This window comes from Plecotus auritus (assembly GCF_963455305.1).
Source record: "Plecotus auritus genome assembly, chromosome: 8".
NCBI lineage: Eukaryota > Metazoa > Chordata > Mammalia > Chiroptera > Vespertilionidae > Plecotus > Plecotus auritus.
The window spans coordinates 151,169,414-151,239,816 of record NC_137782.1 but is presented as its reverse complement, the minus strand read 5'-3'; the positions used below and the strand labels follow the sequence as shown (position 1 = coordinate 151,239,816).

General features: G+C 50.5%; 1 protein-coding gene and 1 long non-coding RNA gene across 3 annotated transcripts; one reads left to right on the top strand and one right to left on the bottom strand.

The window, feature by feature from the left end:
• Positions 1-34,263: 34,263 nt before the first annotated feature.
• Positions 34,264-41,147, bottom strand: LOC308256329. Its single transcript, XR_013961445.1, has 3 exons — positions 40,725-41,147; positions 36,605-36,714; positions 34,264-35,789 (listed from the first exon to the last, which is right to left on the bottom strand). It is a non-coding gene; the product is annotated as an uncharacterized lncRNA (long non-coding RNA).
• Positions 39,806-51,268, top strand: SIX3 (SIX homeobox 3). 2 transcript variants are annotated; one of them, XM_080684566.1, is made up of 3 exons: positions 39,806-39,924; positions 47,327-48,143; positions 49,870-51,268. In XM_080684566.1, the coding sequence occupies exons 1-3, from the start codon at positions 39,870-39,872 to the stop codon at positions 50,060-50,062; spliced, it is 1,065 nt and encodes a 354-aa protein (XP_080540692.1). In that variant the 5' UTR covers positions 39,806-39,869; the 3' UTR covers positions 50,063-51,268. The 2 variants fall into 2 exon arrangements, with proteins under 2 accessions (XP_080540692.1, XP_080540693.1); XM_080684567.1 differs by having other exon boundaries at positions 39,813-39,924; positions 47,430-48,143; positions 49,870-51,266.
• Positions 51,269-70,403: the final 19,135 nt, after the last annotated feature.

The window sequence follows — 70,403 nt, the reverse complement described above, 5'->3', positions numbered from 1 at the left end:
AGAGGCTGTGAACTGAGTCGGACAGAGGGGAGCCAAGGAGAGGGTGGAACAGGCTCAAATTTAGAAGGGCTGGATTCCAGCCCCAGCTCTACTGCTGTGGGTCCTTGGGAGAATCTGGTAACCTCTCTGAGCCCCTGTTTTGCACTTTCTAAGGTGGGGGGTGGAGAGGGGGATAACGCCTGCTGTAACCTATTATGTAGGATCACAAGAAAGCTTTTGAAAAAAGTAGGACCCTCTCAAGTGCCCAAAGTTTGTTTATTACTTTTTCAGCTTTACGGAGGTATAACTGACAAAATTGTAAGCTAGAGTGTACAATGGGATGATTTGATATACATATATATTGTGAAAGGACACCCCTCACTGAGTTAATTAACACATCCATCACCTCATATATTTACCTTTTATTATTATTTGTTTTGGTGAGAACATTTAAGTTCTACACTCTTAGCAAGTTTCAATTATATGATACAGTGTTATCAACTATAGTCACCAGGCTCTTACTATGGTGATAACTATTTGTACTAAATGAAATGATAACATTTTAAGCCAGGGTACAAATTCTTTCTGGAGGACTTTAAAATATATAAGTAAGTAAGTAAGTAAGTAAGTAAGTAAATAAATAAGGCCTTGACCAGCATTAGTAAAACAATGAGAAAGACGCTCCGGTCAGTGGAGGGAACAAACTCTCTGGGGGAGATGTGCTCAGGGCACGGGGTGGCCGGATGGCCTGTAAATGGAGGGACTGGAGTGAACCCTTGCCCCTCTCTGAACTTCCTTCTTTAGGAACTGGACAGGAAGACGAGATCCTGAAATACCTTAAGAATCGTGTTTCTCATTCCTGTCCAGTCCAAACAAGGAAGCTGGGCAATGTTGCAAGGGCACGATTTAGTTCAAAGGTCTCAAGTCCAAAGAGCAGAGTAAGTTCAGCTGGAGTCAAGGACCGAGGCCTTGAATGCTCAAATGGGCGACGCTAGGCCTCCGCGTCTCTCCGTTCACCTTACTAGTAGCTTCTGAGAGGCTTGGATTCAATCTTGTCCGTTGAATCTGAACCACTAATGTATTGGTTGACTCAGGGATCAATCAAATCAAAAATTAGTGGTCAGCCGACAAATGACTTATTTCAATATAAAGTCATAGCTAATTGGGGGAGGGGGATTCATTCATTTGTTTGTTCTTCAACAACTATCTATCTATGAATGTCACCTATTATAGATTTCTGGAGGCTAATGACTGAATGGAAATGAATACAAATACTGGGTTTCTCTCAGAGTCTATGCTCACTTGACCACAGTGAAATCCGTTTTGAAATGTGAAATTACAAATTTGGAGGGAATGTTTGGCTATTTTAAATGTATTCCATTTCCAAATCACTTTTCAGAAAGGTAATATTTATAATTCAGTACCACAGAAGGTTCTGCACGTACCTTCTCAGCCAATACTACCCCACTATCACCAAAAGGTAACCTCTATCACAAAAGATTTATTTTGTCTGTTCTTGACCTTCATATAGATGGAATCATACATACTGTTTGTACTCTTGTGTATCTGGCTTCTTTCACTCAACAATATGTTGTTGGATTTATCAGTAGTTTCTTTTTCATTGCTATGTAATATTCCACTACGTGACTATACCACAATTTATTTACCCATTCTATCGTTGATAGACATCTGAGTGGTTTCATATTTGGGACTATTATGAATAACTTTGCTATGCGTATTCTCTTAAATGTCATTTTGGTAACAAAAGTACTCATTTTTTTTCAGGTATATGCTCACTTAATCTTACCATTTAAGTCTAAATGGATCTTTGTGGGTACTTGATTCAAGCAATGCCAATGTTCCTAATGAGAGCAAATATCTTTGGATCCCACTAGTAGTGGAGTAGCCATGCCACTCAGAGTCTTTTCATGTTGTCTTCTAGTCTGTTCTACATATCTGAAACCACAGCCAACTTTTCTCAGAGGTAATCGTGCCCCGCATCCACTCAGGAAAAGTGTACACTGCATCACACAGTTACATGCGGAATTCTGAGTCTGTGCTACCCAAGACTCAGGGCAATTTAAAAATCAGAGTAAAAGTCATTTTTAAGGTCAAGATTCAACCAGCCTGGTAAAACTAACTTTAGAATGTGACGGCCTAAGTTCTGAGCAGATAAAATGGTCGAATCTGAAAAAACTCTTACTAAGTTGCTGCAGGTAAAGAGCGGGTAAAAGCTATGGAGACTTCCTACTCCCTGAAGCCTTTGCTTCATTGCAGGCTCTCATTTCCACTTGCAATTTTGTCTTTATCTTTTTTTAAAAAAAAAAATCATTGTTGGTTGAGCTCACTATGGCCTCTATCCTAAACAGATTTCCCATGGCTCATGGACAGCTCAATGCGCCTGTATCATCTGGTCTGTGGTACCCAGCATGAGTTGATGTGAAAAATATTTGATTACTAATTATGGACATTCACTGTGCTCATCTCCATTTCTAGAGATATGAGGGGATTTGCACCATGATTTGAGACACAAGAAACAGCAGTAGTGGAAGCAACTATCACTTACTGAGCTCAGCACCTCACATTTCTTACCTCCATTCTATTAGCCCCATTTTACAGATATGGAAACCAAGGCTCAGAAAAGCTAACCGACTTGCCCAGGATTGAACTGCTAGTAATTTGCACTGCCGGGATTCAGAACCAGGAGTGCCTGGCTACGAAACCCAACCTCCCTCCTCTGCCCCATGCTTCAACCTTGCATTTGTGTCACTTCTCAATTTGCCAAGTGCTTCTTTGTACATATATGTCAGTTCGTGTTCGTTACAAGCAGAACTGCGTATCACCATTTCCTCTTACCAACACCATACAGCTGGAAAGTGGCAGAGCCAAGATTCAAACCCAGGTTGCCTGACACCACGTCCAGCTCTCTGCACCACAATTACCTTCCAATGGACGCCATCTCCCAAAGCCCCTAGAACAAGTCCTGCTTCAACACCCTGAATTTGGTGGCAGTTCAAGTTACCTAGAAAGTGAGGCGAGAAATTGCTTTATTTGAGAGCACAGTGCTTTTAGGAAACTCCAGGCTCTTGGCTGCGTTGAGGGTTGGCTGACGGTTGTCCCTACTTGGGCCAAGGAGTACAGAGTAGTGGCACAATGGACCAGGCCTGGGAGTACGTGAGGTGATCAACAGAATAAATTTCTCTTTCCCAAGAGAAACGAAAAATGGATAAGAAAAAAACCCAGGGTACACATACTGCTACCCATCTCTCTACTAAAAAAAAAAAAAAAAGTTCCTCTGGCGTACTGTTCTGTTTTCATCCTTTGAAAGATGTTGTTCATTGAAAGGTCCACGCTCTTTGAAAATTACAATGTTCCGTATAAAGCAGGGCGGTGGTGTGGTTACTGTTAGGGACATTATTTCTGCAGGGGAAGCAGAGGAGGGGCAAGGGGGCTGAGGTTCCTTTCCTAGCCCAGCCCTCCCGCCGTGCATCTGCTAACTGATCCGCAGGATACCTCTGCTAGGTGTCGATAGAAGAGTCAGACCAGAAGTATTGTCTGAGGACATCACGAATAACGCAGGCAGAATGATTCAAAAAGAAATCAATGGTCCTAAAAATAGCAAAGAGACATTCCCAGAATAACGTCTTAGTGGGGAAGAGGGGGTTGAAGTATGTGTTGTATTGTAAAAAGTCAAGTGTTTTTTTAATGTCTATGTAGAAAGATGAGTGATCAGCTCATAAAAGGGAGACCAAAGGCCTGGTGACATTCAGGCTGAGAGGACCTGGACAGCCCCTGGGAGAGGACTCACCTTTCTCCTCTTAGCAGCATCTTCCTAGGATCTTGGAGGAAAGAGCGGTTGAGGGAACAGTGCCAATCCTCTAATAAAAATCACCCCAGAAGCCCTGGCCGGATAGCTCAGTTGGTTAGAGTGTCATCCCGATATGGGAGCGGGTAAGTTCTCTGTGTCTGGATTTCAACATAAAATCATCATAATAACAGTGCCTATCTCATAAGGTTGTTACTAAGATTGAATAAATTATATATACAAAGGTCTAAGAACAGTGCCTAATACGTAGCAGGTTTTCAATATATGTTAGCTATTATTTTTCTTATCATCCTCATCATCATTTCCTTGGCCAGATCTGTGTCATGTACACATGCATGTCTTTCAAATCAGAGGCTATGAAGTTAGAGTCATCAACAAGGATTTGAGTTTTTAAGTCTTCTATTAACAACTAAATATCACCGACAAAGAATACCTTAGGCATTTGACTTCTAATTCCTTAGTCTAGGAGTTTGCTGCTAAATAATGCCCATAGGTAGCTGCTAGCTCACTGGGAACAAGGCTGGAGGGAGGAGGTAAGAGGGAGGCCCCCAGCAGGTGCAGGGATCTGAAAACAGGTGAGCTTAGAGCCCTGTGGTCAAACCTGGCCCACTTTACAGCTTTGTCCAGAGTGAAGGAAGCATTCAAAGGACACATCATTACTGACCTTGGCAGAGTTATAGGAAAGTACAATTCTAACCTTGACATTGATCCAGAAGATCATAGAAGGCCAAGGAGGCCCAAAGACAAGATTCCTTGCATCCTTATTGGCATATATCTTTTTTTTTTTTGGGGGGGGGGGGAAGGGAGTGCATTAAATATAAGTATTTTGAGTTTTCAGAAGACATGTTGTAAATAGAGTCTCATCATAATAAGTTTTTAACATAGATGAATCCATATACATTCATGCCTGTCTTGTGGTATGAAAATATAAAATGAGTCTTTCATGTGTACACATTATCATATTTTATATGTTCATCTATATATTTTATGCACATGCGATTCTACCGGATTGAATATAGTCAACCTTCTATATGTATTTTTTTTTGCATTTTAATTTCTTCATTGGTTAAGGTATTACATATTTGTCCTCATCCCCCCATTACCTTCCCAAATCTCCCCCAACTCATGCCCTCCCCCTCCCCCGATGTCTGTGTCCACTGGTTAGGTTTATGCATACATACAAGTCCTTTGGTTGATCTCTCTCCCTTACCCCCACCCTCCCCTACCTTCCCTCTGAGGTTTGACAGTCTGATCGACGCTTCCCTGTCTCTGGATCTGTTTTTGATCATTAGTTTATGTTGTTCATTATTTCCCATAGATGAGTGAGATCATGTGATATTTATCTTTCTCTGACTGGCTTATTTCACTTAGCATAATGCTCTCTAGTTCCATCCGTGTTGTTGCAAATGGTAGGAATTCCTTCTTTTTTAGTGCAGCGTAGTATTCCATTGTGTAGATGTACCACATATTTTTAATCCACTCATCTGCTGATGGGCACTTAGGCTGTTTCCAAATCTTAGCTATGGTGAATTGTGCTGCTATGAACATAGGGGTGCATATATCTTTTCTGATTGATGTTTCTAGCTTCTTGGGATATATTCCTAGAAGTGGTATTACTGGGTCAAATGGGAGTTCCATTTTTAGTTTTTTGAGGAAACTCCATACTGTTCTCCACAGTGGCTGCACCAGTCTGCATTCCCACCAGCAGTGCACGAGGGTTCCTTTTTCTCAGCATCCTCGCCAGCACTTGTCATTTGTTGATTTGTTGATAGCTATCTGACAGGTGTGAGATGGTACCTCATTGTCGTTTTGATTTGCATCTCTCGGATGATTAGTGACTTTGAGCATGTTTTCATATGTCTCTTGGCCTTCCTTCTGTCTTCTTTCGAAAAGTTTCTATTTAGGTCAGTTGCCCATTTCTTGATTGGATTGTTTATCTTCCTTTTGTTGAGTTGTATAAGTTCCCTGTAGATGTTGGAGATTAAACCCTTATCAGTGATAACATTTGCAAATATGTTCTCCCATACAGTGGGGTTTCTTGTTGTTTTGTTGATGGTTTCTTTTGCTGTGCAAAAGCTTTTTATTTTGATGTAGTCCCATTTGTTTATTTTCTCTTTAGTTTCCATTGCCCTAGGGGCGGTATCAGTGAAGAAATTCCTTCGGCATATGTCTGAGATTTTGCTGCCTGTGGATTCCTCTAGTATTTTTATGGTTTCCCATCTTATGTTTAAGTCCTTTATCCATTTTGAGTTTATTTTTGTGTATGGTGTAAGTTGGTGGTCTAGTTTCATTTTTTTGCATGTATATGTCCAATTTTCCCAACACCGTTTATTGAAAAGACTGTCTTGATTCCATTGTATGTTCATGCCTCCTTTGTCAAATATTAATTGGGCATAGTGGTTTGGGTCGATTTCTGGGTTCTCTATTCTATTCCATTGATCTATATGTCTGTTCTTGTGCCAGTACCAGGCAGTTTTGAGAACAGTGGCTTTGTAATATAGCTTGATATCTGGTATTGAGATCCCACCTACTTTGTTCTTCTTTCTCAGGATTGCTGCAGCTATTCGGGGTCTTTTTTTATTCCAGATGAATTTTTGGAGAGTTTGTTCTAGGTCTGTGAAATATGCTGTTGGTATTTTAATGGGGATTGCATTGAATCTATAGATTGCTTTGGGTAGTATGGACATTTTGATGATGTTGAGTCTACCAATTCATGAACATGGTATGTTCTTTCATCTGTTTATGTCTTCCTCTATCTCTTTTTTCAGTGTCCTGTAGTTTTCTGCGTATAGGTCTTTTACCTCTTTAGTTAAGTTTATTCCTAGGTATGTTAATTTTTTTGGTATGATGGTAAATGGGATTGCTTTTTTAGTCTCTCTTTTTAACTTCACTATTGGTGTATAGAAATGCCATAGATTTCTTGGCGTTAATTTTGTATCCTGCTACATTGCCGAATTCATTTATTAAGTCTAGTAATTTTTTGATGGAGTCTTTAGGGTTTTCTATGTACAGTATCATGTCATCTGCGAATAAGACAGTTTTACTTCTTCTTTTCCCATTTGGATGCCTTTTATTTCTTTTTCTTGTCTGATAGCAATGGCTAGTACTTCCAGTACTATGTCGAACAGGAGTGGTGAGAGAGGACATCCCTGTCTTGTTCCTGTTTTTAGGGGAAATGGCTTTAGTTTTTGTCCATTGAGTGTGATGCTGGCTGTGGGTTTGTCATATATGGTTTTTATGATGTTGAGGTATGATCCTTCTATTCCCACCTTGCTGAGAGTTTTTATCAAGAAAGGGTGTTGGATTTTGTCAAATGCTTTTTCTGCGTCGATTGATATGACTATGTGATTTTTCTCCCTCAATTTGTTTATGTGATGTATCACGTTTATTGGTTTGCAGATATTGTACCATCCTTGCATCCCTGGGATAAATCCTGCTTGGTTATGGTGTATGATCTTTCTGATGTACTGCTGGATCTGATATGCTAGAATTTTGTTGAGGATTTTGGCATCTATGTTCATGAGGGATGTTTGGTAAAACTCTCCTGTGAAGCCGTCTGGCCCGGGCTTTTGTTTGCTGAAGTTTTTTTGATGACTGCTTCAATTTCTTCCATAGATATTGGCTTATTGAGATGCTTAGAATCTTCCTGACTGCGTTTTAGAAGGTTGTATTTTTCTAGGAATATGTCCATTTCCTCCAGGTTGGCTAGTTTTTGGAATAGAGTTGTTCATAATATTTTTTAACAATCCTTTGTATTTCGGTGGGGTCTGTTGTTATTTCGCCTCTATCATTTCTGATTTTGTTTATTTGAGTCCTCTCTCTTTGCTTCTTGGTGAGCCTGGCTACAGGTTCATCAATCTTGTTTATCCTTTCAAAGAACCAGCTCTTGGTTTCATTGATCTTTTGTATTGTTTTTTGGTCTCTATGTCATTTATTTCTGCTCTAATCTTTATTATCTCCTTCCTTCTGCTCACTCTGGGCTTTTCTTGTTGCTCTCTTTCTAATTCTTTGAGTTGTAGCATTAGATGATTTACTACCATTTTTTTTTTTGTTTTTTGAGGTAGGCCTGTAGAGCTATAAACTTCCCTCTCAGGGCTGCTTTCATTGTGTCCCATAGGTTTTGGATTGTTGTGTTTTTATTGTCATTAGTTTCCAGAATGTTTTTAATTTCTTCTTTGATCTCATTGGTAACCCAATCATATTTAATAACATGCTATTCAGCTTCCAAGTGCTTGAGTGTTTTGGATTGTTTTTATTGTAGTTTATTTCTAATATTATGCCATTGTGGTCTGAAAAGATGCTTGGTATGATTTCAATCTTCTTGAATTTGGGGACACTTTGCTTGTGACCCAGTATGTGGTCTATTTTTGAAAATGTCCCATGTGCACTTGAGAAGAACGTATATCCCGCAGATTTGGGGTAAAATGTTCTGAAGATGTCAATTAAGTACATCTGATCTAGTGAGTCATTTAGGATTGTTGTTTCTTTGCTGATTTTTTGTCTAGAGGATTTATCCAGTAATGTCAGTGGTGTATTAAAGTCCCCTACTATGATTGTATTGTTGTCGATCTCTCTCTTGATATCTTCCAAGAGATTTTTTATGTATTTGGGTGCTCCTGCATTGGGTGCATATATGTTTATCAGGGTTATATCCTCTTGTTGTATCAATCCCTTTAGTATTATGAAGTGGCCTTCCTTATCTCTTGTTATGGCCTTCACTTTGAGGTCTATTTTGTCAGATATAAGTATTGCTACCCCAGCTTTTTTTTTTTTTTTTTTTTTCATTTCCATTTGCCTGAAAGACATTTTTTCATCCCTTCACTTTCAGTCTGTGTGAGTCCCTTGTTCTGAGGTGGGTCTCTTGTAGATAACATATATATGTGTCATGTTTTTTTATCCATTCAGCCAATGTCTTTTGATTGGAGCATTTAGTCCATTTACGTTTAAAGTTATTATTGAAATGTACTTGTTTGTAGCCATTTTTATTTTTTGAGGCTGTGTTCCTTCTTACCTTTTTGTTTATTCTTTTTACAGCATTCCCTTTAGCATTTCTTGCATTGCTGGCTTGGTAGTGATAAACTCCCTTAGTCTTTTTTTGTCTGCGAAGCTCCTGATTTCCCCTTCAATTTTGGTTGATAGTCTTGCTGGATAGAGTATTCTTGGATTTAGTCCCTTGCTTTGCATCACTTTGTATATATTCTTCCATTCCCTTCTAGCTTGATGTATTTCTGTTGAGAAATCATTTGATAATCTGATGGGGGATCCTTTGTAGGTAACTTTCTGTCTCTCTCTTTCAGCCTTTAAGATTCTCTCTTTGTCAATAACATTTGCCATTGTAATTATGGTGTGTCTTGGTGTGGGTCTTTTGGGATTCATCTTGCTTGGGACTCTCTGTACTTGAGTAACTTTTTTCTTCCCCATATCAGGGAAGTTTTCTGTCATTATTTCTTCAAATAAATTTTCTAATCCTTGCTGCTCTTCTTGTCCTTCTGGCAGCCCTATTATACGTATGTTATTTCATTTTGCATTGTCCCAAGGATCCCTTAGGCTCTCCTCCTGCTTTTTAATTTTTTTCTCTAGTTGCTGTTCAGATTGGGCTTGTTTCTGTACCTGATCTTCTAACTCACTAATTTGGTCCTCTGCTTCTTCTAGTCTACTGTTGAAGCCTTCCATGGTGTTTTTGATTGTAGCAATATCATTTTTCATTTCTTCCTGATTTTTGCATAGGTTGTTGATTTTTTCGTCCATCCAGTGTATGAACTGTATGACCATTACTCTGAATTCTTTTTCTGTCATGTTGCATGCTTCCATTTCACTTATTTCATTTCTTGGCGATACCTCCTTTTCTTTCCTCTGGGGATTGCTTCATTGTCTCCCCATTCTGACTATCACCAGAAGGTTCAAATGTCGAGTTGCAGGGGCCTGGGCCATGTGCAGTGGGAGTTTTGCACCCCCCAAGTGTCACTGAAGAGCTCTGACACCAAGATGTGCAGTTGCTGTGGGTTGGTGGGAGCCACGCTCGCCCTGGGTCAGAGTCACAGGCACTTAGTGTGGCCTCATCTGTGCACATAGAATCGGACCCTGCCTGTGCCACGTTGAAACAGAGGACCCACTGGCATATGCCAAAAATCAAAGTCCCCTATTGCGTGTCAGGAGTCAGAGGCTCCCTGTGTCCATGCTGAGAATCGAGTATCAGAGTCTCTGTTGCTTGGTGCTACCTCTCATTGAGAATCAGTGTCCTTGTGTGCACATGCGCCAAGAATTGGAGTCACTGGCTCTTAGTGTGAATGTACTGGGAATCAGGGATCCCAGGCGCACACAATGAGGAACAGAGTCTAGTCACTGGTGGTCATTGCTGCCTCTTGCGTGGAGATTCAGGGTCCCTGATCTACTTGGGAGACCAGGTTGCTCAGTCGCACTGTGTTGGCTGGAGGTCCACTTCTGCCCTGTGGTAAACAGCCTTCTGTGTGTGCTTGCCCTGAATCAAAGTCAGGTGGCACTGCGACTTAGTGTGGGTGTGGGGTCTGGTCACACAGGTGTGCACAGTGGAAAACAAACTCCCCGTGTCCATGCACCCAGGCTCACATTCAGCGCTGCCTCCCTGTGTGGGCACAGGGTCTGGTCATGGGAAACAAACTCCCCAAGTCCACACATCCAGGTTCAAATTCAGCACAGCCTCTCTGCTAAGGTGCAGGGTCTGGTCATGGGAAACAAACTCCCTGGGTTTGCACCCCAAGGCTCAAATTCAGTGCTGTCTCCCTGCGTGGGTGCTGGATCTGGTCGCAGAAAACAATCTCCCCAAGGCCGTGTGCCTATGCTTAAATTCAGGACTGCCTCCCTGCCTGGGCGCAGAGACTAGTCGCAGGAAACAAATTCCCAGAGTTCGCAAGTCCGGGCTCAAGTTCAGCGCTGTCTCCCTGCCCTGCGTGGGCACGGGATCTGGTCACAGAAAACTACCTCCCTAGGGATGAGCAGCTAGGCTCAAATTTAGCTCAGTCTCCCTGCCTGGGCGCAGAGACAAGTCACAGGAAACAAACTTCCCATGTCCGACACCAAGGCTCAAAGTCAGGCAGAGTCGCCACTGCTTTGTGTGTGCAGAAAGCCTTATTGTGCATCTGGGGTCAGGTAGTTTCTATGTTGCTGCCACAGGGGCAGCGGGGGAGGAGGATTGGCTTTGTGACTCACAGAAATCTGCGGTTGTGGTGCCTGGAGTCCTGGTGTCCCTGGGTCTGCAGTAGCGATCGCAGGTCTCCTACCAGTGTGGATGTAGGGTCCTGGTTTGTTTCTGAGACCAGACTGGGTGTTGGCGAGGCTAGGATTCTAGTCTCAAGCAGTTCTGTTCTTCAAGATGGTGTGGTCTATGTGCCTCCAATGTCCTCCCTGGAGTGTTTGCGGCGGCAGCGGGGCTCTGCCGTCTAAGACTGCCCAGATTGGCAGCCCCCTGGAAGAACTGCAGGGTCTAACTGTTCCTATTTCACTCACACACACACCCACACACATCCACACACACCTCTATTGCTCCCTCGCTCTCTCACACACTCTCCCTCCCTACCTTCCTGCCGGTCACCATCTTTCCTCTCCCCTGGCATATATCTTATTGTACCAACCAAGCTGAGTTCCTTAAAAAAAATAAATTGATTTTGCATTCTTCTGTCATGTCACAGCACCTTAAGAAGTACTAGGCACAAACATAGTTGGTTTTCAATATTGATCTGTTTCTCAATGTCTACATTCTTCCAAATACCAGCTGATGGCCTAGATTTCTAAGGGGTGGTGGTAGTGGCTGTATCTGGTGCATTCGAGGCCCAGACAATGGTATCAGCCAGGTTGATGCCAATCTTTATCCTTTGGGAGTAAAGGGGGAGAGATGGTTAAGACACAAAAATATGGGAGACATTGTTCCAGGTCATTTCTCACAATAATCCTCTGGGCTAGGTGTCATGCTCCCCATTTGTAGATAAGAAAATTGCAGCTCACGAAACTAGTTATTTGACCAAGGTTTTAGTCTTGCCCCTGATGCCCATACACACATCCACAGACTCAGTGTGTGGTTAGTTTGTAGTTGGCTCCCAGGCCTGAAAGATGAAAGCCAGCTATTGTCCCTTTAAGTGGACAGTGGGTTGCATTCCCAGCCCCATCACACCCTTTCCCCAGTGTATAGCAGACAATTTGACAGGGTAAAATTGATTCCATCCACAGCACAAGGAATTCAGAGAACAGCAGGTTTATATCAGGCCCCCGATGACTGGTTTGAAGGTGATTCAATCAGAGAGAAACTCACAACCTTTGAGTGGTGATTTTAGGAAGCTACCCTCCCTCTTTCCTGGAGTAAACAGAGAGTATATTGCCCTCATTATTTCTGCAGCCATCCTGTGGTCATGAGGGAAGCCAACCTATGGACATGAAAACACAGAGAGAAGGAAAAAGCCAAGATAAATGCAGAGAAATAGAGTCGATTCCCTAATCGAACTGCATCTAGAGCCCACCCTCTCTCAGGCTTCATATGAAACAAATCCAAGTCATTGAAGCTAGTTTGATTGGCTTGTTTTTCCCACTTGCAACCCCAAAGCATCCTAGCTGATATACCCCTGCTATCCATGCACTCACCTCTGGGTTTCTCATCTGCAGGACGAGTCACTTCTAGTTGCCAATACTGGGGATAATAGCTATCACGTGGGAAAGTGGGGGAGAGGGCTGGCCCTCGCTGAGGGACAGGGATTCCCTCTCTTTGTCACTGAGAACTAAAAAGAAGGCAGTATGTGTGAAGGGGAGCCTGTCACCAAGAACAGTCCAAGAGGCCAGGTGCAGGGAGCTGAGGCAAGGTGTCTGCAAGGAGGTGCTAATCTTTGGGGCTAGAATGAAGTTTCCTTAAGACACTGGGAGTAATGTGAACAAAAAAGCTGTGTGGGCTTTTTTTAAAATATATTTTTATTGATTTCAGAGAAGAAGGGAGAGAGAGATAGAAACATCAATGATGAGAGAGAATCATTGATTGGCTGCCTCCTGCACGCCCCCCACTGGGGATCGAGCCCGCAACTGAGGCATGTGCCCTTGACCAGAATCGAACCTGGGACCCTTCAGTCTGCAGGCCGACGCCCTATCCACTAAGCCAAATCAGCTAGAGGCCCTATCCACTAAGCCAAATCAGCTAGAGCTATGTTTGCTTTTTAAATTCCTTACACTTTCTGTGTTTATTCCCCCTTTTGTCCTCTTTTCAAATATACTAAAGTCTATGGTATGTTTCTGCCTGTCTCAGCTATGCTAAGTGTTAGAACATGGAGACAATGGTGACTGGCACTCGGCGTCCATTCCCATTTCTTTCGTCTCAAACTGGGGAGTCTGGGAAACCAAAAACTATTGATTTCTTCTTTGCAGCTGGGGTTCTGGGCATCAGTTACAACTTGCCAATTATATGTGCTCTCCCGGGATTTGGAAGGCAAAGTGGGAAGGTGGGCATCTTCCTTTCTGTGGCTGTTGCTCCTGGCAAGCACAGTCATAGAAATAGTGGGCTTTTCTGCATCAGTTCTCAGCGTCCAACCAAGACGCTGGGGCCAGAGAGGAGCCTGCAGCCTCGGATCTCAGAGGTGGGAGTGTTAGAGGGTGCGTGCTGCTTCCTGGCTCACTCCTCAATGAGGAGCTGTTGGACTGATCCTTGTCCTGGCCTCCTGATTCTCCACCTTCCTGATGGTGGCAGGAGCAGCAGCTCCCTGGGTGGTCAGTCCTGCAGCCCAGCTAGAACCGGCTCCCGCAGCCCTCCGAATGGTGTTACTAGCACCCTCTGTTAAATACATTTCTGCTTCAAGTCTGTAACGTGGCCTCTGTCTCCCGAAACTTAATTTTGTCTGATAAGGAGACAAAGGTGAATGTAGTGTTTCCTCTGAGGACAGAATATAGGAGGGCAGAAGCATTCCTTGCGGCCAATGTGGGATTCAGGGGGACAGAATTAGCCACCTGGCATATTCTCCTTCCTGGTCTAAACTGTTGAAGGTCTGGACTTTGTTCACTAAGTGAAACTACATTCTCTCCCAGAAAATAATGATATGATGAAATGCACTTTACGGTGTGTGTGGCAATTCCTGCATGTGCTCAATCAGTCATCACATCCTGTAGCTCTGACAAGAGCAAGAAGTAAGCCTGATGCTCTAATCCCTATTTTCCCAATGAAGACACCAGTGTCCACAGGGGATGATCCAAAGGACCCTGACAAATATCTCGCCAGGGTTCCAAAATGTCAGGTGGTTCAGTGCCTGTAGTCCAACCTTTAGAGACTCATTCCTCGTGGGTTAATCACCAATTTCTACAGGTTCTCCTTTTAGTTTATTTATTGATTTACTTACTTACTTATTTCTGGTTAATCCTCATCCAAGGATATTTTTCCATTGATTTTTGGGAGAGTGGAAGAGAGAGGGAAAGACAGAGAAACATCGATGTGAGAGAACCACATCGATTGGTTGCCTCCTGCATGAGCCCCAACCAGGGCCTGGGCTGGAGAGGAGCCTGCAACCAAGGTACATCCTTTGACCGGAATCAAACCCAGGACCGTTTGGGCCACAGGCCCACACTCTATCCACTGAGCCAAACTGGCCAGGGCTATAGGGTCTTCTTTTAAAATCAAATTTTCTCTAGGATCGAGAGCCATACCCTGAGTTCCTAATATGCCCCTATAAATAGGTTCAGTATCTTGTCCCTGATAAATGATATAGAGCTACTCATGGGGAGTGGGAGATGAGTTGGAGAAGGCACTCGCCAGGGGAAGAACCAGTCAATGCCAATGTTATGCTTGTCGGACATCGTAACTTTTCTAATGGCCCACCTGCTGGCACACGTCTCTTCTCTTGGGGATGGGAGAAGGTCACAGGCCTGCTGCAGGCACAGCCATTGCAGCTGGAGGAGGGTCTGAGAGTGTGGAACTGGCACAGGAGCCAGCCTCCTTCCTTTGCCAGGAAGCTTGGCAGCATCAGTCCCCTAGAAACCCTGTGTGGTCCGGGCCCTGCCAGGGACCCTGGAGCTAGAGTGGCAAAATGACCCGTCGGGTAAAGAGACGACAGCTAGGAAGGGTTTACATTGTCAGCAGTTTGCTGGATGACTTCCCCATGCGCAGACAAGGATATCAATGGGAGCAGCTTGCCCATCTCCAGCAGGCCTCACCCTTCCTGCAACCGCACAGGAGAGGTGCTTGCTGTTGGCACCGACACCCCGCCCCCTGCCAGCGTGGCTGACAAAGAGAAGGCAGAGCCAGCCAGGAGCTGCGAGCCCAGGAAGACTGCAAAGCATCGCAGGCGGAAGCCAGCCCAAACTTCATCCCCTGCCCCCTTAGTGCGAGTTTTCCAAAGGAGGAGCCAGACTTCGAGGAGGCTTGCGAAAGAGTTCGATAGGAAGATGTGACACCTCATCTTAAGTTCCTTCACTGCATTTCTGAAGTTGACGGAATGTCGGGAAGTGAGGCTGATAAAGTCCGCTGTCCCCTCCAAGCGGACTAATCGGATGTGAAGTCTTGGCAAGAGATAACCAGGTTGTGGGAGAGCCAAAATGACATCACATCAATTCCATTTCAGATCCTGTGCACAGCAGTGCCTATCGCCGCTCCAGGTGGCTGGCAGCCTCCACACACAGAGGTATTTTCAGACCAGGACGGCTGTCCCCTCTGTACCCTGTAGCTGTCACTCTGGGGGATGCTGGGAACACGTTTGTCACTACGTGTAAAGCCACACACTTCAGGGGGCGGCCACTGGAGGTGAAGCTGGCCTTGTCCTGCCCTCCTCCCCTGCCCCAGCATCTGTGAGACCTTGCCCTTGGCCTTGCAGACGGACACCAGGCCACGGGGTGTGCCTCCCTAAACCCAGCCCCAGAGAATCGGATGGGGCTTTCCATCAGAGCCCTTGTTCATCAATAATGAATTCCAAATAATGTATTCACTTCAGGAGTAAGAGGCTGGCATCTAATCCTTACCACTGGTTTGAGGAGATAATTGATTTCATGGAGTTGAAAGATGGGGAAAAGAAACAACTCAAGCCAGTTGGAGGTGCCAGTGACCGCCGTATCGGTTTAATTATAGCTCCATCTTTAGCTGCCATGGGTTCTTTCCTCTTGCAATTAAAATATCCAAGCACCTTGAAATGGAACCGTGATGAGTTTTTCCTGGTCTGCCCCCTGCCTTGCATCCTGGCTCAGGGCACTGTTACAAGCCCACTTCGAGCTTTTTCAATAGATGGTTAACGCAACGTGCGAGCCTCGCCTGTGTGACACAGATAACTCGCAGGAACGGCGCAAAGTAAATGAGATGCATTCGTGCCTGGATGGGGACTGGAGATAGAAGTTCTCAGAACTTCTCGTTTAATCATAGAAACGGATTTCCCTCCTGTGTTTAAGATGGCAACATGGTAATCGTATTCTGAAGAGGAGATGTTCCCACTCCAGGTACTAATATCAATATGGACAAGAAAACCATTAACTCGCCGTACCTCTCAGCTGCGCCTATTATATGTCAACAAGCTAACTGAGGTGATAAAACAAACTGTTGGTAGAAATTTAATTACTAGCCATTGAGATTTAGGCCAGGACTGGGGATTCTGGATTCATTCCTCTGGCACAGAGGCTGCTGGAAGCAAACATCCGCCCGGAAGGAACATTTTTAATAGGTGTTTTCCTTGCCTCCACCAGGTCAGAGCACCAAAGGCCAATCGGAAACTTTTCAGATTTGGTTCTTCGGGGGACTGAAGGGCGAAGAAGCCTGAGAGAAAAAAAGAAACCATCAGTTGCCATCCACTTGTCTGGCCAACCTTGGGGATGACGGGGGCCTGTGAGGTCATTTTGTAAGAAATTCCTGAACGTTTAGTTATGTTACACTCCTGGCCAATGGCCACTTCTCAAGCTGTCATGATTTGTCACTTATCATATGATATAAAACAGGGTCCCGCCCTCTGTGAAGCTGGCTAAGCTGGTTTCCCTTCTCCAGACACCCCATTGGTGCCCCAACCCAAAGAACCCCTTCACCGTACCTCCTCTGCAGTAACTTCAGGCTCCCTTTCTGCCCACACCCACCGCCTTCACTCACCCTGGTTATGAGCCCAGGCACAGTGTCTGGTAAAAAAAGGTGTCCAATCAAAGGTTTGGTGTATGATGGATGCCAATGTGACTCAGATGCCAGCAGGGAGCCACCTGGCGCCAAGGTCTAGGTAAAAAGGGCATCCAACCACACCAATTCTACCAAGTCCCAAGCCCTCTCACACAACCGGTACAGATTCTTGGAGGTGGGCTTTATCATCTCAAGGTCACTTCAGCCTGGGAGACTTGCCAGTATCCAGCACTATTTCAATCCTAGAGTGAAACTTGGCCATCTTCTTAGTTTTTCAAAGAAAAGGTTATCCATCTCGAGTATTTTTGAATCGGTGGATTTTCATGAAATTAGGGCATCGTGCAATTGTACATTGAACGCAGGCGCCGGCCCTCTTCCAACTTGCCTCTTCTCTTCCTTTGAGGCTTCTCCCATCAACCCCCAAATGCCATGGCAGGAGGCTCTAGGTTCCCCTTCTCCCATTATGCAAATGAACGGAGCCAGCCTGGGTTGGGGTAGGAGGTAGTCGTGTGACCAGCCTTCTGATTTGGCTGGGGTTGAGTGATTTCCTGGGGGGCAGGGCTTTCAGTGTCAAATCTGGGACAACCAGCTAGATGGCTGGTCACCTTGGAAGAACTGGCTGTCTCAGCACAGATAGTACAAGCTGTGGGGGAAATGATCCTTTCTCCTCCTTGTGATATTAGTGTCCTCCTCCCTTGCTCATGGGGAAGAGCCCCTTACAGATCATTGTCCTTAAGTGTCGCTGTCCCTTAGAATCATCTGCGGAGATTTGAAACGTCTCAGTGTCCAGGCCACATCTCAGAACAATTGAATCTGGATCTCTGGGGTAGAACTTAGGCAGCAGTGCTTTTTAAAGTCTCTGGATGATTCCAATGTGTGGCCAAGGCTGAGAACCAGTGCATACAAGAAGGGACTTCAAGGAGCTAAGATTGGGCTCCCTTTAGGCTCCTGTGTCCATTCAGCAGCCTGAACTGTCTTAGAAGCCTCAAAAGGAGTCTGTGTTTGGGTAAAACAAATGATGTACAAATATGTTATACTAGAGGCCCAGTGCACGACATTTGTGCAATGAAATGGGGAGGGTCCCCTCAGCCCGGCCTGCACCCTTTCACAGTCCAGGAGCCCTCAGGGGATGTCTGACTGTGAGGAGCAGGCCTAAGCCATCAGTGGGACATCCTTAGCGCTGCCGTGGAGGCAGGAGAGGCTCCCGCCACCTCCTCTGCACTCACCGGCTCACCGGCCATCAGCCCGGCTTCTGGCTGAGCTGTGCTCCCCCTGTGGGAGTGCACTGACCACCAGGGGGCAGCTCCTGCATTGAACGTCTGCCCCCTGCTGGTCAGTGTGTGTCATAGTGACCGGTCATTCCGCTGTTCGGTCAATTTGCATAATACTCTTTTATTATATAGGATTTCTATCTGAATCTACTGATTTTTTCCAGCCTCATTAAAACAGCTCAACTGGTTTTATTACTCCTTTTCTCCCTCCTTAAAAAATGTTTTGAGCCCTAGCCGGTTTGGCTCAATGGATAGAGCATCGGCCTGTGGACTGAAGGGTCCCAGGTTCAATTCCAGCCAAGTGCACATGCCCGGGTTGTGGGCTTGATCCCCAGTAGGGGCATGCAGGAGGCAGCCGACCAATGAGTCCCTCTCATCATTGATGTTTCTATCTCTCTCTCCCTCTCCCTTCCTCTCTGAAATCAATAAAGAAATGTTTTTTTTTTTTTTAATGTTTTGGGACTTACAACTTCCTTGGCAGATGCTACAACTGATTGACATCTAGCCAATCCAAATGCAACTGACATGAAACCCCAAGGCCCTGCCCCTTTTGTAAGGAAAGGTGGTAGCTGCACTAAAAGTAAGTATTTAGCTCCCTACAAGCCCAGGTAACTCTCTGGCCTGGTTACCCCACAGCAAACCAAGCCTGAATAATCTTATCAGTCTGTTCCAGTCCAGAATTTCTGAGTTCTGGGTCTGCAAGTTTCTTCAGACAATTCCATTTAGATCCTAAGAGTCAAGGTCCCTGACTCAGGCTTTTTAAAGAGAGAGATGTCTACCTTTGTGTCTGTCTCTGAAAACTTAATTGATGCTTTCATTGCTGCTGAGGATATAGGCCAACCAAGAGAAGTATCTAAACAAGTCAGGTGAGTCTGGTAGAAATTTTAAGTCTCTGAAAGTCTCTGTGCCTTGGTTTCCTCATCTGATACATTAGGATGCTAATAATGACTCCGCCCACATGGAGGTAGGGGATGGGGAGATCAACAGATTGTGAGGGGGATAAAGCTGTATCTTTCACATATTAAGCTCATAAACATTTATCACACCCTTAGTATGTGGACAACATAAGTAAGAAATGGTCCCTGCCTTTCAGAGGCTTACAATCTAGTGGATGTGTAGTAAGATCTATCAGAGGGATCTGTACATTGGAGTATACCACATACAGTTAGGAGACAGTCATGTCATTGAAAGGAAGCCTTAGGAAGTTGATGTTATCATGTGGCAAATAGTCCAACTGAACTTAACTGAGTAGAATAGAGTGGCTTATCCTTTAGCTATCTTGATAGCATCATTTACAACATGAAATATTTAATACTAAGTGTCTAAAGATTTGTAACCCCTAGCTGTGCAGTTGGATGACATGTATCTAACACTTCACAACTCTTCACCCTGGCCTCCAGTTTTCTGGTTGTCTATGACTATGACTGGCACTATTGCGTCCACTTCACAGACGCGGAGTCTGAGACTAGGAGTAAAGGAAAGTTGTTAGCCTGCTAAGAGGGCTCCAGAGGAAAGTTCTAACTTTCTAGCATCCCCTGCTTCACAAAAAAGCTTTCTCTTGCCCTGGCCGGGTTTCTCAGTTGGTTGAGCATCATCCTGATATGACAAGTTGCTTGGAGGTTTGATCTCTCATGAGGGCACATGCAAGAGACAGCCAATGAGTGCATGGGTGAGTGGGGCAAGAGGTTGATCTCTCTCCTCTCTCTCTCTCTCCCCTTCTGCCCCCTAAAAATCAATTTTAAAAAAATACTTCTTCCTCAGCCTCCTTCTTCAATCCTGAGACACCACAAGGCATAGCACTGTTAATTAGCTATTTATTTGCATTTACTCCTCCCTTTCCCATTATTATGCTGCCTCTTTTTGACATTTAAGCCACTTCTTGATATTCAGGTCTCAGTTCAGAGGTCACGTGCTCAGAGAGCTCTCTGTGGGCTCAGTTAGCCTCCCTGGTCCTCTTTACAGATCCATGTACTTTATTGTCTTCATAGTACATGCTACTATCTGAAACTCTCTTGCTCCTTAGCTGTGTATTATCTTCTCCTATTAATATGGAACCTCCATGGGAGGAGGACATGGTTTTGTTCGCTGCTGTATCCATTATGCCTAGAACAGTGACTGGTACATAGTTGGCGGCTCAGTGAAAATGTGTGGCACTCATTCATGTTTGTAGCTCTCTGAGACATTGATGACAGGAAGGCTAGCACAAAGGGAGCAGACATGTGCTCCTACAGCAAGGCTGGTCGCTGCCATGGCAGTGCCTCAGCTTTCTTGCCTGTAAAATCGGACAGCTACACCCGCCAGAGGATCTGCGAATGGAGGTGCTGGGGACCAAGTGAGAAAATGGTGGTGAAAGCGCTATGATGAGTGAAAATGCGAGTTAAGTGGGAGAGGTGGTATTATCTTCCGCCATCTGCTTTACTTGAATCTTTTTTCCCTCTGTGAGCAGACCTATTGATTGTAGCTTGCTGGTGGAAGCTCTCACTGTCTAATTACTGCCCCAGCTCAGCCTGTCACTGTGTCCTCTGCAGTCAGCACGTCCTGACACTGACCCCTGATACCACAGCCCTTTGCAGATCAGCCCGCGCCCGGCACAGAGCAGGCAGGTCTCCTCGCTGTCCTCTCCTGGGAGGCAGCCCAGCTGGGGAGAGGCAAGGACACGTGTGCGGCCGCAGTCAGAAGGGTGGAAGGAATGCGATTCTTCCCTGGAACCCGCGGCCTGCAGCCAGGCAGAAATGTGTCCCACCATTATACACAGTTTGGAGCATTCCCAGATCCTGGCTTCCAAGAGAATGTTCTCTGCAAAATTTTGGGGGGGGCACCTGGGATGTTATTAGTGGTGGTTGTGGGGGGGAGGGAGCTGGTACTGTGGGGGTGCTATGAGAATAAATCATTTCTACTACTGGACAATAATAATTTCTTCCCTTACATTGTAGAAAGTTTCCAGACGTCCATGGTGTTTTCATATGCATTACTTCACTTGACCCTCACAACACTATTGTGATTAGTAATAACAATTTTAAATTAAAAAATAAATAGATAATAAGAAATTGTGCCATTGGGTCATCAGTATCTGGCTTGTGCCTGGCACAAGTTGGTGATATATATATATGAATGAATTCATCTCGAATAAAAGAACTCTAAATTAGTGTAGTCAATTGGATGAACCATTCCTATTGGAGGCAAGAATGTGTGAGGCACAGTCCCTAAAGGGTAAGATTCTCTTTTTGAGGTAAGAGTCATAGAGTAAATCTCTCCGCTAACTCAGGAAAGCTTATTTGTCTGTTTCTCTGTCATTAAGTGTGTAGTTTTGCTAGTGGATGTAAACCATTCTGACATGATTCGCAGTCTGGTGGCCAAAGTTGACAGGGACTCTGTTGGTCTAACACCCATCCCCTGGGTATCTGAGTCTTGTGTCTGACACTGATCAGTTGTATGACCTTGAGACAAATTGTAGCACTTCCCTAGGACTCCCAGTCTTAGTCTGGCTGATGTTGAGACTATAACTGAGCTGGAATGTGATTTGGTGGGAAGGTGTTATAAAATACAAGATGTTGATTGTCACCAGAGTCTAACCGCCTTTAGGCGCCTGGTAGAAAGCCTTGAATCTCTACTGGTGTCCTGAAAACTCCTTCCTATCAGAGCTAATGGTCTAATCTAACAATCTGGGTACGGAGTGAACTTAAGAACATTTAATTATGTGTGACCTTAGGTAATTCATATCTCTCTGAGTCTCTACTGCCCATGGGGGCCCCAAATCCGAATCAGAATCCTGGCTTATAGAGTCATTCTGATTTTGGTATTTTAAGACACAGAAAACCCAGACCTAAATTAATAAGAGAACAACTACTATGTACCATCACAACATACATAATTGCTAATCCTCGCGACCGCTTTTAGATGCAGGATGCATTGTTTTCTTTTTTAAAAGGCAACTAGAGGCTAAGGAAAATGAAGCAACTTTACAAAAGCAATAGCTGGTGAGTTGGTGGGGCTGAGATTCAAGCTCAAGTTCATGTGGATCCAAACCCCACATTCTGCCATTGCACCAACTTGGCCAAAGAGAGACCATGCCCAGGGCCAGGAGAGAATGGGCGTACCTAAGGCCGAACACGGGGGTTCAGCTGGGTAGTTGGTTATCGGAACTCCCAAGAGAAGACCTGCAATCAGGTAGGAGCTGAGTCCCATGGTCCCCTTAGCCCCAGGCCTCGCTGTGCAGGGAGACGGTGCTCTTGACTCACACACATCAGGCTGCCAGCCTCACTTTGTATTTTTACAGTCCACTAATTAGGCCATTTTAACTAATTTGTTTGCATTTTGTATGAGCAAGTTGGGCTTTTGGATTGACTAATGTAATTGCAGCTGGTTTCTGCCAAATACAAATTACCCAGTCTAGTGTGGGTTAGAGAGAAAAGCAAATATTTAATAGACATCAATACCCTTGTAGCTTTTTAGTGTAGCCTTTTTCCCCCTTATAGAAAGTTGAAATAATTTCTCGAGCATCTGAGTGAACTTTCATGTTAGGAAATGACGTTTTAATCACTTTAAAAAAAAAATAATGAGGCGAATGCTTTAGTAGCTCCATGGAGGTTTATCTCTCATTCATTTACCACTAAGCTCAGGAAACATACGGGACTTTTCTGACTCCGGGTTGGCTTTCCACAATCCCTTTCTGCTCAGGCCACTCCAGTGACCACCAACCATCGGTATTACAGATTGTCACAACTAGAAGGGGCCTGAGAGACCACGCAGGCCAATAGTTCTCAAGGTGTGGTCCCTGGACCAGCAGCAGCAGCATCTCCTGGCACTTGTTAGAAAGACTAGTTCTCAGACCTACTGAATTAGGAATTCTGGGGTAAGGCCAAGCAAACACTTTTTTTTTTTCCAGAGAGGAAAGGAGAGGGAGATAGACACATCAGTGATAAGACAGAGTCATCGATTAGCTGCCTCCTACACGCACCACCCCCCCCCCCCTCTGGGGATTAAGCCTTCAGGCCTGGCCTGGGCCCCAACCAGGAATCAAACCATGACCTCTTGGTTCCTAGGTCAACATTCAACCACTGAACCACACTGGCTAGGCAGCAAAGGCTTTTAACAAACCCTCCAGGTGATTTGGACAAATGCTAAATGTTGAGAACCATTGACCTAGTCCAACCATCTCATTTTACAGATGAGGAAACTGAGGCCTGGGAAGAGCTGTGGTTGTGGTCATGGCAGGAACTGTGTCTGCTTCACTCACTGTGCTTCCCCCGAGTGTAGCCTAGTGCTCCTGGTAAGCACACAGTGATATTTGCTGAATGAATGAATAATGGGATGAATGAGCTAGAACTAGAAACAGCCTCTTATTTCTGTTTTACTCTGCCAGTTCTTTCTCTTGCTCTGAGGAAGGATGGAGAACGAGGGAAGGACTACTTCTTGGTTCTTGCTTTGGGAGAGGGACCACAATTAGGGCTTGAAACATTTTATCCTATGGCCTGGCCCTTCTGGGGATGATAGCCCTGTTCTCCCAGCCTTGCTCCCAGGGCATGGGCCAGCCTGGCTCACCCATCCCTAACCCAGTGGATTGACCAGACCCAAATCCCATGAGAAATTGTCTCCATTGCTTTCTTAAACCCTAACATTGTCTGAGGCAGAACTTGTCTGGGTGTTTGACTCCCTGGCCAATAACCTCAGCTCAGCTAGTGAATGGGAAGAATGAAGCTGAGATCTGATTCACAAAAAAAGGGGGTTCTAAGGTTAGGATGTTGGGAAGGTAGGTCCTTCAGGTTAAATTACTGGGTCCTGTGAAGAAGGAGAAGAAAAAAAAAGTCCTGGTCCTCAAAGTTTCTGATTGCAGGCCTGTGGGGCCCTGTTGTCTAGATCTGAATGAAATGCCTTCCTCTCCCTTGATCCCCCAGACCTGGCCCGATGATCTTCTAGGAATGAGAAGAAGAGGAAGGAAAATAGTGTCCATGAACTTTCAGACTGACAAGCAAGGGAATGTCCCAGGGCCGTGAGTAACTGGCTTCCAGATAGGGTTCCTGGGTTCTCGATCCTGTTCAATTCTTCTATGAATTTACTAAGCAACTGAAAGTATCACCCCATGTGGATTCAGACAGCCAAAGAGCTTATGTTCTTCTAACTTCAAGTTCAAGTGGCTCTCATGACATACAGCTGCCCAAATCCCTTGCCTTTCTTGTCTACATGCCTCATGGAGCCCACGAAAGGATAGCACAATCTCTTCAACTTTAATGGCATCCTTTCTACCCTCTTTTGGGCACCCAGTGCTTTCATAGTTATTTCCTCTTCCTTGAGACCTATCCTCAGGATTAAAAAACAAACAAACAAACACCTGACAGCCCTAGCCACTTTTGCTCAGTGGATAGAGCATCAGCCTATGGACTGAAGGGTACCGGGTTTGATTCTGATCAAGGGCACATTCAGGTTCGATCCCCAGAAGAGGCATGCAGGAGGAAGCCAATCAATGATTCTTTCTCATCATTGATGTTTCTATCTCTCTCTCCCTCTCCCTTCCTCTCTGAAATGAATCTCAAAGGGAAGGTGGGGGAGGGTGGGTGGGTGGAAGGTAATCAACCAAAGATCTTGTATGCATATATGCATAACCATGGACACAGCCAATAAGGTGCTGAAGGCCTGGGGTGGAGGATCGGGGGACATATGTAATACTTTCAACAATAAAGAATTGTTTTAAAAATTAAAAATAAAAAAAATAAAAATAGAAACCTGACAAACTCACTTTCAGGTGATAGCAACTAATGAGAGTTGCCACCTCCACCCCATGGAAGATGTCAGCGAAGGATTCCATGCCCCAGTGCTAGCTATTAGTTCCTAATTGGTTATAGATTATCTAACCCCCAACCATGTCTTTGAAGAATAGGTTCCCAGCCACATGTGGGATCTGTCCTCTCTGGGTCAACTTCTGATCCAATAGGCCAAACAGACTCTTCTTCCATATTCAGCACATGAAGTCCAGGCCCACCCCTGGACATTCTGATTAAGTCTGTGGTTGAACCCTATGGATTCATATTTTTATGAATCCTAAGGCTTCCCGGTGAAGGACTGAAGAGGTTCCTAGTTATCCCTGTAGACAGATTTTAACCTCAGGTGTTCTTGAGTTAAAGAATTCTATTGTAAATTTTATTAGCAAATAATTATTGTGTACCTACTAGGAGCAAGGCAATGGTCTAGATGCTAAGGAAATAGCAGTGAAAAGGACAGATGAGGTCCCTGCTTCTATGAGCTTGCATAAAGTTAACAAACAAAAGAAAACAATTATTTCTGAAGATGAGATCTGCCATGAAGACAATAAAACAGGAGCCAAGTCAGATGGGTTACTCAGGGAAAGACTCTCTGAGAAGGTGCCATTTGAGCAATTCCAGAGGAAGGTGCCAACTATGCAAATGTGAGGAAGAGCACCCCAGGCAGAGGGAAGAGCCTAGGCAAAGGCACTGAGGTGGGGGATGATGGTTTGTCATACTCAAAACTGGGCGGAAGCCCCGTGTGGCTGGCATGTGCAGGTCCTGAGAAGAGCACTCTTAGTGGAGGGTTGGGGACAGGAGAGAGACTGGGCACAGCATCCTTAGCTCTTTGGGAGTGTTTTATGTGAAAGAGAAGCAGGCAAATGGGGAAGTAACTAGAGAGGGTCATCAGATCCAAGGGAGGTATCTGTGATGGTGATAATCTGGTTCATTTGATTTTGCTAAAGCAAGTTGGATGTTGATGGGAATGATCAGTTCAAGCTCCTGTCTAGCTCACCCCACCCCCACCATCAGATCCTACCACCCTATGTGGAAGGTTCAGGCAATCAACAAAAACCCTCATGGTGTTTCTGCTCCTATTGACGTGGCCCCTGCCAGACTCGTCACTGCAGAGAGGGCTGTAAAATACCTTCTTTGGACATCTGCATGCCTCCTGGCCTTTGCTTGTGCTGTTCTCTTCAGTAGAGGATGGATGGATAAGGTCCTGGATACAGAGTACTGACCTCAGCCTGAGCAAAGGAGATACCAGTGGAGGGTGACAAGAGGCAGCAAACCTAGCTCCATGGGTAGGAGACATGGTTTCACCACTCAGAGGACATACTCAGCCGAAGGGACTTCAGTGGAGCTCTTCCTAACCTGTGCTCTGAAGTTATTAAATAAAAGGAAGACTATCTAGAATTTATGAGAATTTCTAAAAAAGCAATCTTGCATTGATTATTACATGCACACTGTAATTATAGGTTAAATTGAAGGCTGTTTTATTTGTCGAGTGAGAAAGCTGAATGCCAGGCATCCGTATAGTTTCTTGAGTTGTGAAAGGTGCTCCCCTGATCACCACTCCCCATCCTTCCAGAGCTCACCTCCCACATATACATACATTCACACACATGTATACAAACGCAACATGCACACACACAGTATACCTTATCCCAGAGTACTCAGATGTCATCTGAGGTTCAATACCCAACACAGGTGTTGTTTTAATCATTAAATGAGAGACAATGGACTCTTCACTAATTCTAGAAGGAACTACTCAAGCAAAAACTCAGACACAGACAACAGCATGGTGATTACCAGAGGAAAAGGGGGGTGGGGTGAGCTAGAAGAGGGTATAGGGTGAATACATGGTGATGGGAGGAGGCTTGACTTGGGGTGGGAGCTTCTATGTGGATAAAGACCTGTCATTGTTGGAGGGATCCCCAAGGGGTAGGAGCCGAAAGGGACAGTTACTCAACCCAAGAGACAGAAGAACAAGCCTAAGGGAGAAAAACAAAGGAAGTATGATGTTAAGGGAAAATAAAATAAAACAAAACAGGGGCTCCAGGAAGTGGGTCCCAAAGGGTCTAGAAGCAAGTGTCAAAACTAGAGCCTGGGTGGGGCTTAAAAGGCCAGGAGTAAAACAACAACTCAATCTTTAGCATCTGGCCAGAGATGAACTTGGCTGTCACACTTTTGGGAAGTACCAGTTCTTTTCCTTAGCTTCAGGTTATCCCCTTCCCCAGTCTCTTCGACCTTCAAACATTGATTGTAAAAATCAATGTAAATTGATGATGGTGCTTTTTTGGGAACAAATCTCAGACATATGCAAATCAGCAAATTCTCTCCCCGCCCCATCCCCCCAACAATGGTGGTTGAGCACACTCCAGGGAATAGAGACCATTTGAAAAGGAAGAACCTGAGCCCTGACAGGTTTGGCCCAGTGGATAGAGCGTCGGCCTGCGGACTGAAAGGTCCCGGGTTCGATTCCAGTCAAGGGCATGTACCTTGGTTGCGGGCACATCCCCAGTAGGAGGTGTGCAGGAGGCAGTTGATCGATGTCTCTCTCTCATCGATGTTTCTAACTCTCTATCCCTCTCTCTTCCTCTCTGTAAAAAAATCAATAAAATATATTAAAAAAAAAAAAAAAGAAAGAAAAGGAAGAACCTGAGTGAGCAAGCCATGTTCAGAGGTGAGTGATTATAGGCAGCACCCCTGATGCTCCCTGTGATGGTGGTGCGCGGGCATATAGACGGGGAGGAACACCAGGACCTTTAGGTGTTGACGTGAAACTCAGTCATCTGGGAGGATGGCCATGCACTCTGAAAAGGGATGGCTAGGGAAACAGGAGAGAAGACTGTTCTAGCCAGATACAAATGCCTCTGAAGTACCCCCTTCAGACAACATTTAGGGGCCAGGATTTACGGCTTAGAATCAGGTTGGGGGGGGGGGGAGGTCCCAGTGATCTTGAATCCTGAGGAGAAGAGTAAAACTATTTTGGATAAGGCTGAGTTTACAAGTGGATTACAAACCTGCATGGGAGGCTGGTGGGAGCTGTGGCCCACTTAATTAGAGTAACAGATTTCTCATACCAGGCATATTCTCTGAGTAGGAAAGGAAGTAGCAAAAATGGAATGAGAATAATAAAAAAAGAATTAGCTGATATCAGATGTTTTCTCTTTGGTTTCTGCTTGCCAGGTCTGACTAGTATAGCTTATAATTAGTCTCTGCTTGCAGATGTGTGGTTCCAAAGAATTGTGGATTAAGAAGAAACTCTAGAATTTCTCAGTACCTGACAAGTTGTAACGTGAAGAGCTACACTTAGTCCATTAAAGATTTTTCACAGTGACATTTGAGAAATATGCCACCTTGCCATTTATCATTTTCAGGGCACGGGTGTCAGAAAGGAGGTTGCTATGAAGAACAAAACAAAATGGATTGCATGTGTAGAGGTGAGCTGGCGAATACTGATAAATGTACTTCACTGAATGTCAGCAAATGTCACTTGAGAAGCCATTTGCAGCTACCATAACAGCCTCCCCGACCCAACAAAGAGTAGCAAAAACAGGCAAAATGAACCGGGCGTCTTGCTTCTGCATGAATAAGCAATCAGCCCTCTCAGAAGTTACACCAGAAAGTTGTTAAACTTGATAGAAGGAGCTCTTCTACCCATACTGGCGCATACTGTGGATTGCTACAAAGGGCCGGAGACCATCTAAGGACATCCGTCCGTCCGCTGTGGTTTGAAGGACTTAACAACCCCGTCAGTCCCAGGTGGGTGCCTTCCTTGAGTGTGTGTGCCTGCAGAGATTTGCATGTCCAAGGCATGCTCTGTGGCTCCTTCCTGTCCCCTCCTCCTGCTGCTTTCGCTGTTCTGCAGACCTCTCCCAGCTCCTGGCCTCCTTTGAAGTGTGATCCAGGAGTTGCTGAAGATGTGGCTGGTGTACCAGGACTCCAGGATGCAGCCCTCCCTGCCACATCAGGAGAACACCCAGGCCCGGCCCATGGCTCAGTGGTTGAGTGGTGACCTATGAACCAGGAGGTCACGGTTCCATTCCCGGTCAGGGCACATGCCCAGGTTGCAGGCTCGATCCCCAATAGGGGGCATGCAGGAGGCAGACAATCAATGATTCTCTCTCCTCATTGATATTTCTATCTCTCTATCCTTCTCCCTTCTTCTCTGACATCAATAACAATATTTTTTTAAAAACAGAGAAGACCCAATATAGCACCCTCGCGCCACGATTTCAGTCTCTCAAGAAAAGGCTTTTCAATGTGTCCTCTGGTTAATCTGAAATGTTCAGTAATAGACTCAGCTTCTGTTTTATTCTTAGTGACCAAGTCAGAACTCTACCTATGTGTGATTTAAGGTTTCTGGAAGCTAAGGCTGAATTTTCTTCAGAATCCAGCCTGGGTCGGGATGGTCCTCTCTTCTTCCTTGGCATGGTGAGTCTCCGAACTTTGCTGCACAGAAACAAATGGGAGAGAATATCATATTCTCAGAAAAGCTCTCCCAGGAAATGCGAGACTAATTAAAATAAAATTCTAGCCCCTCTTCATTTCCTAATCTCTTGGGGCTCCTCCTCCTCGACACATACACACAAGGTCACCCAATACTTTTTTCCTCCTGTACATCAAGAGACTTTCAGAGTAGCTTGAATTGGTCTGGCCTTGTAAATACACCTCGCACACAAGCACGCTGCCCACACCAATTGAGGTCAGTTCAGCTTTCACTAGACTCTAGTGACTAGAGAGATGCTGTGGTATCAGGCTCCCAGACAAAAAGCCCATTATTAAACGTACATCCCAGACTCCGTCCCTGAATGTGCTAATGGACAGACTTCCTTCTTCACACTATTCCGCCATATGTTTAGCCTGCCTGTGGTGGAACTGAACACATTGTACAATCAGGAAAAGATAGGCTCTTGGGAAAGCCAGCTTCCCTCAGATGAACTCGGGGTGATGGTCCAGGGAGCGGGGGAGGGGGATGGTCCAGGGAGTGGGGGTGGGGGAGTGGGGTAGGGGGGCGCGGGTGGAAGGCTGGCTCCTCTTCAGCCACACTCATTGCAGAATCCTTCATAATCCTTGGTGTTTCCTCCTTTTGAATTGGGCGCTTCCTGTGGAAGGGGTCTCGGGAACTCAAAAGGCATCTGTTTATTATTGAAATTGAATTGCCCTCAACTTGTTGACTTTCATGCTTAGTTTAGAAAGGAACAGTGGCTTGTTTTAAAAAAAGAAAAAGAAAAATGAAGCAGATGAAAGCCAGATTTCTGGCGGAGGTGAGGGCAAAATGAAGAAGCTGGAGGGGGGATGGAGATGTGAGGTGTCCTGCTTGGGGCATAATCCAGCCTGGCACTGCTTTCCCTAGCTAAGGCATTTTCTGAAGAGCAAATCTCTGCTGGGCCCTAATGTGGATTCCATGTCCCAGCCCTAAAGGCCTATGAAAGCATAAAAATGTACTTCAAAGAAAAGACGTATTGGTGTAGATTTCCCATTTTGCCAGTATTATTTATTTTGCTGATGGTTGTAATTTTAAAAATTGTGTCTTAAAGCTCAAACTAATAAGCATCTGTTTCCAGAGGATAAAAAAAAAAAAAAGCTGTTCATAATTTATTCATATCACCTGAATCCTATAATGCTGGAGGCCAGAGCTATGTAAAAACTCACCTTCCTACTGTTTTGTCTTTAAAGAACAAAAACAAAAGTCTCTTCACATAGACAAGGGTAGTCAGTATTTTCTCTGCCTCTCAGATGAGAAAGAGTGAAGCTGGCTTGGGTGAGCCACTTTCTCCACCCACTAATTAGCACACCACCAGGTTTCCTTGTTTCTAATTCAGAGGCCATTTTCAGTGGACTCTGCTCTGTATATAAAAGCCTACCAAGCTCCCTTTCACCATTTTGCATTCCAGCATGTTTCAAACAAAACATTAAATTGGTACCATAGAGGAGGAAGGTTTGTTAAAAATACAAAACTCCATAGAACTGCAGTAATCCCCATCCTTGCAAGAATGTAAACAGGACATCAATACAGGGAACATTTGCCCATGGAGAAGTCCCCTCTGAGTAAGACCGTTACTCATTTCCTAGTGCCCAAGCATCAGTTTGCAGCCCTAGACATCATCAGTAACCTCAAAATGAGCTCTCTCGGCCTGAATGAGGGAAAGATACACCATCAAAGAAGGAGAAAAATAAGAGGGCTCTAGGTTAACATAGCAGGCAGGCCATCCTAAGGAGAGATGTTTAGAGGGATTTATTATTAGGTTTCTAAATAATTTCATTCATTCATTTAAATAAGCACTTTCAAATGCCTACTTTATGTCAGACCTGTCATTATACCTTAAATAGATGCCAATTTTGTTTATATTTCCTTCTCCTCACCATCTTGAATCATACTCAAACTTCAAGGCTCAGTTCAAACCCCACCTCTTCCAGGAAGCCTTCCAAGATTTCCCCCATGTTTTCCTTCCCTGTGTCCCCAGCCAGGACATCCATAGAATAGCATTGTTCTGTGCCTCCCTGACCTGTGTATGTTCTTCACCTCAACAAGTATCAGCTTACTTAGAAAAGGGTTTTCATCTTACTTATCTTTGCATCACCAAGATGGTCTCCTCTAATACACTCTGAAATTGCATTTAAGGCAACGGGAACAGGGTGTTCTTCCACTCGCGTTGAGATTTAAACCAGCGTGGTTTAAATATATGGGGAACAGCCTTCTCCTCCTTGGCTGTTGGTAGTATTCAGCATTCAATGAAGAGGAAAGCCGCAGATGAGGGAGAGGCAAGTGGGTGGCCTATCGAGATAATATGGGCACTCTCGGCAGTGGAGGGAATATCAGACTGGTTAATTTGAGGTGAGTAAGAGGAGCGGAGTTATCCAAATAATTGTATAGATTTGGCCTTTACTGGCAAGTGTCACCTTTAAAAAAAAATAATACGTGCGTACACACACACTTACGTTTTAAAGCAATTTCCCCCACCTCTGTATCAAATACTTCTTTAGAAACATGGGGATTGACACCTCGTCCAGATATAATAGTGCCAGCATTGAGGCACCCAAGCTTCTTTCATAATACACTGACTTTCGTTGTTTCCCTGAAGGACAAGTTTGCAGGGTAGGGATCATTACACTTCCCTCCTTTAGCTCTGCCCCAGGATACCTAGCCCCCACCACCACCAACAGGACACAGTGACTTTTATTATTGAAAACTAAGATTTCAAGTAGGGTTTGCAAAATCTGTTAATAACTGTTGACAGAGATTTTCTTTTTAAAATCGGGAACACCCTCCTTCCAATACCTGTTGTTTTCATATGGGCCTTTCAAAGAAGCACCTTTCTTGGAAATTTTCAATCTTTTTAATGCAAAAAACTCTCCCAAGCAGGCAAAATATGTTGTGTCTGAGTTGAGCGTCAGGCCCAAAGAACCTGTACTTGAGTTGCTTGTTAAATGCGCCGAGGTTAACAAGTTCGTGTAACTATTATTTTTTTCCTGTTGGACACTTTAAAAAAAATTCTCACCGACCATAATTCAAAATAACCCTGCCTTATCATTCCAAATGTTTCACTTCAGGGTCTGAAATATTTCCTTGTTTCCCTACCGAATTAGGAAAAAAATCACCCTCGATTATAAGAAGGAAAAAAAAATAGTTGAAAAGTTTATTCCCTGTCAAATAAGGCATTCAGAAAAAAAAATGTGTTTATATATTCATTTACTTCTGGTCTGACAGCAGAATTGCTGATTTTGCTCAAAGGAAATATTTTTTAAATGGCACAAATCTATATGTGTGTGCGTGTTTCTAGAATTAATAACCTTATGTTTACTGTTGTGGTGGGATTCCTACTAGGGCAATCTGCATTGGGAGAAGTACCCTGTCTAGGGAGCATTTAAGGAAATTTTAATATCCAAACAAAAGCTATCCACTCCCTCCCTTGGAGGAAAAACAATAGATCATTTGCATATGCATATGACACAAATTAAAGACAAAGGGCCCCTCACACACTTCCGTTACTAGGCAGTGCTCAGCCTGCCCAAGAGCCTCAGCCCTGCACATTTTTTTCCAAATGAATAGCATTAAGTTCAATAACTAGAAATAGTGGTTCTGGGACCTCTGGCCCATTCCCACTATAGACTCCTGTTTCCCCAACCAGAAATGTCCTCCAGTCTCTCTAAAGAACCTGTCTAGGCAGCAAGAATGTATAGTTCCAAGGGGAAAAAAATATGCACATACTTTGCCCTTTTTATTTTAATGGGCAAACATTGTAATGCTAGCTAAATAGAAATTTTTGTCTGTTAATAGGTTTCTTTAGTTTGTGATAAATAAGAATGCTAATGACTAAAATTTGGTATTTGGTATGCATTGGCTTTTGTGAGCTTTTCTTTACAGTCCTCATTGACATGCAATATGGCAAGCTTCCTTTGAAACATATTTATAAAATAACTACAGTATAATTAAACCAACAAAGCCATCTTTTAAGTAAGCTTAATAGTTCAGGGGTTGTTTTTTTCACCTCGGTAAAAAATTATTTTAAAAAGAAAAATAGTTGTGCCTCAATCCCACTGTATATTTTATTCTGTGTACCTAATATTTCCTTTGCATCTATATCTAATTCTTTTTGACAACTATGATTATTCATAAAGTGCTCATGAAAGATGCTTCATAGCGGCTTCAACAAGAATAATGTGTTTTTTTGTTCATAGAAATTGTAACATATCTTGACAGATACAATATATAAGATGTGCTTTTTCTTGATTGTTAATATTGCTGTGTCGAATACACAAGGAGCAGATCCACAGACATGGCAGGTAGTAATCAGAGTGGATGGTGTTTTATACAATGCAACTAAAAATATTTTAATGCTATAAAAGCAATAGATAAATAAAAGCAATTATGTTTAATTTTGCTTTCGGTGTGCGAACAATTTTCGGTGGTGGTTGCTAACTGTTGCGGGTTTAACAGCGGACGAAGCTCGGAGCGCGGAGTTTTCGGTCCACAGACGGCTCTGCCTGCTCGCCACCGAAGGGTCCAGCAAGCCGCCCTTCGTCTGCGCTCCGCCGCGTTGGAGTCCCAGGGGCGCAGGGGCCGGCTGAATGCTAATTCGCAACAGCTCAAGTTCACCAAGTGTTCCTGAGTTTTGCAAACGGTTCCTCTCTCTCCATGCTTTGCGGTTTAAGACCACGCGAGTTTCCCAAAGGAAAAACCCGAAGGACAGCAGGCTTGGGACGGGAGCGCACCGGCTGCTTCTCCGCCAGCCCGCGCCTCGCCCCCTTTCCTCCGACACCGACACCGACACTCCGTCCTCTCCGCCCGGAGCTGCCAGGCTCCCCACCCGGAGAATAAACACAGTTGACATCACTGTTACAATCTTTATTTAAAACTGTTTCCAAGGTTACAAATTACCGTGCCTCGCAAGCAACAGGTTCCTCCGAAGCGGTATCATTACAGATTAACTGTCATGTGTAGGATTAGAATACAAGCATAAGGGATTAGGTAAAAGGGGGGACGCTGGAGGAGTAACGCCCGATGGCACCTCGACTGCGAGTCGGCCGGTGGGAAACGGAGCCGCTCAGTGTCCGGCGCCGCGCTCCTCCGCCGCCGGCCCGGGGCGGTCAGGGCGGCAGCGACCGCAGGGTCAAAGCCGCCAAAGGCTGCGGGCGAGGCTTCCTGGTCGCCCCGAACTAGGGACGGGGCCCGCGGGGCGCGGGAGGGAGAGGGGCCGCGGGGCCGCAGAGGCGGAGGCGACAGACAGGCCCAGGGCCCGGCTTCGGGACGCGGTGCCGCCGCCGTGCGCAGCGCCGGGAAGGCAGCGCCGGGGACAGCACGCCCACGCGGTCACCGGGGTGATCCGGTTGCTGCCGCCGCTGAGGTCCAGCCGGCCCGGGGCTGGGGCTGGGGTCGGGCCCCGCGCAGGCCACCGCCCCCTTCCAAGCCCAGGACTTGGGTCTTCGCCGCCCACCAAGGCCGTGCGCCCCATTAGGCCGCCTCCCCGGCCCTAGGACCCCAGAAAGGTCCCCAGAGCCCCCCATCCCCACATTCCGCTTCCTGCGGGGCCAGGACTCCAGGACCGGCCCCACGCCGCCAGCGTCGCCCCGAGGGCAGCCTGTGCGTCCGGCGGAGGGCGCGGGGCTGGGAAAACAAACAGGCGGGCGCGGAGGCCTGGAGGGGGGCTGGGAGGAAGTGCGCGGTGTGGCCGGAGCGGGGAACAAAGCCCGCTGGGGAGCCCGGTCGCCCCGCGGTGACCCCAGGCCCGCCCCGCTGAGTCGTGCAGCCCCCGACCCTCTCCAGCGAGCAGGCCGCCCCGCTCGGCGGGCGCCCCCGGGCTCCGGGCCTCCGCCGCCCCGGCCCCGGCTCTCCTTGGGCCTCGCAGGCCAAGTCCGCGGCCCACCCGAAGGCTCGAGGGGCAGCCAAGCCTCACGCCGAAAGAGCGTGGCTGAGAGGCGACTTCATGCTGGTGTCCTCTATCTGGGAAGCGGGTGACTCTGGGGCGCGCTGGAGCCCAGCTCTGCAGCGGCCCAGGAGGGGCAGAGCGGGTTCCAAGTGGACGCAAGTGGGCGACCAACTTCGCCGAGGCTCCCGCCTGGAGGAGAAGGGCCCCAGCTGAGGAGGGGGCGGGAGGGGGCTGCTGCAAACAGCTGTTCCTCATACATATTTCATTACACAATCAGATAATGCGTCCCACCACCTTCTCAATTATTCACAGATAAACATTTTCAAGACGTTTTGACATCTGTCTTAGTGCCTGCTATTAATTTAGTAATCACTGTAGTTAAAAATGTATGGGATTTTTGCCGTCGGAGCACCTCCTCTCGGGCGGGCGGGCGGCGGGCGCACCGTTGGGCTGTGGCTGGAAGCCTGGGCCCTCCGTGGGTGAAGACGCCTTTGGAGGTGAGACGGCCTCTCCGGCGCATTGACACTATTAAATAGAAGGAATGAAAGGGGTATTAAGGATTATTTTATTTTTCAGTTGAAGGTGATGATTGTCCCCTCCCCCACCCACAAGCCCCCCTTCCCCACCACCACCCAGAACAGGACAACACCATTCAGCTCTTTGCCCCGTGCGCTGCAGAAATGGTTAGCTTCTATCGGGCTCGTTTTGGAGAGAGAGAGAGAGAGAGAGAGAGAGAGAGAGAGAGAGAGAGAGAGAGAGGTGCTCACACCTTACACAATCATTAAGAAACCTAACAACACAGTAGGCCCTACTCAAGAGGTCACAAACCTCTGAGATTTTGCCTTGAGCCCTGAGGCTCGGGCAGAGGTGACAAGGGCATTTAAGAAACAGAAAAAAAAAAAAATCGCTCCATTATCGGGGTGATCACTTGGTAAGTTATATGAATGTCTAATCACTATGATACGCATATAGCTAATATAATATGATGTAAACTAATATAATAATATCAACTGTAATTAAAAAGAAAAACTTAAAAATTTGCTTCAGTGACTGTACTGTGACCTTTGGGACTATGAGAAAACGAACTGCTTTTCTGCTTGATTGATAAATGTTGCAAGGATCTTAGCTATGTCCACACAGTTTTATAAATCAGACAGAGTTTAAAGAATCTTGTAGAATTAATTGGTAAGTACAGTAATAGCAAACGTCTCCAACTCTAAAATGCTGGTTGTTATTTATGACTGGAAAGGCTCTAAATAAACTACCTGTGGAGGGGAGAAATGCCCCCAGGTGGATTGCCCTGCGTGTCCTGAATCTCCACTCCGAGGAGTGGCACTTACACTTTGGTTCAGGAGTGTGGTCTCCTTATTCATTTCTCTCCTTCCGTTGCGGTCTCTTTCCAAGGTGTGTCAGCAAGTGGGCTCTGACTGGGGAAACGGGAAAATCAAACCTGAGGAAAGAAAAAAGTCTTGGAAGAAACTGCCCTCCCAAGGAAGATTAATGGACTCTAAAGTGATGTTTATTGTTCAAAACAGCTACAAGAATAAACTCCTGCTAAAATTTCCAGGAATTCAGTGTATCTTGGGGGGCCGGCGGCCAAAGAATTTGCCTCCAAAAGGGAAGAAACTATTTCCTACTCAGACCCCACACCCCCTCCATTTCTAGGGCAACTACATATGCTTCAAATACCTGCCTGCCATGCTTTCCAACTGGTTTGTCTGTTCTGCGCAAAATGGGCCTTCCTCTGCCCCTTGGAGGGTGCGCATCAAACTTGCTGGCCCAGAAAATCCTTTTTCTTCTTCCCTTTCTTTTTTTTTTTCTTTTTTTGTCTAAAAGAATTTTCCCAGACTTACCCTCTACTTTCAGAGACAGAGTTGGGAAGGGAGGTGAAGGGGGAGGGAGGGCACCATTGCGTCCAGTGTCCTTGCCTCTTCCAAGGGAAACTGTATTGGCTACTGTCTGGACTCTGCAAGGTTCACTGGAACTGGGCAGGCAAATGGAAAACCACAAACTGAAACCACAAACAAGCCTGTGCACTTTCTCCTGAATTTGGGAATTCTACTCCCCAGCTTGGTGGGGATCGTGGCCAATGTCTAGGATGGGAGAGTGTGTATGTGCGTGGGGGGATGAGAGCTTCCCTGTATCTCACCCAAAAAAATTACTTTAATAAACCAAATAATTCAGTCTGCTTTAGGGTGTTCTTTTGCGGATTATTTGCTCTAAAGGGCAAGAGGGTGTGGAGCCCAGCTCAGGTTGTGTTTTTTGTTTTTTTTTTTTTTACGACTATATTTAAGTTAAGACGAGTGAAAGGGGCAAAATAAGGGCCCTGCCTTTCTTCAACCGTTGAAGCTCCATTAGGATTTAGGAATCTCACAGCATAAGCTCTCCACCCCACCCTCCTGCAGAAGCAGTCTCCTAATAAAAACAAATAATCCGGGGCAAAATGAACCTTTCCTGGATCGCCTTCTTCTGGGCGTCTCCATCCCAGCTGAGGAAGGTGAAAGGGTTGCTTTGGGGTGGATGAGGTGCCTTTCTAGTGACCCCAAATCTTTCACCCAGTCGGCTCAACAAAGTTTCCCGGTCAGGAGCCAAGGTCCCTCTAGCAGGAAGCCCTGGGCTTGGGGGCCTGCATCCTCGCTTGGCCCATTCTCCTTGTGTGTGGCTTCCTGTACATCTGCCCATGTGGCTGGGGTCACCGGCGCGGGCACTGCGGCTTTTGTCTGCATCTGGAGAACTGGGCGTGCACCGTGCATACGAACATTCTGTCTATGGACACTTCTTTTTTCTTCAAATTCTGCTGCTCGTGTTCTTCTAATACTCTCGTGTGTTTGCGTACAATTTGCCTGTACACCCCGTGCCCAGTAAAGTGACAGCTTAAGCCTGAGCTCAGACGCGTGCAACCTCCTTGTCTGCTGCGGAGTAGATAGATGTGCAAGTGCGAACTGGGGGCTTTAGGTGAGGTGCAAGGTTAATAAGGCTTCTCGGACCCAGGGCCCTCTAGGCCTGTTACACCTTCAACTGCGCAGTTTCTTAACCTTCCAGGAGGAGGGAGACCCAGCGAGGATTCTGCTCCTCGCTTGCTTCCGGATGGGTCGAAAGAGCCTCTGGGACGTCTCGGAGTGGGGGTGGATTTGGGGCCCCAAAGGACCAGGCCAAATGCGGGAGGGAGAAGTCGCGTGATCGCTCAGAGACTCGAGACCGCACCCTTCGCCCCCAGGCCACTAAAAGGCCGCTTGCGCTCCCGCGAACCTGCGGAAGGTGTAGGACCGGATCGAGAAAGTCCCGGCACCCCGGGGCTAGGAGTATGCGTGTTTGGGAGCGAAACTCTCCTCGGATTCCCCAGAGCAGCGCTACTTGTAACTGGGAACTGGCCTGGGCCCGCCCCCTCGGCCCCTCCTCCCACCCCCACCTCAGCGCGCCGAGATCAGCCGGCTGCGGAAGCGCGCGTCCCGGCCACCCCCAAGCACCTGGGGACCACGCCGTCCCTTAGAGCCCTTGAGGTGGCCTAGGTACCTGGAGCGGGAAGGAGAGGTACCAAGTATGGTGGCCGCGGCCGTCCATCCGGATGTCTCTCTCCATCCGGAGCGACCTGGCGGCCTCCTAGTCTCCGAGTCCCGGAGCGCCGGCCCCGGGCGTGCGGGGTGGGCGTGGGGGTGTGCCGCGCTCCCTAGCGGCTGGAAGCGGTTCTCGGAAGGGGTTTGTGAGTTCCCGGAATCCTGTAGCTGTGTTTTCCCGAGAGCGTGAGAGAGAAAGATGCGAACTTGCGACTAACTTCGGGTCAGTTTGTTGGTAAAAGGCAATCATCAGTTCGCCGGCGTGTTGGTCTGTGTCTCCCGTTCATTTGCACAAAGTGAAGCCATGCAGCCTCCCAGGTCCCGCCACAGGGCCAGGACCGGGGGACCCTGAGGCCTGGCGGGGTGAGGCCCTTGATGTGCGCCTCGGTGTTCTGGTCCTAAGCCCAAGCTGCCCAGATGCCCACAGAGTGTCAAGCGAGAAAACCTACTTGGGAAAGAGGGCTACCCCACACCCAATGCGGAACCTGTGCCTACAGCCCTGGCCTGTCACTGCCCATCCACCTGGGGATCCCGATTGTAGGCGGCGGGAGAGGGAGGGGATGGAGAAGTTGGGTAGGTACAGGATGGAGGAAGAGAGGAAAGGGGGGGGACAAGACTGGGTGAGGATGTGGGTGGGAGCGTGGGTGGGGATGGAGTTGGGGCAGCCTCGGAGAGCACCAGCTTTTGGCTAGCTTTTGGGAGGTAGGTCGGGCTGTGCCGTCAACCCTCTCCCCCCCCACACACACACACACAGGAAAATAAAGCTAATGATGTAGTAATTTAGGAGGGGGTCAGGGGCTGGGCGACCGGAGGGAGGGCAGATGGGGAACGCGTGCCCCAAGAGCGAAGACAAACAGCTGTGGAGACTCTACCCGAGGCTCAGCCTTCCCACAGCCAGACGGGGATCCACCCGGCATTTCGCAGGAAAGTGGGGAGGGTGGGGGAAGACTGAGCAGAGAGGGAGAAAGCCGCGCCAGAGGACAGAGGGAGGGAGGAAAGGCATAGGAGCGAGAGCGCACGCCGCGTGGTTTAAAAGGAGACACACTTCCTAATGAATATTTATCCGCCGCTGCTTCTTGCTCCTGGTTTCCCTTACCTTGCCGCAGGTAAGATCTTCCCCGCGCCCCAGCCCTGGGGTCCTCCTAGCTCCCCCAGTCATTCTCGGGGCACCGGACGCCCGGCGGAAGGGTTCTGTTTGGCGTGCGACCCCGCACCGCCTCGGACCGCGTGCGTGGGCTACTCGGTGGCTGTGAATGCGTGCACAAGGGTGTGTGTGACAAAGAGGGTGTGCGCCGGGGCTCTGAGGACAGTTCCCGACTTTTCGCTCGGACGCCCGGGATTTCTTGCCTCTGCCTTTCTCTGCTTCCTCCTCCTCCCTCCTCCTGCTCCTCCACCTCCACCTCCCCCACCCTATCCCCACCCCCAGCTGCCGGGCGCTCTGCTGCGGGCTATTGTACAGCCGGTGAGGGCTCCCCGGGCGGGCTCCCCGGTCTCTCATAAGAGAGGGTGTATATTGGGTTATAAACCCCCACAAAGGCCACACGGCCATGGTGCCCCCCCTCCCCCGCCCGCCCGCCCGCCCACTTCCAGTCAGTGATGCTCCTCCGCGCCCCCCACCCCCCAACTTGGGGTACCAGCGTCTATAACGGAGCTAAAGATGATTGGGACCCGGGGGTACTGGGTGAAGCTTTGCGAGGGCGCCGGCCAGCGGTCCTGGGCTGGAATTGGGAGCCCAAGGACACCCAGGGTGAGGGCGCCTCTCAACACCCCCCCCCACTTCCTCCTCCCGCCTTGGCCCCCGGGAGGAGCATAGGGAATTCAGGCGGACAGAGGGAAACTGGGAGGGGACCGGTTAGGCGGCCGGGGAGGGGCTGAGGGTATGACCAGAATTCTTAAATGGACTTACCCGGCCACCTGTTGAGACTCCCTTTGGGGTCGGCAGGCTCCGGAGCTGCTCGAACTGGAGACAAAACCAAAAGACAAAGTTGGAAAAAGAAAATTCTTTCTCTGGCCTTGCCCAACGCGGCGGGTCCAGCTCGCACGCAGCTCTGCACTAGCGTAGGCAGCTGTGGAGCCCAAAGCAACTTTGCCAGGTCCCTGGCCACCCCAGTGTCCCCTCCTCATCCGGCTCCTCGGCTCCGAGCCCGGGGCTGTGAGCCCGCAGACAGGGCGCTCGGGGCGCGGCGCCCGAGTCCCGCTTAAGCCGGGGCCGGCTTTCTAAGCCCTGCTCAGAAGTCAAGAGCAGCAGCGCCGCCGCCTCCGCGCGGCCTTTCAGGACGCGGTCCGTCCTCATTCTTGTGCCTCGCCCTCTCTGGTCGCCCGGACAAAGCCCCCGGTGCCGGCCGCTCCCTTCCCTCTAAATCCCCTTCGGGTCAATGCGCTACCAGCACCGGGCCGCGCGCTTTCCCTGCCAGCCTTGTGCTCTTAAAAAGCCGCACCCCCTACCCCCTCCCCGCTCCCCCGACCCCCGCCTCTCGCCCTTCTCCTCTGGATCTAGCCCCCCACGCTGATGCCCCGACCGTCGCCCGCGGACTCCTAGCCCCCTCCCCTCGCCTCCTCCCCCTGAGCAGTTGGTAGGCCTGGCCTTGGGGCCACAGAGCTGAGTTCTACCCTCTGCCTCAGGTCCCCTTTCTCTCCAACAGCGTACACACCTCCCTTCCCCAGTCCTACCTTTGCCCTTTAGATGAATCAAGGCCCCGACAACGCATTGCCCCGCTCAGAGATGATCCCTAGAGATCAACAGTTGGGGCTTGAATTAGGGTGTCCTGGGGTGGTAAATCGGTTGGGGCACATCGGTTGAGCAGGGGAAGAGAGCAAAGAGGAACAGACCAAGTGGACTTAGAAGTCTCTGCTATCTCAGGGGCCTATCAGGCCTTTGGGCAGAGCGTGAAGGCTGCTTGGGAATGGTGTCCTGAGGTCGCCACCCTGGGCAGCCTGCTGTATGTCTGAGGGATTGTAGGCATACGGTGGGGGCACCTCCAGAAGGCCCAGAGTGTGGCTCTGAGAGCAGCCTGCTCCCCAAGTCCAGTGCATTAGTCCCCCAAAAGTAACCCTTAAAAGCCCAAGAGCTGGTTGAGTGACAACTGTCCAGGGAAAAGAGCATAGGAGGAGAGAGGGACACGACCAAAGGGTGTCTACTCCGCAAGAGGACCGTAGTACGACTTCTAATAAGGTTCTTTATATTTGCTTCAGAGGGGAAGTAGTTGGTGACTTTGGTCCCCTTTCCTCCCAGAGCAATCCCTCTCTTCCTCTCCCCCAGGCCTTTTTCAGTCCCAGTCTCACCCACGCAGCCAGTTGATCCTGTACAAGGTGACCCTCCCTTGAGCACTTTCTCCAGCCCGTCTGATGACTGGGGGCGTGATGAAAGAGAGACCAGGGCGGTCATGGCTCTCTTGTGGAGCGGGCAGGGTAGACTGTAGTACTTTGCCTTCCCTAGTGCCAAGGGGCATAACATTTGATTGTGTTTGGTCCTGTGGATGGTGAGGGCAATGATGGTCTGAGGAGGTGAGTGCACCTCCCTTCTCAGATCCCAGTCCTAGCACACCAACTCTGGTTGTCATAAGGGGATCCCTGCAAAGGAGCAGGTGGCCTCCTGGGAAGTGGAGACCAAAGGAACTTGAGGATGGAAAGCTGACCCTCCCCTGGGCATCTGTCTTCTGCCACTCCGACATTAGGCCAGACGCATCTTTAAGGCCCTGGGGTGACTAACTGGCCAATTTGGGACAGGTTGGCAGTACATTGCCAGGGCTACAACCTGGGGCCTCAAAATCCAATCCCCAACCTGTGAGGCTCCTGTCCTCCATATCTCCCACCCTCTCTTTCTCTCTTGGGGCTGGGCTGGGTTTGTGCCCACACTCCTAAGCCTGGCAGTGGGAAGTGCAATGGCCCAAGACAGAGCCAAACTCCCCGTTTGAGGATGTGGGAGGTGGAGGCGGTGGGGCTCATTAGGCAGAGCAGGGTGCAGAGGTGCCCGCCGCCAGCCCCGGAGGCCACCTTGGAGCCGAGGGGGCGGCTTCATTAAGCGGCGCTAACAAGGCTTACAAATGCCGGGCCCAGCAGCTTTCTTGCAGTGGCGGGGCCTTAGCAGGGCGCCAGGCTAATGAGGGTCACTCAAAGGGGCTGATCAAATATTCAAATTTCACCGCACGCCGGGAACTTTTATGTGCGGAGAAAGTTGAGGCAACTGAGCTGTGTTTACTGTCCCGGGCCACAATTGCTTGGAGCTCGGGTCCCCAGAGGCTAAGGCGGGGGGCGGGGGTACAGAGAGGGAGCAGTTGTTGTTGTTGTTGTTTTTCATTCAGAGGAAAGTAATCGGGGTCCTTGAAGGTCTTCCCGGCCTCCCCGCCTGCGTGCTGCCCTCCTCTGCGCCCTCCGCCGCCGCCTTTGCCAAACGCCCCAGTTTGTAGCTTGCGAGGAGGCCCAGACCGCGGGCCACCCGGCGGGACCCCGCCTCCTCCGTCGTTCTGGGTGCCGGAAGGGGCGTTGCCCCTCGGGACTAACCGGCCTTAAGGAGCTGAGCAAGGCCGAGTGAGTAGGTGCAGCTGCCCAGACCCCTGATCCTCTTCTCTCAGAGGCTTGCAGACCCCTGGGCTTTCATGTTGACCCGAAACAAGGAGAGAGTAGGAGTCTCCATCACCATTCCTGGTGGTGTTGCGAATGCTGGGGTCGGGGCTACATTTGTAAACAAATGCCCAGTAGGTCCTGGTAGAGAAAGACACTCCCCAGCTCAACCGCCCTTTCTCCTCGCACCACCTGTACACTGTCCTTCCTGTCGTCTGGGCAAGAATTGAGCAGGGATGATGGTGGCAATTTTGTGACCTCAGCCTGTATGGGCGCCCAGACCCGAGAGTCTGAGCGTCCAGGCGGCAGGAGAGACCTAAAGGCCCCGCAGGCAAACCTATCCATTCCGGTCTTCTCGCTCTGATGGAGTCTCAGGGTGCAGGCGCCCCCTACGCGCCACCCGTTCCAGGCGTCCCCCCCCCCACCCCCCAGGTTCATCTCCCGGCCTTCTCGCAGCCCAGCTCCTGGGGCATTAGGGAAGGCGGCCTGGGCCCTGGTCCTTCTGCTTTTAACCCCCTCCCCAATGCTCAGAGCCTGGAGATTTGGGAGGGGAAACTCCGGTGCTCCACAGCCTTCGTCGAACCCCGGTCAGCACTCCTAGACCGAGACGCTGCCCAGCCTGCGCTCCCAAATCCGCCGGGAGCCAGTCTGGCCATCCGCGCAGAGGACCGACCGCCCCGCCTTCCTCCCCAGCTCCTGGGACTCGCAACTTACGAGCTTCGGGCGGCGGGCGCGGTGCTTTGGGCCGGAGCGGAGAGGCGCTGGAGGCAGCGGGACCGCAAGGTGGGCTCGGCGGGCGGCGAGGAGCTGGGCTTGGCCGGGCGACTCTGACAGCTCCGGGTTACTGTTCGCCCGCCGCGCCGGCCCCGTCCCGGAGCACAAAGCTGCGTGCCTTGCCGCCTCCCTCCTCCCGGCTGTGCACGCCCGCCGCGGCCGCTACCGGAGACGGCAGGGTGCGGCGGGTCGGCAGGCTCCCCAGCCGAGGTTGGGACAAGGGTGTCGCCCAGCTGAGTATCAGCCCCACTTGCCTCAATTCTCCTTGAGTGGCGAAGGTTTTCGATTTCAGCGCTTTCGGCAGAACCCGCGGCACCTGCCCAGCCTCCCTCCGGGCCGACCGCGCAGCGGCGGGAGAGGCCCTGTCGCCCCCACCCGGAGGCGGGGGTTTTGGGGATGGGGAGGGGACTGGCTGGGTTCACCCGCCCGCCCGGCGCCGGGGTCCTCGGCTCCAGGGGATGCAGTTTCGGGGTCACGAGCTGCTTTCAAAAAGTTGAACACAATATTCGGAAACCCACCCGTAGGAATGCTCCCCCCACACGCGGCACAATACCACTCCCCTCCCCTTTTTCATTCCTTCCTCCCCCGCTTCCTCCTCCTGCCCCTTCCTCCTCCCACCCCTCAGCCTTTAATCCTTTCCCTAGGAGAGAAAGGGATCGGGAAGAAAAGATGAAGTGTCTGTTTTTGTGTCCCAACCTTAGGGCTCTTTTCTGGGCCCGCAGCGAATGGACTGCCCGGAGCTTCGAGGCTGAGCAGAAAAGGACCCACGGCCGGGGAGGAAGAGATATGGAGGGGTGCGATCACCCCAAGTGGGGCTTGGCCGGTCTTCCCTTTGGGCGGATATTTTTCTGCCTCAGTCCGTGGATTTAGGACCAGCGACTTTCGGCTGCCTCGGGCTGAGTGGGCCCGTATCGGCCGCCTCACCCAGTCCAGAGTCTCCCCGCCGCCGCCGCTGCTCCACTCGCAGCTTATGCTTCTCTGCCCAGGAGGCCTGGCCGTGGGGCGTCAGGGCCGTAGGAGGGCTGGAGCTCGGGGGTTCGGGGCCGGCACACTCACAGCCCCAGTCACGTTAGTTTCCCATTTAAATTCTCTCTCAGCCTCCCTCCCCTCATTGAGATCTCCAAAGAGCAGTGCGCTCCGCACCTCGCTCACAGATCTGCATTGGAATGTAGAAAAGATCTTTTTTTTTAAAAAAGTTTTGAATTCCTCAATGATTTTTCTTCTGGAAAGGCAGCTTAGGATAATTATGTCAGCTTTATTGAGGGCAGATTAGTTGAAGTCTGGACGCTGCGTTTCAATACACGCTGTACACGGGCCGACAATGTGGGCATTGTTGGCTACTGTGTGTGAACTCATTCAAAATATACACTTTTAAACACCAAACCGAGTCCCTGTCTAAATATACACAGTGCTCAGGGGAAAGACGTCTCTGACCCGGACAAATCTGCGTAAATCACACTTCCATAGTTAAGAAGCTTCACAAAGGGAGGCCTGGCTCAAGATGCTGATTACATCTTCTTAAAAGCGACATACCTTAGAATAAATACTCATGCTGGGTCTGGGGGCTGCAGTGACCACAGGGAGGGAGGGCCCTCTCCATTCTATGGGCCCTGTGGGGTCTATTTTAGGCTTGTGATATTATTTTCCTTAGAGAAATTTGACAGTTTATTATTTTTTTCTTTACAATATGAGCAAGCAAGCAATGTTCAGGCCTATCCACTTCTTTGGGGCAGCCTCTAAAGTTTGGGTGCCTTTCTGGGGCTGATAGGCAGACCCAGAGCTCCTTTGCGGGGGAAGAGGGGTAACAGGTATGGGGGGCGGTCTTGCGGGCTCCCAGGCTTCTCAGCTTGTGAACCTGCTCCACAGCTCCTAGGGGAAGCGGCTGAAGTCTAGGAGGAACAAAGAAGAGGGTCGCTTTTTAAGATGGAAAGAAGTGTACTGTTGATTTCTATTGCTTTTTAAAATTCAGGGCAATATGGGAAATCAAGGCTCTCTGGCTGGAGGGCAGAGTAAAGAGAAGCCAGTTCCAGTGCAGAGGAAGTTGGGGTGAATGTGGCCAATAATCAGGAAGGAGGAGGCCAAAGCGGCTTCCAGAACCCTGGCTTCTGGGCTTTCAGAACCCTGGCTTCTGGGCTCGGGCTCCCAGGCACCAGATGTCCCCAGAAATCCGAGACCCCAGGGCACAGCAGCTCGAAGGACCAGGGTCGGGCTCAGGGTGGGTCCCATGATCTCATCTCTCCTTTCTTCCTCTCCACTGTCAGTGCTCACATAGGCAGAAAGAGGCAGCCCATGTGCAAACCATGTCCGCTCAGCTGCTCCTCTGCCTCTCTTTTTGGGCTGGCCCTTGGCCTTCGTGTAGCATGAGGAGCCGCTCATCTCCCAACAAAATTCCCCACTTTAAATTGCTCATCTCATTTAACAACTCTATGCCCATGGCTTTAAAATTTCTGGATCAACTTCTTTGGAGAAGAGGGAAGAAGGGAATTCAGAGACAGAGAGAGAGAGAGAGAGAGAGAGAGAGAGAGAGAGAGAGAGAGAGAGAAGTGGGGGACTTGGCGAGATTAAGAGTTGCAAACATTTAAAAAAAATTCTCCCCCTTCTCCCTCTTTTCCTCCTCTCCACCCCCCCCCCCCCCCCCACTCTGGCTAAGTGGTAAAACCGTCCTTACGTTCTGGGTATTGATTGGCAGGGCTGACAGTGATTGGCAGTGGTTGCCATGGCAACCCCACAACGACAATCCGCAGACCAATAGAAAAGCGAAACAAAATGTTTCAATGCTGCACTCACTGTGGATTTAGGGGAGATATTATGAGGCTGTTGTCATTAGGGCGATTGCTGTGGAATCGCTGAATCTTGACTCGGCGGTGGTTGGCTCTCGCTCTCCTCTCGCTCTCCCTCTCCCTCTCTCTGTCTCGGGTTCGCTCTCTGCGCGCGCGCACCGGGCCGCTCTCCTTCCTCCCTCTCTATGTGGCTGCGCGGGTGTGTGTGTGTGTGGATGTGTGTGGGGTGTGGGTGTCCCTTACGCCCTTCCTCTTCCCCCTCCTCCTCCTGCTCCCCCCTCCTTTCCTTTCCCTCCTCCCCCCTCTCCTCTCCCTCCGCCTGGTCCTCAGCGCCCCTCTCCTCCTCTTCCTCCCCTCTCTCTTCCTCTCCCTGAATTTTCTCCTCTCCTCTCAGGTCAGTCCATGGTATTCCGCTCCCCCCTAGACCTCTATTCCTCCCACTTCTTGTTGCCAAACTTCGCCGATTCTCACCACCGCTCTCTACTTCTGGCGAGTAGCGGCGGCGGGACCGGTGCGGGAGGCGGCGGCGGCGGCACGGGCGGCGGCGGCGGGAACTGTGCGGGAGGCGGCGGTGCTGGCGGAGCAGGCGGCGGCGGCGGCAGCGGCGGCGGCTCCAGGCCCCCCCCGGAAGAGTTGTCCATGTTCCAGCTGCCCACCCTCAACTTCTCGCCGGAGCAGGTGGCCAGCGTCTGCGAGACGCTGGAGGAGACGGGCGACATCGAGCGGCTGGGCCGCTTCCTCTGGTCGCTGCCCGTGGCCCCCGGGGCGTGTGAGGCCATCAACAAGCACGAGTCGATCCTGCGCGCGCGCGCCGTGGTCGCCTTCCACACGGGAAACTTCCGCGACCTTTACCACATCCTGGAGAACCACAAGTTCACCAAGGAGTCCCACGGCAAGCTGCAGGCCATGTGGCTCGAGGCGCACTACCAGGAGGCCGAGAAGCTGCGCGGCCGCCCGCTCGGCCCGGTGGACAAGTACCGCGTGCGCAAGAAGTTCCCGCTGCCGCGCACCATCTGGGACGGCGAGCAGAAGACGCATTGCTTCAAGGAGCGGACTCGGAGCCTGCTGCGGGAATGGTACCTGCAGGACCCCTACCCCAACCCCAGCAAGAAACGCGAACTGGCGCAGGCCACCGGCCTCACACCCACACAAGTAGGCAACTGGTTTAAGAACCGGAGGCAGCGCGACCGCGCCGCGGCGGCCAAGAACAGGTCAGTGGCGGGGCCCCGCGGCCTGGCTACCGTCTCCGGGACCCGGGAGAGGGAGAAGGGTTGAAATGGGGGCCGGTGGGTCAGGGGGCCGGCGGCTGCCAAGCTCTTGAAAAGCCTCGACCCCCTGGCCAGTTGGAGAAAGTTTCCGCTGGCCCAGGCGCGGGGAAGAGGGACAGACTGAGTGTACTGATTGCTTTGCCTGAGAGGGTCTTTCATCTGGGTGGAGAGAGTGTGTGTGAGTGCCACAGCCCTCGGTCTCCGCCTCTGAGAGGTCCCAAGCTCGGGGCTCCTGGGGAGCATACAGACAGGGAAGGGAGGAAAGAAAGTACTCCTTGCCGCCTGGTTCTTATTTCCATGCATTGCACAAACCGGGGGAGGGATCCACAAATGTCAGGGAGAGGAAACTGACCTGGGTCCCTGCCACATAGGGGAAAGGCTGGCGGCCACCATGCAGCGGCCCTCCTTCCCAAGGCTTTGCCAGTTGCCCGGTCAGGTGCAGGAGAGCCGGCTGGGAGTGGAGAGGCGTGTGTGTGAGCCCTGCCTCCTCCCCAGCTAAGGAGCAGCCGCTGCGTTCACTAAACTGCAAAGCGGGCAGGAGCAGTTTTGCTGTTGGCAAGTTGGCCACAAAGTCACAAAGTTGTACCGGGCTTGACCAGGCAGCAGAGTTGGGCCTGGGGAAAGTAGGAAGAAAAATAACTCTAAGGAAAAACGGAGAAAGGAGAACGAAGTAGGGAGGCAGGAGGGAAGGGAAGAGTTGGGGGAGAGCCCTCACGAGAAGCCTGTGTTCCTACCCAGCCTGGGCTGGTGCTGGGCCTGGTGTAGAGCAGGGGCAGGGCCCTTGATGCTGACAGGCGAGGGGGCTGGGGGCTGAGTGTGAGTTCATGGAGTGAGTGAGTGTGTTCCGGTTTAGGTGGCCCAGGCCTGAGCCTTCAGCCCTCTCATCCGACTTTGGAACCAAGTTTTCGCCCGATGGGGGCAGTGCCCAGGGCCATGGGGAAGGCCTCTTCTTAGGGAAAACTCAGAGACACGACGTTCAGGCAGCCGCTGCTTAGCCCTGGGCCCGGGGCAGCCGGGACCGCTTGGCTCCCCTTCTGATTTTTCTGTCCCTCCTCTTTCCTCAGTTTTCTGCTCCCAGCTTCCGTGTTTTCTCTTCCCCGCTCGTGCGCTCTTCGCAGGGCACGCGAGAGCAAGGACAGCCAGTGCTGCCCGGGGAGTGTGGGGACCTGGGGCAGGAGGCGCAGGGCGACCAGACTGCTCGTGGGGCAGACGACTTAATTTTAAGAATAGCAGGGGCTGGGGAGGAAGAAACACCTGCCTGTCCCTTTCGGACTTCTGCTCACTGGGGCTCGGCGTCCTTAGCTGTGTGCGCCCAGGCCTCCCCAGGCGGCCAGTCTCGAGTTCTACCTCTCCTCCGAGGCCAGGGGGCTGGCGAGCCTTAGGAAGCTCCAGGGAGCCCCAGGGAGGGCAGACGAGAGTCCAGATCTGTACAAGGGAGGCTCTGCGGAGCCCAAGGAACAGCCTGGTGCCGGAGCAGGTGATGAGGCCGAGAGAGGAGTCGGGGCGGCGGTAGCGAAGGGCGCGGAGTGGGGGAGGCCGGGGAGCACAGGCGGTGGTAGGCCCTGCTCCCGGCGGCTCGGGCGGCTCGGGCTCCAGGAGGGAGGTGGCTTGGAGGAGCCGGTGGCGCAGCCGCTGTGTCAAGGCAGGCACCGCTCTCTGTCTCCCGCAGGCTCCAGCACCAGGCCATCGGACCGAGCAGCATGCGCTCGCTCGCTGAGCCGGGCTGCCCCACGCACAGCTCGGCAGAGTCGCCTTCCACGGCGGCCAGCCCCACCACCAGCGTGTCCAGCCTGGCGGAGCGCGTGGACACCGGCACCTCCATCCTCTCGGTAACCTCCAGCGACTCGGAATGTGATGTATGATGCCCAAGGCCGCCCTCCGCACCCCCTTCCGCTCCGTATCCCCCTTCTCCTCCTTGACCTCCTCCTCGTCCTCCTCCAGCCCCAGAACAAACCGCTATCAGGATACACCACCATACACACACACAAGCACACTAGCTCCCACCCCAGCCAAAAATATATATTAAAAAAACAACACAAGAAAAATAAGTTGAACGCAAACCATCAGCAACCCCCAACCACCACTGACCATCACGGCGACCCCAGAGGACTGCAACGTCAACAGACAGTCACAAACGCTGATGTTGTGGGCAGACAACGTAAAAGAGGTGACAATTGTATACTTTCTAGGACACGCACGGCTTCTCCTTTCGGTTCCCACGGACCGGCACCCCACCTGCATGAAGATTTATTTGTATCTGGGAAAATATTCTCTCTAGTTTAAAATGATTTAAAAAGAGTCGACTGTACAAAAGCCACCACCACGATGACAAGACAACAAAAGCAAAAGAGACAAAAAAAGAGAAAAAAAATAAAACCGCCATCTCCTTTCGGAATTTGTTTAAAAAGAAAGAACTCCTGGAGAGGGAAATAGCAAATGTTTCTTGCCTTTTGTTGCTCTCTCTCTTTTTCCTCTCTCTCTCTCTCTCTCTCTCTCTCTCTCTCTCTCTGTTTTTAAGTCCAAGTATTGGTCAAACAAGATGCAATTTTCTGTTTTTTTGTTCAGCAGACAATCATTTTCTTTAAGCACCTTTTTCTCTCCACTCTGTCACTGCCTGTGTGGGTACTGGTTATAAATGTGGAAAAAGAATAGTTATGACTGTAACAGATTTTTATTTTTATTTCAAAATTTTATATGAATTATGTATATCTTAATGATTGGTCATTTTCCCAGTTTGTAATATATGTGTAGAAATTGCCTGTATATGATTGCTTTTTCTCCTCTCCCTTTCCCTTTCTTTCTCTCTTCTCCCTCCTTCTCCCCCCTCCCCACTCACCTCTTTGCTTTTGGGGGTTCCTCTCCCATTCGGTGTTTCAGGGTGCTCTTCGGGCTGGGGTAGGAAGAGGGACCCTGTCAACAGCAAAAGCGGAGAGTGAGACCGTAGTATTCTTAAGCAAAAGCTATTTCAAGTATTTCCTAGCTGCTTTGGAGATATCTCTCACTCCCTGTAGAGCGCTTTTACTGTTATCTTAACTGCGTGTTTATCTATATGTAAAAACTTTCTAAAGCAAATACAGTATTCTCCATTTTCTTATTACTCCTGGAGACTGGTGTTTTTGTCCGCCCCTGTGCCCAATCCCCGGGGTGCTGCACCCCCGGGGTGCTGTGGCCGGGCCTTCCTTCCACTCCAGACATGGCGCCAGAGCTGGGGCAGAATTTTAAAGCTGGGTCTGAGCATTTCTCCTGGAGAAGGGAGGGAAAAAAATGGGCCCTTCGGAAAAGAACCAAAGCCAAATCCTGAGCGGAAAAGGCAGAGAGGGCATTGGGGGAGGAGGCTCTGGCCAATTTCTTCAGCGCCAGGCCCCATTCCCCAGGAACGGTAGCCTGCCTCGGCCCTTCTGGGTCACTGGGGGAGTGTTTGGCAGCTTTTGGCTGTTGTTGCTTTTTTTTAAAAGGAGAAACACACAAGGTCACCAAATCTAAGCATGCACCAGAGCGTAGATGACCAGTTTTGTCTTCTTTTGGGGTGGGTGCAACTGTAGGCTGGGTGGGGAGGGTAGGGAGAGCAAGGCAAAAGTGGTTTGAGGAGTTTAGGGTCTCTAGAATCTGGATCGATCCCCCTCTCACCGCCAGTGTGTGCATCTGTGTGACTGGACAACTTGCCTTATGGGACTCAATCCATCTCCCTGAAATTTCTTTCCATCTTTTGGGATTTATTGGAGTCCCTTAAGCCCCAAGACATTTCAGAGTCAATTTACACTTTAAAATGAAAACCAAAAAGTCACCTCGTTTTGCTAACCTGGCCCCCTGGCCCAGGCCTCCCTGCCCAGGGTAGGGTCACCAAGGTTCCTGATGGTGTGACTGGTGGTACCTCCACTCTGGGCTGTGCCAGGCTGGCCAGGGCCCGAGGAGGAGCCAAAGAGGCAATTTCAGAAAACTTGCCTTCCCTTGAAAGGCCGGTTTCCAAAGCGAAGAGGGTTAGGGAGAACCATACCGCGCCTGGAATTTTGCGCCTGTTTCTAAACTTGGACTTCCGGTTTCCTTTTGTCCCCATCACTGGCAGCACCATGGGGTTTACGCAGACCGGGCTGGACAGAGCGGGGCCAGACCCACAGGTGCCTTGGGCGTGTAAGTAGGGCCTTGTGTGCCCAAAGGCCCCTGTTTTCGTGAAGCAGAAGGTTTCTGCCAGCCTTCTTATTCAGAACCAGGGCATCCAGACAACCTCCAGAGCATCCGAGTTCTGTCAGAATCTCCGGTGCATGTTTACTGCCCTGGAAAACCGTCCTCAGGATGCCAGGGTCCCGGCGATACTGACCTGGGTGGAAGGCATTTGGAGAAGGGGCTCCCTGGGTTCTACCCAACTTGAGCCTCTGTTCTGGTGCACAGAGTGATGTCCTGGATGAAGGGATCTGTCCCCTACCCTTGTTTTTTAAATGGCTTGTCACTTACCCATATTTTGGGCCTGTAAACCCAGAGAAGTGGCTGCCTCAGACAGTGTGGAGCATCTGGATGGACCCCACCCAACTGCCTAACCAGAATTTGTGGGTGGAAGGAAAGGTGTGTCAGGCTGAGGAGTGACTCCTGGAGGGGCCTTGACTGCTGACACTAGGGAGCAGATGCCTTTTTGTCTGGGGACAGGGGTCAAACTCGTGGGATTAAAATCCCTCCCTCAACATATCCTACAGGGAAAGCAAGTCTGGGGCATCCAGTGCCCATGCCTCCTCCACTGCAGAAAGGAGGCTGTCAGACCCCCAGCAGCCTTCGTTCTGGAGGCCTAGGCCCTGCTGGGTGTCACCCACCAGCTATTGGAGCTATTGGTCTGCCTCGCTATCTGTCATCTCTCTCTCTCTCTCTCTCTCTCTCTCTCTCTCTCTCTCTCTCTCTCTCTCATTGCCTATGTTTCTACCCAGGTCTGTGCACATACAAACACTCCACTCTGCCCTTTCTGACCTTGCCTACAGATTCCCACAGAAGAGGCACGAGTGCTCATTGTGAGACGTGTCGATGTGTGCCATTCTGAATGCTGGGCTTCCACCATGCAATCCAGGTCTGCATATGAAATGTGTGTGTGTGTGTGTGTGTGTGTGTGTGTGTGTGTGTGTGTAAGAAAGAGAGAGAGAGATGATTGATATGTGTGTACAATGCATCAGTGTGTGTTCACTATGTGTTTTCATGTACATAGCCTATAGTGTAAGTGTTTGTGTGTGGGTTGGGCAGTTTAAATGTACCTAATTCGGCAAGCAGTGGCTTTAGTACACCTATGGGATGCTGTGCATGCAGGGTCTTTCTGTGCAGTGGACATGTGTCTTGTGGATTCTGGTGTGGACCTGTGCGGGTTCCCTTGTTCTAGTCAATTAGCAGATATGACCACCAGGCCCATCACCCTTAATGGACCTTCCTGTCCCTCCCAGGAATGGGTATTCTTTGACTGGAGGGCGGAAGGGATTGGGCTCTATGGCCTCCCCGGTCCGCCCTTTGCCCTGATGCACTGCGGCTGTGGCGTTGGATCTGCCCCCTGCCTCTTTAAACATCGGAGTGAGGGAAAAGAGGCCCCTTTCTCTCCAGGTCTCCTTTTCAGCTGCATGCCCATTCTTCTTTCTGGGTCCCTCAGCATCCTAGGGGCTGTGGGGCAGAACTCCAGGGCAAGGCTTGGCTGAAGCTCTGGGGACTGAAGAGCCATCCCACGCACTGTGCGTAGCTCATGCAGCCTGGGAATGTTGCAGATCATGCCTTCTGTCGTGGGTGGGGGTGCCATGTGGTGGACTCTCAAGTGGGCCTCATCACCTCCTCAGGCTGGGCAAGCAGGCCTCAGCTTTAACCTTCCATCCCCTCTGTCTGGCCTCTGGCAGTCTGTGGGCCGGCTCCTCTCCCGCTGCTATGCCAGGGCATTGGCACACACTGCCCCGGTGCCCGGTGCTTCCGCCTGGGGCCGCATCCGGCGCCTCAGCCTGCACCTTCTGCCTCAGAGCTTCCCTTGTGTACGTAGGCCTCTTCCTACCTGGGCAGCCTACTCTAGGTGTAAGGGGCCTGAAGAATAACAGCCAATGTGGGGATATTCTCTTCGTTCCTACCTCTCTCAAAGAAAAACAGTATCAATCTGGAGTTGCACCAGAAACCTGAACTGGCAGAAAGGGATTTGAGACTGGGAAAATCTGTATCTAAGTCATGGACTCCCCGAAGCCGCCTGCCTGAGGGAAGATAGCCCAGTCTATCCCTTCCGGCCCGTTCACCTCTTCCTCCCCCTACCCCAGCGGTGGTTCTGAGCCCCAACTCGGCCCCTTTTCTCGATCTCCTTGAATCCTGTGGAATCAACTGCCTGCACCGGCGCAGTTGATTATCCCCATCGAGATGTACGGCTGATCAAAATGAAATGACCTGGAAGCTGCCACAGCGCGGCGTTGGGGTGCTGGTCAGTAGTGAGATTGGAGGCACAGGAGCCTGGCCATCCGGCTAGGATTGGGGTTGGAGGCCAGTGATGGCCGGCCTTTGGACATGGGGAGGGCTCCAGTGAGGCGCTGGGAGGGCCAAGCCCAGGCCTCGAGTGATGGGACGAGAACCCTAGTGTGGGCTGTGTCCGAGGAGTGTTCCCGTAGCTTCTTACGAAAGGAGACCCGGCCAGCCCAGCGCATTCTGGACCCAGCCCATTGCTCAGGTCACTGGAGCTAGTCAGGCCGGCCAGCCCGTGGTGTACTGGGCCTCCCTGAGCACTGGGGTCTGCCTCTGCTTGCTCTCCCTGTCTTTCTCTGCCTCTGGCTTTCTTGGTCCCCTGCCTAAGTCTTGGTCTTTGCGTCGCCGTCACCTGGAGCACTGGCTGCTGCCTCAGGGACTTTTCTGGACTGTCCCCAACCCCTCCCCCTCCCCAAGCGCTGGGGCTATGTCCAGCCCCCCTGATGGAAGCCCCTAAATGCTCGTGCTCAGGCCCGCTCATCCCCTCACCCCTTCTGGCCCCAGCTGAGTTGAGCCTCATCTGCCCTGTACCAGGGCCTCAGGGCCCTCCAGTCCAAGGGAGGGCAGAAGGGAGCCAGGGAGGAGGGGAGCGATGCTAGCCGGCTCTGATTTCTCTGGTCAGCTGAGCACAACTTTCCATTCGAGTGTATTCATGCAGCGGCTGATTGAGCTCTGCTGTGTCGGGCGGGGCTCCCGGGAGCGGCAGGCACAGCCGGGCTGACAGAGGCTACAGCGCGCACACACTCACTTATCTGTACAAATACAGCCCCCAACTCACAGGTGATGCACACACCTGACCCCATCACAAACCTAGTATAGCCCTTTCCCCTGCTGCCCATCTGTCCCCAGAGCAGCTTCCTAACACGCATGGACTCTCTTCCCTACACAACACAGGCCTGCCTTTCCGATTTCCTCTTTACAGATTCTACAGGCCCTTAGACACAGGCATGAGAACCCTGCAGGCACACTCTCCAGGGTGCACACACTCCAAACCGTATAGACGCACACACACATGCAACGTCGCCCCCTCCTACAGAGCTATCCAGAGCTACCCGTGCTGCACAGGAAACATGCGCCCACATAGAACAGCATTAGCACCACAAAATATATAGTGCAGTGGTCGGCAAACTCATTAGTCAACAGAGCGGCAAACCGTGGCTCGCGAGCCGCATGTGGCTCACAAGCCGCAGTTTGCCGACCACTGATATAGTGTGCAGCCTGTTACATACTGTACAGTGGGCCGGGTCTCACCAAAAGTTCACGTACAAGAAAGTGCCCGGCCGGTGTCGCTCAATGGTTAAGCACCGACCCAGTGAACCAAGAGGTCACTGGTTGGATCCAGGGTTGGGGCACATGCTTGGGTTGTGGGCTCAATCCCCAGTGGGGGGCATACAGGAGGCAGCCCATCGATATTTCTATCTTTTTGTTCTACCTTCCTCTCTCTCTAAAATCAATAAAAATATTTTTCAAAAAAGAAAGGGAGCAGATGAGCAATAAATATAGAGAAGCAGCCCCCCCTCCAACACACACACACACATCCACCAGAACAAACACACAGAGGGAACATACATAGAGGAAACCTCCACATAACATACAAATGAACCAACAAAACGCATAATAGAAATGCCTCCCAGAGGCCCTTTAACCCCCAAACCACACAGCCCGACTCTAGGCATTGAGAGGCCACCCATTTGCGCTACCTCACCCACTCCCAGCAAACACCCTCCCCTCCCTCCCCCCTCCCCCCTCCCCCCACACACCAGCCTAGAGCCCAAAAGAAGGCAGGCAGCAAACTAGACAAGCACTTCAGGAAACATGCCTAATCGTGGGAGTGTTCAGGTGAACAGGAGTCTCCATTTTATAACCTACCCCAAAGGCTCAAAGGCATTTGTTATGCAGGGAGAATAAAAGAGAGGGAGAGAAGTTATAGACCATAGACTGGAGAAAGACAAAAGGAGAAGGAAGAGAGAGAAAGGAGAGGGAAGCTGAGACAAAAAGTGGGAGGGACAGGAACAGGAAGGACCGGAGGAGAGAAGATAGGGAGCAGCTACTTCCTGCCCAGGCAGGAGGAGGGCCAAGCCTGGTTGGGGAGATGGAGCCCTTGTAAGCATAGGAACCATTCAATCTCCAAGAAAATGCCTAGGGGAACTGAGTCGTGACTGGTTGGGCCTGGGAAGGGGAGTGCTGCCAGTGTGCGAGGCAGCCTGGTGCCCCAAAAGGCCCCCTCCCCTGTGGGCTGGGAGTTCAGGCAGCTTCCTCTGCCCAGAGAGGCCCAGCCATGAAACCATCCTCCTTCATAGCACATGCCACGCCTCTCTGCGCTCAGGGCAGCCTCTCCCCTCACAGGGAAACCTCAGAGGCCCCCACAGGTGATTTCACACACAACACACTCCACACTGGCTCCACCAGGAGGCATTGGCTCCCGCCCCTCCTGAACAGAACAGAAGCACAGCTCCACTCCCAACAGGAACTCCCCACTCTTTACAAATACGCCCATGACTCTTATCAATTTGTGCACAGTCTTTTCCGAAGAGGGATGGGGCACTGCGCAAGTTTAACCCATCAGACACCGAGGACTTTACGGAAGGTGCTGGCGAGACAGGAAATCACGCGGGAAGTCACATACACATGCATACACATGTACACACCTCCCGAGGCTGCTCCCTGTGGGATCAAGGGCAGAGCCTCTCCGTGGGAGGATGGCGACGGCTGCGGGGCTGGAGCGCCACAGTCCAGACCAGCACAGGCTGTCCGCCTCCGCTTCGAAATGGTGGGACTGGAGGCGATAGATGAGTTCTCAGACCCCTGGAGGTGAAGTCAGGAGAGTGTGCGCTGGTCCAGGAACCTGATGCCTGAGGGGCCCATGAAAGGCCCAGAGGGGAGGGGGCCCTGCTGTGTGTGGGAGGTGGTCGCCTGGGCGGGGTCTGGGACAGCGCCTATTGGGCTTTGTGGTGCGCACTCCCCACTGTTCCCACTCCGCCTGCCTTCGGGCTTCCCCGACGCTTGCTGGCGCCGGGCCTTTGTTCCCGTTTTCTTGCTGGGACTCCGTCTTTCTTCTTTCAGGCCGCTGGGAGGCGCTGTGGCCACCCCCACCCCCACCCACCCCCGCAGCTCCCGGCAGGACGCCGCTCCTCCAGGCGCGAAGCCTTTCCCCACGCGGGTCCCCGCGGTGCTGGGCTGCCCCAGGCGACAGCCGAGCCTGTGCCTGGGGGCAGGCTGGAGCCCTTCCAGGCCGGGGACGGCTTCCGTTTGTTGGATTGTGAGATGACTATTTACCATCATAACTAATTTGCCACCATTATTAAACAGAAATTCTTAGCAGGGTCCCCTAATGATTGAGCGCGCTGCTAATTACGGGCGTGCGCGCCTCTGGCTCTGCTGCCCCAGCGGGCGCCGCCGCCTCCTGTCTGCCTGCCCCATCTGGTCCCAGGCCCACCGGCGGGGCCTGCCGGCCCGACTGGGAGGAAGGACCGACAGACACCTGTACATAGTCGGGCACATGGAATCCAGGACCCGGCCACCACTGCCTTTCCTGACGCCTCTGAGCTGGCAGCGGGTCTGAATATATGGGAAGAAATGGAAGTTCAGAGAGGGCCACGACTTGGCCGCTGTTAGCCAGCCAGCCTCTCCCCTCCCCTCCCCTCCCCACCCCTGTGTAAATGGCGCCCCCTTCAGTCTTTCTCGCCCCTGCGATCAGGGTACCGAGTAAATGCTTTCCTGAGGCCCTTCCTTGGACGCTTAAGGTGAGGCAAATTCGAGGAACGGAAGCGAGGAAGGGCAGGGAGCAGCCAGCCCAGGCTGAGCCACCTTCTCTCACACACCAGCAGGGGTGCAGTCCTGACCAAACGCGCCTCCTACAGGGACCGGATGTAAGAGAAGCGCTGAGCAAGGGGCGACCTGCTGGTGGGCATCGCATGAAGCCCAGAGGAGGAGCTGGGATTTCAGCGGGCTCTTCCCCCAGACTGGACTGGGCTCTGCCTGAAGTACCGCTTCCCAGTGCCATGGCACTCCATGGTGTGCATTTGAGGGTGAGGTGTGTGCACGCACGTGAACTTCGTTGGGTAGCTGGAGTGACCCGAGGAGACAAGCACACTAGGACGGTGAATGGGAGTGTGGTCCGTAGGAAGAGTCCCTGAGGGTTAGAGATGGAGCAGGAGACCCAGGGCACACGCACCTCTGCGCCCCGGGGAGTCTTCGTCACAGCAGGACAGGCCCTGAGCAACTGGGGTGCGTGCAGCCTCCTGCCCACGCGTCCTGCAGGGATCCAGACAGCCCAGCGCGGGAATCTGCCGCTTGAGCCATCAGGACATTAAGGAAGGCTCGCTTAGAGCCACCTGGCTGCTTAGAGATCTTGTTATTGGACTAACGAGGGTTTAGAGACCCAGAGAAATGGAGCAAGTCCAAGACTTAAGTTTCTTGGAAATCCTGTCATTGCACCTCGTGGCCTCTTACGTCTGTTCCCCACGAACCTAGAGTGTACGCGTGACCCGGGGGAGTCTGTGCGAGTGGGTGTCTGCGTGCGTGGCCTTCGTGTGGCTCCGCGTCCGCACGTGCCTACTGAGTGTGGGTGTGGGTGGGGGATGAAGGGTGGGGGGTTGACAGATATCAGGGAGCAGCTTCCAGACTCGCTCGCATGTCCCGGCCTGAGCTGAGTGGCTGCGGAAGGAGGACTGGGAGGAAGGGTGAAGGCAGACCACAGCTCTGTGCCCGCAGGAGAGTCCAGGATGCGACCCCGCCAGCGGAGCGCGCCGGGAGGTGCGAGAAGGCTGCTCTTTCCCGGGGGTGGGGGCGAGGACAGGAGGGCAATGAGTGAGGGCATCCGGATTCCATGAGCCCCTTGAGAAGTTTCCAGACACGGGTTTAGGACACCTGAGGAAGAGTCCTTTTCCGCCTCCATGGACCCCGAGAGCCATGTCAGGGCTCTCTGTCCTGGACCCCGCGGGAAAGCGGCGGACCCCCTCCTGCTCTGGCTGGTCCTGTCCCAGCTACTAGATGTGGTCCTTGGAGGGAGGCCGCGCGCTCGGGGCCATTGGCAGGTTTTTGCTGCCACCTCGCGGCGGCGGTGCGCAGTGCCCCAGCCCTCTGCGCCGCGGGTTCTGGCTGGGTGGGTGGGTTGGAAAGGGCCTCCCTTTGAGGCCCTTGAGGCAGTTTCCATTTCCGTTGGGTTTTTCCAGCACCTCTTCCTCGGATAGCCTCCTTCTACTCTTGAAGGAGAATACCATGGACCAAGTCCCATCTTATACCAAAGTCCACAGTTTTGCTTCTGTAGTACTTTCCATCTTAGCCTGTGGGATTTGAGGTCACTTTTCTAGCTCTTCCCTCTCCCTTTACTGTTTGATTCGTAGCTGCCCGACTGGACTTGCAATACTTGTCTCACGCTAAGGCATCCTTCCTGCTGCACTATTAACCTCCTCTCCCGCAGGTGCCCCTGTGTCTCATACAGATGGGGCACGGGACTCTGCTTCCATGATGGTTGTCTGGAGGGAATCCCTCCCCTCTCGTCCCCTCCACAACTGCTTGCTGAGTGCCAGGTCCTGTGTTACGCCTCCAGGACAGCGAATGGCAACACACTCTGCCCTGAGATCTTAGGATCCTAGTTTAGAGGAGACAGAGAAATGCAACACAAAGTGATCATTTAAATGGCCATATTGAAGTATGAACAAAGAGAGCCGGGAAGAGGGTATTTGAAGCAGATCTTGACCCATAAGTCTATGAATGTTTCTCTCTTATGCAGCATAAATACTGATCCTCAACCTCTTCTCTACAAAGCCAATTCAAAAAGCAGTGTTTTTGCTTATTTGTTTTACATGTTTGTTGCCAAAACGATTTGGCAACAAAACCTGACCTACGCTGATGTGAAACTATTTGTAGTCTTTATTTCTCCCACTTGGCATGGATAGCAGATGTTTCACTGCGGAAATATTCATGTGTTTGGTTACAGGTACTGCTCCGGACCTTCTAGGGTGGTATTGTATAATATGTAACACTAGAGGCCCGATGCACGAAGATTCATGGAAGAATGGGCCTTCCTTCCCCTTGCTGCTGGCACAGCCTTTGCTCTGCCTGGAGTCGCATTTCCGCCTTCCCATGCTGCCCAGACGCCCAGAGCCGCTACGGCAGTGTGGGATGCAAGCATCCCGCCCCTGCCACTGGGCGCCTGTGTATGCAAATTAACCCACCATCTTTGTTGGGTTAATTTGCATACTCACTCCTGATTGGCTGGTGGGTGTCGCGAAGGTATGGTCAATTTGCATCTTTCTCTTTTATTAGTGTAGATATGCACCATTCTATGTGCCTTCTTGAAATCTCCAAAATTCTGAACTCCCAAACACATCATATCCCAGAGGTTTTGGGAAAAGGATTGTGGTCTATTGCACTGTCTAGGGATAAAGAGGTTCCTGGTGGGACGGGAAGTTGGGAGAGTTGGAATTTAAATAATTTAAGTAGATACACCACAAAGTGTAAGGTCCATAGGAAAGATAGGTCAAGTTGGCTGTGGGATAGGGTCCTAGAGCCAGCCCAGTGAGGCTAGCAGCATCGTGGAGGGCCCCAGGAACAAGGGTGTCGATTTCCACACAGGCTGGAGAAGGCAGATCAATCCTGGCTCCTGGCACTAGAGGCAAGAGAAGCAGCCATAGGGTTCTGTGGGAAAATGTATCTTTCTGGATGTCTTTCTGCCACCTGGGTAGAAGACTGGACAGGGCCCAGGCCCCTGTCTCCAAACTCCCTCTCTCTTCCCGGAGATATCCAAGCCCAGTGTAGCTCTCTACTGAACATGTTAGGGGGAGTGGGCTGGCTGGCTTCCTTTCTGGCCAAGTTTGGTCCACAGTAAACTAATTGGCATGTCACAATGTTCCCAGTAATCTCCAAGGAGGGAGGAGACCTGGTTTCCTGGGTCATCTGTGCCTGTCTCCAATAGCAAGACCCATCAGCATGGAGGGGGCTGGCTATGTGCAGACCTGGCGAGCTGTCCAGCCCTTTGGTCTTATATGTGAGTCTCCAAACAGGCCTCAGACCTCCTGAGCACTGACTCTATCTTGCCTGTGCCTCTGTGCCTGGGAGCCGGAGGATCTGGAGAAGATGGGCTTGAGACATGGTGGATCCGCCTCCTTGGCGCCTTAGCTGGGGACCCCTGGAAGCTCAGTGCTGGTGAAACAGAGAGTGGGCTGCACAGGGAGATGTGGATGAGGCCTGGGATATGCAAGGCTGGATCTTCTCATTCTTAGTCCATGGACATGAGGGCTGAAGCTGACACTTACTGCCTCAATCAAGGCCCTGTGGGGCTGGTCTTAGTGCGCCTTGGCGAATGGACACTACCTCCCCAACAACAACGGAAATCGAAAATGTCCCTCCTCATTCTAGAACTCTTACTCCTAAATGGGGAGGGGTTAGAAGGATGGAAGTAGAGGGGGAAATACTCAAGGCTTGAAAAGCTTGCTTTTAATTGGGGCAAAACACACATAACACAAAATTCACTATCTACACCATTTTAAAGCTTACAGTGCATAGGTATTTAGCACATTCACAATGTTGTGCAGCGATCACCACTATCTAGTTCCAGAACTTTGTCCTCATCCCAAAAGGAATTCCTGAACTTATTAAACAGTCACTCCCCATGGTCCCCTCGCTCTTCTCTCCCCGCCCCAGCCCCCCTGCCCCTGGCAACCACTAACCTATTTTCTGTCTCTGGATGTATCTAGTCTGGAGATTTCATATAAATGGAATCATACTATACGTGGCCTTTTGTGACTGGCTTCTTAGCCTAATGTTTTCAAGGTTCATCCATTTGTAGCATGTGTCAGTACTTCATTTCTTTTTATGGCTGAAAAATAATATCCCATTATATGGATATACCATCTGATGAAAGGGGAGGATTGAGGAAAAGCGGGAGACCCTCTGGCCCTTGTGCACAGGCCACCCCAGCCTGCCAATGACTATAGTTTAGCTATAAAAGGAAAAGTCATCTGGGCTGTGTATACTGGGCTGTTGTAGTTTGGGGGGGCCTGCTCACCAATACCCTGAACACCCTGTTATTTCCTAATATATTCATTTAGAACAATTCTAACCTGACCCTGGACGAAAAGAAGAAATGGGCTCTAAGTGTCTTAGGACAGGAGTTAGGTCATGTGTGGGCATTTGGAGTCAGGGGTGATAGTGACAGCAGAATTGCACTTGAAGATCAGAAGGGCTCCCGAGGAGCCTGGGATGAGAGCTGGGGGTCCTCCTGTTTCCCTGTGGCTTCCCCACCCCTGCTCTCTGTGCTGCTCCCTCTTCTTTTTACTGTACAGTCAAGGGGAAGATGCAAACTTCATCTCCAGTGGAAAGAGAGAGCTTGGGTTAAGAAGCTTCAGAGTTGACAAAACAAAAAGTTCCCTTTCAAGGAAGTCAGTAATTCTGTAGAGATTAGATGTGTGACTCAGCTGCTAAGGTGACCCCCTCCTCCAGCAGGTTCTCTCTCTCTCTCTCTCTCTCTCTCTCTCTCTCTCTCTCTAATTAATTTTTTTGTGTGTGTGTAAGTGAGAGAGAGGGCAAGAGTGAGGAAGGGAGAGGGAGAGAAAGAAACATTGATATGAGAGTGAAACAGTGATCAACTGCCTCCCACATGCTCCTGCCCCCCCCCCCCCGCCCCGCCACTGGAGATTGAGCCTGCAACCCTCCAGTGGCCGGGATAATACCCAACCAACTGATCCCCAACCAACTGAGCCACACAGGCCAGGGCACAGCTCTCATTTTCACTGGCCGTGCTCTCCAAGAGCTGCTCTCTCCCCATGGCGCCAGACTTCCCTCTTCCCCAGACCCAGCTTGACTCCACCCTCCCGTCAGGTTGGGGACAGTCAGGTGCCCTCTGGTCTCACCCCTGGATGCCTGGGAGGAAAGTCCATCTCTACCTAAAGCCACAGGTAAGTGCCTCAAGCTTTAAACCTTTACACAGGGACACGGCCCCAAAGGGAGGAAGGAAAGGAGTATGGTTTGGCTGCGTCCTGGGCAGCAGGCAGTATCCTGGGATCCTTTACCATCTCTTTCCTTTGGTCCTCCAGCATGCTGGGTGATTAGTATTTTTATCCCCATTTTACAGCTGAGGAAATGGAGAGGATGAGAGCATTGTGGGAGGCTTGCTAGTCTTCTCTGTCACCCCAAAGTCACCCCGCAGGAGGGTAAGGAGTTCCCTCACAAGCCTTCCTCTCTTCCTTCTTCCAGGCCTGAGCATGGCGGGAGGGGGTGTTGTGGGGAGTGATGTCCCTGTTAAGGATGTGGTTGGGGGCCCTGAACTCCAGGGGCAGGGTATGGGGGGCTGGTACGCTCCAGGAAGTCCTGATTTGAGGATAACCCTGTGAGCTCCTTTCTTCGGGGCTCCATCAGAGGCGAACCGTCAGGATGATGAAACATCCCCTGTCCCTCCACTTTCGGCTGCTCCCTCCCCCGCAGGCCTCATGGACCAGCTGTTCAGGGGTTCCTTCTGTACAGAGCTCCCCCTGCCCCTCCCTGAGAACGTCCACCGTGCTGTTTTCAATGTTTATTTAAATTACTATAACGCTCAGGACTTGGAGTGGTGGGAGTCTGGAACTGCCTCCCCAGGAGCATCTGAGTCACAGGGAGAAGAGCTGGGAGATGGGTGGTGATGGTCACCCAGGCTGGGAAGAGTGACTAGGGTTCCCTGAGTCATCCTGGCCTGTCTGGAAACAGAGGCAACAGGAACTCTGCAGGTGACTCAGAGGTGAGCTGGGGCTGGTTTTCAAACAGCAGGAGAAGGGGACTCATTTAGGCTGCAGGGCAAGTTACAGTGCAGTGCAGAGTGTCGAACAAACACGGTGTCCTCACTGAGGTACCCTGGCCACGCAAGAGCCCGCGACCACCTTCTGCCTGGCCTTGCAGGGATCTGGGCGCATGCTCAGCTCCCACGATACTGGGGGCAGGACTGTATTGAAGCCCTTTGTATTGCCCACAGCACCTACCACAAGCCCCGCATGTATCTGTGGTATCGATAAGTGAGTGAGTCATAAACACCAACTCAGGGCCCCGGACAAAGAGCCAGGCATTACCAGTCCACCATGGAACTTGCCTACAGAAACCAACAGGTGCCTTAGGGGAGACTTACTGAACCCAGAGCCACAGAGGGCCCAGGAAAGGATTGGGAATTGCCCGGCATGGTGCCATGGCCTGGAGCCAGCAGGAGATTCTCTGGGGTCAGATGTAAGGGAAGCACCCAGGGAGCTAGCAAAGAGGAAGTGCTAACCAGCTGGGATGAGAAGGAAGGCTGGGCACCCAAAGAGCGGCGGAGCGAGGCTGTGTGAGGGAGGGTGGCAGGGTCTGGGAAGGAGAGTGGTCTTAGAGGTGATGTCACACTGACATACTTGAAGTTGAGACTTAGAACATCCTTGCTTGGGTCAGCTGGGACACCAGTAATCAAAACTCTTCCCTGCTTCTAAACCCACCCGTCATATTTTGGCAAATTTTAGAACAACCCTCCTGTGCCAGCTTCTTTATTGAAGTTTATTACAAAAAGAGGAAAAACATCCGTGCTCAAAGTGCACTCCATTGGCTCCATGTGGATGCGTGGCGGAGCTGGCTTGGCATGGCCATTTCCGGTTGATGAGCGTGCCCCGGAATACCAGGTGAGGTCAAGGATTTCATGGGGAAACACGGGAGGAGGAGCTCACTGTGTTTGGTGTGTGTGAGGACAAAACCACTATGTCCCCACCCACTTAGCAAACCCATTCCCATCACATGAACCTAGAACTGGAACCGGTCGTTTTTGTAGGTCAATATCTCTCAGTGCAAAGTCCACACACCTGTGCCACAAGTACAAATCACCACCCCAATATATGTTTCATTTGCTTTTAGGAGAAGGGTAAGTATATTCCTCCCCAGGTGATTTCTGTGCACGGGGTCTCTGGGTTTGCAGTTCCTCAAGGAGGTGACATTGAGCTGGGGGGCGGGGGTGAGAGGGAGATCGGGCTCCTTTGGGTTTGGGGCTCTTGTTGGGACACCCTTTTCAGCGAGATGCTGATCTACAGAGGTCACAATGTTAGAATGAGAGGCCTGGCCCCGAATCGCAGTGCTTCCTTCTAATAGCTCTTTCTAAGTGTGCTTTCCTCATCTGTGAAATGGGTACAATAGCTTATATCTGGCCATGGTTGATGAAACATCCATGAGATCATGTACATTTCCAGTGCCTGGACTGCAGTGGGTGCTCAGTACCTGCCTATAGGGAGGACACATGTATGGTGATGGCAGCTCTACAATGGGGCAATGGTGGCTGGGACTAGGGCAGAGCAAGGGAGTGGGGAGCTGGGAGGGTCTGTGTCAAGCCCAGGTGCTCCTCCTGCCTGGCCACATGGTAGACACTGGGTCCAGCTGAGCCCCTGGTTCTGAGCCAACTCTGCCCTCTTCTCCCCTGTTCCATTTCAGAGTCCTGGCCACTCCCACCCCAAGCCCCCCAAGCCCCGCCTCTCCGCTCCTCTGTAATATGGAGGACCGCAGCAATGGGCTTTGCACACTCCTGGCGGACACAGTTGGGTCTCCACTTCAAAGTCCCACCTCATCCCTGCTTCTTAGCCACTTCTCTGGTCATTTGGTTCCATGTCTTCTAATGCCCAGGGGTGTAGGCGGGTGTGAGGCTACCCCTGCCCACTTTTGCTCCCAGCACAGCCCTGGCTTTCTCTCCTTCCTGCTGCCTTCATGCATCTCTCTCCAGCTGCAGGGTGGCTGCCTCATCCCTACCTCTTCTCCAGCACCCCTTCTCTAGGTGCCCCGCTCTGTCCTGTCGGCTGTGTGCCCCAGGCTTTGGCTATGGGTTCCCAAATTACAGAGAGATGGGGAGAAGCCTGCCCACAACTGAGCACCAAAGCAGTGTCAGGGCCAAGGCAGGCACTTCCTGCTGGAGCAAAGAGCACCTGGTACCCCTGGAGACCAGTGAAGCAGCCGCAGCCTCTGGTAAAGCTCCCTGTGAACGCATCCAGTCTGGCCATCTCTTCCCCCCACTTCCAGGCAACATTTCCCACGCTTAGCTGACCAACAGGGGCACCCGAGGCTCTTGTCAAACAGTCACTGACTCCTCAGTGATTCAAGACCTCAAGGTACTCCAAGTGCTTCGTATGAACAAGCAAGACGGGAAAACACTGACTGCTCTAGGACCCTGCCACTCAAAGTGGTGTGTGTGTGTGTGTGTGTGTGTGTGTGTGTGTGTGTGTGTGGTGTGTTGGGGGGAGGTCCCGGCAGCATGGGTGTCACCTGGGACTCTTAGGAAATAAAAGTCTTAGGTCCCATGCTGACAATTGGTTAACAGGATGCCCAGGTGATTTCGATGCACAGGGGCCTCATTGGGTTTGCAATTCCTCAAGGAGGCGACATTGTGTAGGAGGAACACTCAGGCCATGTGACCTTAGTCATGTCATTTCAGCAAGCCGAGCTCTTGCCTTTCTCTTCTGTAAATTGGTGGCAATAATATTCGCCAGGCGTTGTGATGATCAGATTGGATGGTGAGTTGGAATCACTTCACAAAGTTTAGGGATGGTGACCATTTCTGTTGTCTGGCCCTAGCTGTTGTTCTTTCATTCTGGCCATCTGGGAATCCACCCCTCCCGCCCCCCTGTCTTCTTGCAGGTGCTGGCTTTCCCTCCGCTGCAGCGCCCAGGCGGACCGCTCAGCTCCGGCAGATAAAGTCCTGGAGGAGGTGGTCAGCACCAGATGTGTCGTCAACTTGGCCCACCCACACCCCTTCCCTCCCACCTCCACGTCTGGCCCTGGAAACCAGGTGCCCCCACCGCTCAACGGACAGATGCTGCAGCAGAAGAATCACAGGCCCCCTGCCGGGGCTGGTCCCAGAAACAGCCTGGGTGGAAACTGGTCTGCGGGATGGGCAAGCCTTTTGAGGGTGCGTGGGGCTGGAGAGTGGCTGGGCTGCGGCCAGCAGCTGGAACATCACAGAGTGAGGAAACATCGCCTGGAGCAGGAGATGAGTTTGAATAGAACTGTTGCGCCACCAAGTAAGGTATTCCCCAATCAGCTAGACTGACTTGTGGATGGAGAATAAGGTGAGGCTGCGGTCAACCTCCCCAGAGCCCACAGCATTTCTTGGCTCCAGCCAATTCCTTCTCTCTTAAGATTTGTCCAACACAGCTGCCCGGGTAGGTCTCTAGAGCAGCTGGGTCTGCCCAGCCACTCTTTTCATGATAGCCACGTGCCTTAGATTTTCCTGCCCCGTCCCCTGCAATTTTGTACTTCATCCTATTCCCATAAACGTCCTCCTGTGAGTCAGATCACATGTTCCCTCCTTTTTTTTGTCTCAGACAATGGGATTGGTATAGTCATATGACCTCACTGAGTTTTACTTTATGGAAAGCAGAGGTTGAGTATCATGATCAGACCGTTTCCCAACTCACTGTAGATTTCCTGTCCTGTCTCCCCAATTGCAAACATTATCCAGTCTACAACAATCACTTCTCTAAGTTTTCAGTCGGCGGTGTTGAGTTCTACTGCCTGGAGTCACACACTATCACCAGCCCAGAGTTCCTTCTGGGGGCCGCCCCACAGCTGTCTGGGACACAGCCCTGCTCTCTCCCGCCTGGGTGCTTGGGCGGGGTCACTCCTGAAAAAGCAGACAAGGCACCCTCTCCCTGTGATCTGACTGGCCTCTGGGAGAACATTCTTCTGAACAATCCCACAAAGATCTAGAGAGAGTTTTAAAAAATCACGATCTGAAATCCAGAAGCTTAAAGAATGTAAGAAATGTAGCGGGGCAGGGACCTCCGTGAGCAGACCACCTGCTCTCCAGGTGGGCGCCGAGATCCACGGAGAGCCTCGCCTGGTGGCCTGTGGTTCCAGATCTGGGGAGTGACATTCCAGGTGCAGCGGTAGGTTTTCTTTCTGCCCTGGGTCTGGGGGCCTCTGTCATGGCTGGGCTTTATAGAGGGCTATCTTAGGACTCGGACACCGCTGGCTGAGGCCCAGGGCCTTGCGCTCCTCTGAGGGGTCCTTTCCCTTGTTAGAGGCGCACATTCAATTCTTTCTTCAGGGCCTGGCCAGCTTCTCCCAGGGGATTTGCTATTCCTGGCAAATCCTCTATCTTCCTTCTTCTTCCTCTCTTTCTTTCCCCAAGTACCCATCCTCTTTCTTTCCCTCTTCCCCCTTTTCTTACTCTTCCCTCACCCACCTTCTTGAGAGCCCTGCCCAGTGCCCCTCTCTCTGGGGTGTGAGGACATGGGAAGAGTCTGCACCCATGTGTCATGTCCCCCCAACCCATCCCCCACCACACGTCCCCCACCCCCCTCTCAGTGGCAGATGCAGGCGCCTCCTGCTTTGTTTCCTATCCTGAAGGCGAGCAGCTGCCGCACTAATTGCCACCAGCAGGGGGTCCAGGCAGAGCTCACACTCCTCCTGCCACGGAGGCCAGGGCGGCCCAGGGGGGCAGGTTGTCAGAAGCCCAGCGAGCGAAGCCAGCGTTGAGCATTATTCCAGGAATTTTAAACTCCCGTGAAAGGCTTTGCTGCATCTCACTTCAGTACACATCATGCTCCAGTTACTGCACGAAACCGCGGGGGCATGAGCCTGGGCAGCACATATCAATATTTTAGCTCGAGAAAGGCAAATGATGTTGAAACATTGAACTACATTTCCATCTGTTCACACTGACACGGGACAGGCACAGCCCAGGAAACGGAGTACCTCCTCCCCTGCTCCCTCGGAAGCAGTGATACCCACTGGCCTGGTCTCTGCCCCGCCTCACTTTTTCCTCCTCTCTTCTTGCTTGGGCCCGGATGTTCATACCTGTGGGCAAAGTCTAAGGAGATTGATAGTGACTAAGGGTTGGGTTTGTTGGTAGAGCAGGGGTGGTATCACCTCAAAGAATCTGAGACTGATATCCCCCGTGTTGATTGACAGGGTAAAGCAGGGTCAAATGGGATCTGTCCCCTTTGGTATCAGGGGCACCGTCACCATCCCCTGCACTGGCCTGGCTCAGTGCCTGCAGATCGTCCCTCCTGCAGCAAGATCCCAGGATGGGTGGTTAGACATGAAAAAGAACGCACAGACCATTAGCAGGTGCATACCCACTGCATAAATACTGTAAACAAATAAAGTATTTCATTATACTCCCATTTTCCCTGGAATAAAACAGAATTTATTGGCAGGAAAGAACCTTGAGAAATACAAGTTCAATAGTCTCAAAGGATCAGAGCAGTTCCTAGGGTGTGGAAAGCAGGGAGTGGCCTGCTTTAGTGGCTCCCGGGAGAGCCCATGGGGTGGCTCACCAGCAGGGGCCCCAGGAGGCCTGAGAGCCACAGGAATACAGAATACAGAACACGCACCCCTTTTGTCCCAGCCCTAAAGCAGAATGAGGAACTGCTCTGCAGACTGTGCTTTTACAACTTCTTCTCTGCTTGCAGACAAGCCACCCACATCCCAAGCCAGACGGGAGAAGAATGGCTCCCCAAGTCTTCAGAAATAGGGTTCTCTTCCTCAGTCACGGCAGAGGACTGAAGAGGGCAATATCTCGCAGCATTTGAAACAAATATGTAGATAAGAGTTGACTTCACGAACAGTCATCTCTGAAATCTGATAGCGATGAGTCAGAAGTCCAGGCCATTGCTGACACCCCTGGAGAAGAAAGTTCTTTGCAGGTGTTTGTGCCTGGTGAGGCCAGTGGGGAGGCAGCAAAGGGCCCTCCTCAGGAATCTGGAGGGGCTGCCGAGTGGTGTAAAAATGTAAACCTATTTGTAAATAGAAAAATAGAATGTGTTTACTTCTATCAAGGAGGGG

What these genes read in the sequence shown, in the direction of transcription:
- SIX3 (XM_080684566.1), top strand. Translation starts at nt 39,870, where the DNA reads ATGAATATTTATCCGCCGCTGCTTCTTGCTCCTGGTTTCCCTTACCTT. An exon ending in TTTCCCTTACCTTGCCGCAG is followed by an intron (nt 39,925 to 47,326) that starts GTAAGATCTTCC and finishes CTCTCCTCTCAG; the next exon opens with GTCAGTCCATGGTATTCCGC. An exon ending in GCCGCGGCGGCCAAGAACAG is followed by an intron (nt 48,144 to 49,869) that starts GTCAGTGGCGGG and finishes TGTCTCCCGCAG; the next exon opens with GCTCCAGCACCAGGCCATCG.